The 72089-nt window shown below is 45.2% G+C and overlaps 1 protein-coding gene across 1 annotated transcript; it reads right to left on the reverse strand.

Annotated features, from left to right (window-relative positions):
• Positions 1-1664: 1664 nt before the first annotated feature.
• Positions 1665-56875, reverse strand: PM20D2 (peptidase M20 domain containing 2). Its single transcript, XM_069726377.1, has 7 exons — positions 56378-56875; positions 39050-39198; positions 36856-36998; positions 28476-28630; positions 23099-23234; positions 11461-11568; positions 1665-2157 (listed from the first exon to the last, which is right to left on the reverse strand). Exons 1-7 carry the CDS (start codon positions 56762-56764, stop codon positions 1955-1957), a joined length of 1281 nt encoding a protein of 426 aa, XP_069582478.1. The 5' UTR covers positions 56765-56875; the 3' UTR covers positions 1665-1954.
• Between the last annotated feature and the right edge of the window lie 15214 nt (positions 56876-72089).

Consider the following 72089-nt stretch of genomic DNA (forward strand, 5'->3'; position numbering starts at 1 on the left):
CTCCTCTGGTTGGATTCTGCACCAATTGTGAAAGATAATTTTTCTTGGTTATTAGCAGAAACCTGTTGCCTTTATGGGTTTCACAGGTTTCTGTTTCCCAGTTAATATCCGGGTAGTTAAAGTCCCCCATAACCAGGACCTCATTATGGGTTGCAGCTTCATCTATCTGCTTTAGAAGTAGACTTTCCATGCTTTCTGTTATATTTGGGGGTTTGTAACAGACCCCAATGAGAATTTTGTTACCATTTTTCCCTCCATGAATTTCAACCCATATGGACTCGACATCCTCATTCCCTTCGCTAATATCCTCCCTTAAAGTGGACTTTAGACAAGACTTTACATAGAGACAAACCCCTCCTCCTCTCCGATTTTTACGATCCTTTCTAAACAGACTGTAACCCTGTAAGTTAACTGCCCAGTCATAGCTTTCATCTAACCATGTCTCGGTTATTCCCACTATGTCAAAGTTACCTGTAGATATTTCTGCTTCTAGTTCTTCCATCTTGTTTGTCAGGCTTCTGGCGTTTGCGAGCATGCAGTTTAGAGGATTTTGTTTTGTTCCAATCTCCTCACTGTGGATTGTTTTAGAAATGTTCTTACCTCCCTTCTGAGTATGTTTTCCTGGGTCGTCTTTGTTCGAGTCTAATGTTTTTCTTCCCGTCCCCTCAGACTTTTAAGAACTCAGCGACACCAAATACAAGCTTTTTTAATTGCTTTATTTTTAATGAGGTAAAAGGGTGATAATTTCAAATTCTCTTTTTTAATTTTTACTGTATTTGTTAGTCCCGGTAGGTGACTTGAAGCTGCGATTGTCTGATCGCTCGTGCTATATGCTACAGCAAAAACCACGGTCTCCTATGAATGCCAGCTACAGGCTGATAGAGATCTTCAGCAGACCCCAGCTGTTATGGCAAACCATTAGCACCCAGCGATCACGTCTGAGGAGCCCTGATAGGAGAGTGGAATGTTATATGCCAGGTCAGAGATTGACTGTGACATTTAACAAATTAACAGCCGCAAGTAGATCCGAGCTGTTAAAGGCACACAATGGCTGATTAAATCAGCCATTATCTGCTGGGAAAGTCAGGAACATGAACTTTGATGTACTGTACATTAAGGGTATGTGCACACGTCGCGGAATGGTGTGCGGATTTTTCCGCACTGTTTTTGGTAAATCCGCAGGTAAACCGCACTGCGGAATTACCGCGGTTTTTCTGCAGATTCCACCTGCTGTTTTACACCTGCGGATTCCTATTGTGAAGCAGGTGTAAACCGCAGCGGAATCCGCACAAAGCATTGACATGCTGCGGAATATAAACCGCTGTGTTTCCGCACATTTTTTTCTGCAGCGTGTGCACTGCGGATTTTGTCTTCCATAGGTTTACATGGTACTGTACACCTCATGGAAAACTGCTGCGGATCCGCAGTGTGTACACATAGCCCAACGTCAAAAGGTTGTGGTGAAAGGGTTAAAGAGTGGCTAAAAGTCATATGTCGAGAAGGGGTTCAAACAAAGTTTCATGATGAATTGATAAGGAAAGTCCTGCCAATATTTTTTTTAATGAGTATATTAGCGAGATACTTTTATACCCACATTTCTGATATTATCGGGATCACGATGCAGTCATTCCGTCAGGACATAAATGACAAGGGGTATCAGAACGTGTGGAAAAGGGTCATACATTTATTTTACAGATGTGCCAATTACATTCATACATAGAAAACTGCAAGTGGTAGCACATACAATTAAAATCACATATACGATGCAGTGGAAAAGGTGGAGAACACTGTCCATAATAGTCTACTATCAAGCATCACCTAGAGTAATAATCCTAATGACAGATTCCCAGTAATCGCACAATCATCATTCTGTGCAGTGTTCACAATGTGATCAGGAACCAGAAATGTTTCTATGAATCAGGGTGGGACGGTCCCCATCAGAGATCGTCACTGTTCAGCATGAAGCACATCCTGCTCCGCTACTTGGTTCTCTGGCTTTATTAACGGCTCCTGAATTCATCTCTTCCTCCATTTCTTTCATCATCTTCCAGTCACGGCGAACACTTTCCAGTAAATCCGGGTTGAAGATCACATCTAATGCAGTCATTGCCAATGATTTTGCAGTCCGAAGTGTGTAATACTGAGCTTCTTCTGAGCCTGTTAAAAAGCCAAAGACAATGCCAAAGAATGAATGAATATTGATTTACAGCCAAGTGGAGGATATCGGGCCAACGATCAAATATTCTGGACGCAACAGGTGTATTTTACTTTAGAAAATGTCTTCGAAGATTCTGCACACAAGCTCATTTTAAGAAAGCAACTAAACGTGGTGATGTATAGGTCAGCCTACATCAACTCACTTCATTGCAGAGAAATCCACACTTGTATCCATATGTAAATTAGACTCCTTCAGGCGCCACCCACAGTTGCTTGATTGACAGAGGCTGTTGTGTGCAGACCTGGTCACAGACAGCAGCTCTGTCTCCACAGCGAATCAAGCTTTATACACCAGTAATACAGACATTTTATATACAGTATTTGTGACAGACAAGCTCACTTAAAGGGGTATTCCCACCATCAGGATACTATCCCAATATTCAGTAGGTGTAATAGTGATAATATTAGCAAATACCTCCAATTAGAAATGTAAAGTTTCTCTGATTCGCTAAGTCTCTTTCCTCACGTACAGACATCCCAGGACATATCCATGGTTGTGACAACTGACAGCTAGTTGGTAGTGGACATAACCATGGATACCTAATGTCCTACAATGCCTGCACATGAAGAAATACAGCGAATCAGAAGAACTATACTACATTTCTAAATGGAGACATTTGCTAATATTATTACGATTACACCTTCTACATATTGGGGGATAGGATTTTGGAGATGGGAATATCTCTTTAAGTGTGCACCGATGACACGTCTGCTCCTCTCCTTGACTCCAGTTATAAGAGACAATTCATATTCCTCTGACCACACGCACTCCTGTACCTGTTAACATGGACATCACGATCTCTGTGCAAGGGATGAACCCAAACCAATAATGTAATAACATATTATGCAGTCCAGTCTATGCTGAAGTAGATTTATTATGCTAATAAACTTCATATATAAAAATGTGCAAGTCACATTAATAAAAACTTCCACCCACCTAGAGTTTCACCTAGGTAGGCTTCATCTTGGGCACGAAACTGATCTAGTTGCTGGTGAATGGGAGAGGAGTGCATATGGTCAGAGAAAAATGGATTGCTACTTATGAATGACGTTGGCAAGCGGAGGCGACATCGCAACTGTTCACATCCAAGAAAGTCTGCTGAACACAACAATTACTGCATTACTGTTCTGAAAGGAAAAGGACACAATGCCGCACCAGGCGCACTGCAGTGTTACTGTGGAATACACTCACCTACTCCTGGCGCGGTCCCTGCAGGTCACCGGCTCCCTGGAACCCCAGGTTCTTCCTGTACTAAGCGGTCACATGGTACCGCTCATTACAGTAATGAATATGCGGCTCCACCTCTATGGGAGGTGGAGCCGCATATTCATTACTGTAATGAGCGGTAACGGTGACCGCTCAATACAGGATGAAGCAGCAGCGCCGGGGAAGCAGAGACTGCACCGCGCCAGGAGCAGGTGAGTATAACGGGGAGAGGAGCGTTGCGTGATAGTCACCTGCTCCTCGTTCAAGCCGCCGCTCCATCTTCAGCGTCTTCTGCAGTGACGCTCAGGTCAGAGGGCGCGGTGACGTGGTTAGTGCGCACCCTCTGCCTGAACGTCAGTGCAGAAGACGCTGAAGATGGAGCGGCACCGGAACAAAGTCAGGTGAATATTGAAAGTGCTGGGGGCCTGAGCGACGTAGAGGCAAGTATGTGATTTTTTTTTTTTAATCGCAGCAACATCAAATGGGGCAAGTGTCTGTATGGAGCATCTTATGGGGCAATAACGTTTGTACAGCACTATATGGGGCAAGTGTCTGTATGGGGTCATAACGTTTGTGCAGTACTATATGGGGCAAGTGTCTGTATGGCGCCATAATTAACGTTTGTGGAGCACTACGGTATATGGGGCAAGTGACTGTATGGAGCATCTTATGGGGCCATAGTCAAGGTTTGTGCAGCACTACATGGGGCAAATATCTTTATGGAGCATCTTATGGGGCCATAATCAGCATTTGTGCAGCTTGGGAGGTCCTCCCAAGACCTCCTTCTCTCCTCCACACTTATTCGCTCCTCATCCAATCGCCTCCAAGACTTCTCCCGAATATCCCCCATCCTCTGGAACTCTCTGCCCCAACACGTCCGACTATCAACCACAGTCGGATCCTTCAGACGGAACCTGAAAACTCATCTCTTCAGGAAAGCCTACAGCCTGCACTGACACCGCTGCTGCCTCATCACCAACGAAGCTACCGCCTCACCAACACCGGAGCTACCGCCTCACCAACACCGGAGCTCCTGCAACCCTCAACTTACTGTCTGCTTCCCCATAATCCTGTAGAATGTAAGCCCGCAAGGGCAGGGTCCTCGCCCCTCTGTATCAGTCCGTCATTGTTAGTTTGTTTACTGTATGTGATATTTGTAACTTGTATGTAACCCCTTCTCATGTACAGCACCATGGAATCAATGGTGCTATATAAATAAATAATAAGAATTATATTGGGCAAATGTGTCTATGAAGCATCTTATGGGGCCATTATTAACCTTTATGCAGGATTATATGGAGCATATTTTAATATGGAGCATCTTATGGGGCCCATCATGAGCTGTATGGAGCATTATATGGGGCTCCTGATTCAATATGGATATTCAAAAACACTTAACCTACTGATGTCTCAATCAATTTTACTTTTATTGGTATCTATTTTTACATTTACCGGTAGCTGCTGCATTTCCCAGCCTAGGCTTATACTCGAGTCATTACGTTTTCCCAGTTTTTTGTGGCAAAATTAGGGGGGTCGGCTTATACTTGGGTCGGCTTATACTCGAGTATATACGGTAACTTGGATCCACCCAGAGCTTCAGACAGTGGTACTCAAGTTTATATAATAAGACAAAAGACCTAAAACAATGAATTTTAATATAATAATTAAAAATATATAGAAAATATCAAATAGACCAGAAAGATGGGATGAGACATCTGTCTCTATGAGATAAGTGATTCTTCATCAATACCTGTATGCTGTGAGGCTGATGGAGTGTTTACTCCTGTTTACTTATATTGCACATGAGTACAACGCTTAATGTATTTCTGGCGTTTTTTTTTATTTCTTTTTTTATTCCTTTTCTATATTGTGTATTCTGACAAGAACGGCTTCCTTTGTAGTGACATGCTTATGTGGTCATTAAGTAACCTGGAACTGTCTATCTCAGGGATTTGCCTTGATTTAATAATTGTCACTACTTACTAAAGGACGTTCTAAAATGAGCTTTGAGAGTATGGTTATTATATTTTCTCATATGCCTATGCCCTGTTCGGCGGCGATACCATTAGGTCACTGAATATGTACAGGCATATCTACTCTCTTTATCCATCTAAATACGTGACACCACTGAATTAAGTTTGATGAGAGTTATTGTATTTTAAGACGTGTCTTATTGATGTTTAGAGACATAAGAATAATATCAACCTGATCTTTCTAGCAGTTATGTCATGAGGTTATCAGAATTACATCTATAATTCTCTACGGTTGTTCTTATTACAGCACTATTGATCATAGGTTGATAAGAGACTATCAGGTGCGTTCCTCAATGAGCTACTAGAGCATATCTAACACTCTATGCGCAGAGCTCTGCTTGATGGTGACGCTCATTATAACTAAATTAAGTCAATAAAAGACTCTGTATCATATAGCATGTCTTAAAGGAATGTTGAAGATACGTCATTAAGATTTATACCTTCAGTGGCTAGTGTTTGTGACCATCTATTTGTGGCCATCTGTTGGGATACTCTTTTTGTGGTGTCCGGTACTCGAGTGATACTGCCTTATTACATAGCAGGGATCTCCTGTTTGTGTACCCACTATTTATGGAGGTATCTATTTAGTATCTCCCTGTACTATTGTTATTATTTTTTTCAGTATCACAAATATATATTTTGTGAGAGGTGTTTTTTTTTTTTTTTTTTCTTTTCCTCTCAGAGTACATCTCTAGCACACAATATATGTCAATATATATATATCAGTCTCATCGAGATATTGTTACTCCTATAATCAGCCTATAATCAGCCTATAACAGCACAGGTATTCTAATTTTAATTTTTCACTTCTACACTAGTTTGGTTTTTTGTTTTGTTGTGGTGTTATTGTTGGTGGTGGCTTTTTCTTAGGGATTCCTTTTTTAGGGACTTCAGGGTCAGTCGACGTTGAGCGGGGGCGCCATATCGTTTCCCAGGGTGCCAACCTCCGCTGTCAGGAAGGGAATTTTCCTAGGGATAGGCACATCTATCTTCCCTAGTCTCTTCCTGTGCATATATATATATATTTTTTCTGGCTATATAGACCAGAGACCCTGTTTTTCCATAGGATCCCCCTTTCTGGTCTATTTGATATTTTCTATATATTTTTAATTATTATATTAAAATTCATTGTTTTAGGTCTTTTGTCAGTTCTCTGGTTTTTTTTCCTTTAATAATAATAAGACTTTGTTATTGTTATTTTGGTTTTCTTTTTTTTTTTTTTTTTTTTTTTTTTTTTATATAATAAGACTTTTGCTTTTAATCAGTCATTATTTTCCTTTTTCTTTTTAACCTACATCTGCAAATGTAGAAGTGGAGGAGTACCCTCAAACACAGACATATAGGGACCGATTCACAAAGCAATTCATGTTACAATTTAGCATTTTTACACCAGTAACAGCCAGCTCCACCAACTTTTTGAGTAGTTGGCCAAACGTTGAAGGGAGGAGGCTGGGCCAAGTGCATTTGAAAAATTCATAGTAATTTACGCTACAAAACTGGTCTTTGACTGGAGTACAGTTATTACACAAACAGCTGAAAGATGCTCCAAATTCATCCATGCCTTTTAAATTAACGTAGCACACCTTATTCCAGCGCACCATTTATCAAGACTGGTGTGTGTGTGAAACGCCAGTCTTGGTGAAAAATGACTTTTTTTTTTTTTATTTGGGCTTATTCGGCTGACAGCCAAACTGATTAACTCCTATTATGAAAAGAATTTATGTTGATATGAAATGTATTTGAATCTGAAGCCTCGGAGATGTTAGAACTTTGGAGCCTTTCTGACAATCTTGATTGTAACATTTTCATGTAATAAGTTGTAGGAGTCAGTGGGAGTCTGGGTTCTGATAGGAATTCCCTAGCAATCATTGGCAATCTCAGTACCTCATGATCACAATCTAGTTTATAAAATGACAGCGACCCTTGAAAACATCAGGGAAATATATGGATAAGTCAGAAAAAAAGGAAGAATGAAAAAGCAAAAAGTCCTAATGTCATGTTGTGTAGACGATCCTCCACAACAAAAATAAGTACGCTGTTACATACTGTGCAGCAGGGCCATATTTGCCACTAGGCATGTGCCTAGGGCGCCAGGATGCGGGGGGCGGCACCTGAGCAAGGTTTTTTTTTTTGTTTTTTTTTAGGTTGCTGTAAACTGTCCACCCACCCCCTCCACCTCCCCACCTCCTTGAAGACGACATAGTCACCCTCCTCCAGTGGTGCCTGGTCTAAGCGCCGGCAGCAAGTCCTGTGCACACAGTGGTCATGTGGTACCGCTCATTAAGGTGATGAATATGGACGCTTATTCATGACCTTAATGAGCGGAACCATGTGACCGCTCACACAAGAAGAAGCTACGGCGCCGGGAGTCGGGACAGAGGTGCAGGGACTGGAGTCCGTTCAGCGTGCTGTGAGGAGAGTGAGTATGACGGCAGGGGAGGATGAAAGAGGACGGGGTGGAGGATGAAGGAGAACGGGGGAGAATGAAGGAGAACGGGGGAGCCACATATACAAGATAGGAGGGGGGGGGACGGAGCCACGCATACAAGGATGGGAGGAGGAGGAGCAGAGCCATGCATACAAGGATGGGAGGAGGGGGAGCAGAGCCATGCATACAGGATGGGAGGGGGGGAGCAGAGCCATGCATACAAGGATGGGAGGAGGGGGAGCAGAGCCATGCATACAGGATGGGAGGGGGGGGAGCAGAGCCATGCATACAAGGATGGGAGGAGGGGGAGCAGAGCCATGCATACAAGGATGGGAGGAGGGGGAGCAGAGCCATGCATACAAGGATGGGAGGAGGGGGAGCAGAGCCATGCATACAAGGATGGGAGGAGGGGGAGCAGAGCCATGCATACAAGGAAGGGAGGGGGGAGCCATGCATACAAGATGGGACAGGGGAGCAATGCATACAACAGGGGGAGCCACACAGAGCAGGACAGGACGGGGGGAACCACACATACTGGGATAGGAATGAGGGGACAATGCATACCTGGCTTATACTCAAGTCAATAAGCTTACCCACTTTAAGTGGCAAAATTAGGTGCCTCGACTAATACTCGAGTATATACTGTATGTAATATATACACATGTATGTGTGTGTAGATATATATATTTTGCTGCCATAAAAGGAGGGGGCCCAGACACAGTTATTGCACAGGGGCCCCAAGCTGTCAGTGTCCGCCCCTGCCCAGGGATCAATTGTACTCGCATCTTACAGAAGTGAGTACAATTGAGGCTCTGACTGCCGGTCAGAGCTACGTGAGCAGCTTGATCAGATCATGTTATCACGCTAATGTCATTCACTCATGCTGCTGAGGCGAACACTGGTGGTAAGTGCTCCAGTGGAGCAGAAGACACCAAAGGACAAGTGCACGGGGGGGGGGGACAATTTGAGAGGGGATGGGGGGATTCATTATGTGTGGAGAATTTGAGTAGGAACGGGGGTTTTAAATGTGTGAGATTTGGAGTGGAAATGAGGTTATTTATTGTGTTTGGGGAGATTTGTAGTGGGGATGGGGGGGGATTTAATGTGTGTGAGGAGATTTGAGGACACAAAATAAAGAGCAAAGGGGGAGATGGGGAAACAGTACAGGGGAATGGGGGGCATGTATGAGGAAACTGTACTGGGGAATAGGGGGCATGAATGAGGAAACAGTACTGGGGGAATGAGGGGCATGTATGAGGAAACAGTGGGGGGACGGGTGCAGACATTATGGGGAGCGACGGGGGAATGTATGTGGACAGTATGAGTAGCGATGTGAAAAATGTATGTGGACAGAGTACGGGGAGTGAGGGTGATGGGATGTGTGCAGACACTGAATGGGGAGTCAGGTGAGCAGGCAGTATAGAAAGTGAGGGGGTAAATATATGAGGAGACAGTATGGTGAACAGGAGGGATGTGAGATGAGACCGTATGAGGAGGGAGGGGAATAGTGTGAGGAGACAGTACGGGGGAGAAAAGGGAGTAGGCACAGAATAGAAACAGAGTAGTGGGTTCGTAGGATGGGGGGATAGTGTAAGGGCACAGCCAGGAGGGGACAGTTTACCAAGGAGGGGGAGTGTGATGGGAGAGTACAGTATAAATACTGAGCCCTATAGGGGGGACACAGTACGAGAGGACAACGTGAAGAGGGGGCCGGTATGGAAAGGAGAGGTCAGTGTGAAGAGCATGTACCATAACAGGGACAGTGTGGGGGTCATATTTTGTGCAGACAATATAGTGAAGGGCAACTTTTTATTCAGGAGCATTTTAATGACACTTGTATCTTTAAGACTATGTGCACACGTTCAGGTTTTTTCGCGTTTTTTTTGCGGTAAAAACGCTATAAAAACTCATTAAAAACGCAAACATTATGCATCCTATCATTTAGAATGCATTCTGCATGTTTTGTGCACATGATGCGTTTTTTTCCGCGGAAAAAAAAGGCATCGCGGTAAAAAAAAGCAGCATGTTCATTAATTTTGCGGATTTTCTGCGTTTTTCCCGCTATTCTATGCATTTGGGAAAAAACGCACCAAAAACGCATGAAAAAACGTGAAAAAATCGCATGCGGATTTCTGGCAGAAATATCCGGTTTTTGTCAGGGAAATTTCTGCAAGAACTCCTGACGTGTGCACATACCCTAAGGGCGTCATGTGGAGAAGATGGAAGTCTGCAGAGACTGCTGTGGATGAGAAAACTCATCATGGGGTCTGGACAAGATGAAGAAAAGAAGGAGAACGATTCCAGAGACGACGTCATATATAAGGTACCTGGATGTAAATGTTATTTGTGATTCGGACTAATTCTCATGTCTTTATTTATGTTAGGAGCCTTAAAGGGAATGTGCAGGTTTGTGATGAGTCTGCAGTCATTCTTTGTGACTGCAGACTTCTGACTTCTCACAGTGCGCCCTGCATGCTGTCAGGATTCTCTCGTACCGGCGATTTACATACATGCGTTCACATGCGAACTAGGCATGTGTGGCCTCAATGAAAATGAACTGAGTGAGGCCGGGCACGTCTAGTCGGAATGTGGTCAGAAGTATACAAATCACATACTTGTGCTGACATGACTGTCCACCGGCAAGGGAGAATCCTAAAAGTGTGCAGTGCATTAGATGTGAGAATTCAGAAGCTGCGATGTCAGGATTCAGCTCTGCAGGTTCCAGAAGTCGTCACATGGACACATCACTCATATGCGACTTTCATACTTGTGTTCTGCTTCTCTGTTTTTCACTGAACATTGTGAGCATTAGGGAGATGAGCTCGTGGGTACATGACTAAGTGTGCAAATCGCATATGTCCTGGGGGGGGGGGGGGAGGTTGGGTGCCAAAATGAATTCTTGCCCCGAGTGCCAGAAACCCTAGATACACCTCTGCCGGTATGCTACTGCGAGCGGTGATTACCGGGTGCGGTGGAGGGAGGTCTGTGCACAGGCAGTGAGGCAGGGACTGAGGGTGTGCACAGAGAGAGAATGGAGACCCGGAGACTGCCCATCCCAGTCTACACCGTAGCCTGGAGACCTCATTATCAGAGGAATATGTCAGTTAATAAATTGTTTTTCTAAAGCTTTATAGTGTAGTTTTAGGTCAGAGTGGGATGGTTAGGGATGAGCTAGGAAGGTGCAGGGACAGGTAGTGATGGCTACTTGCAGACATGTGCGGCATTTGCGAATTTGCACTTGCGGTGAGACATTGTCATTCCCACTGCTGCAAGTACCGCATTTGCCGGATCGCGGCAAAACCGCAAGTGCAGCACATGTCCGTAAGTCACATAGGAAATGAAAAAGGCCGAACGCAGTGTTGCCATAAGTGATCCGTTATGCGGTAGATGCGGGAAAACTGCCGGATCTGCTGCAAAAGGCTACTTTCACATCAGCAATTTATGGCAAAGTCACTGCCGAAAGTGTCATCCTCAACAATGGGGGAGGCTGCACTAAAAGTGCCTAGGGCAGCAGAAACTCTAAATACGGCCCTGCTGTGCAGGCTACTTTCCTTATGGAACACTTTAATGTTTACCTGCTGCTTTAGTATATTCTGCAGTGTGATTAAGAGCATCAGAACCAATGAAAAAGTAGGGATGAATTCCAGGAACTTCAAAGGTCACGTTCCCAAAATCTGTTGAACCTAGAAAGACATAGAAAAATAAAAGTATATACTATACATTGGTAAAATTATAATAATGCTGTGTGCTGCCTTATTTGATGGTTCTAACATTACCTGCTATCATCTCTTTTTAAAGGGAATCTGTCACCAAGTTGTTTCTACCTAATCTAATAGCAGCATACTGTAGAGACAGAGACCCTAAATTCAGCTATTTGTCTCTTACTGAGCTGATCAGTGTACTTTTCATAAAATCATTGATTAGTCAACACAAAATTATCATTGAAGGATTATTTGGCCTGCTGCCAGGTATTCCAGCCATACCCCCACCGATTAGCAACTTTCTGCCTATGCACAGTGTAACAATCAATACACCAATCAGTGGTGTGGGCGTGGTTCTACTGAGCTCAGTTTTCGGAGAACTGATAGATCTGCAGAAGATCAATTTTTAATCAAAGCTGCAGCATCATTAAACCATTCACCACCCAGACTGGTTTCACCTTCCTGATGCGGCCAAATTTTACAATTTTGACCAGTATCACTATGTGGAAATAACTCTGGAACGCTTCAGTGATTCTTTTTTTTTTTTTTTGCAAAATATTGTAGTTCATGTTAGTGGTACATTTTCATATTAAAAATTACAAAGGGGCCAATGCAAAAGTTTGGAAATTTGTGTGCTCAGATAACTTTGACCAAGGTTTCAGACCTTAATTAGTCTATTAGGATTATGGCTTGTTCACTATCATTGTTCGGAAAGGCGAGGTGATGCAAATTTCCCAGCTTTACAAAAAAAAACAAGCCTCTTCTAACTTTGTGCCCATAACAGCAGCCATGGGTTCTCTTCTAAGCAGCTGCCTAGCACTCTGAAAATGGTGGAGGCCCACAAAGCAGAAGAAAGCAAGAAGATAGCCAAGCGTTTTCAAGTTGCCCTTTCCTCCGTTCGAAATGTAATTAAGAAATGACAGTTAACAATAACAATGGAGGTCAAGATAAGGTCTGAAAGGCCAAGCAAAATTTCATTGACATAGGATTGCTAGAGAGGCAAATCAGAACCCGCGCTTGACCGCAACAGACCTTCTGAAAGATTTAGCAGACTCTGGAGTTGTGGTACATTGTTCTACTGATCAGACACACCTGCACAAATATGGCCTTCATGAAAGAGTCATCAGAAGAAAACTTCTCCTGTGTCCTCACCATTACATTCAGAATCAGAAGTTTGAAAAAAACATCTAAACAAGCCTGATGCATTTTGGAAACAAGTCCTGTGGACCGAAGAGGTTAAAAAGGAAATCTTTGGCCACAATGATCAAAGGTATGTGTGAAGAAAAAAAGGCACAGAATATCAGAAAAAGAACATCTAGCCAAACATTAAAGCACCACTCCAGCATTTAATTTAATTGCACCCCTGGAGTGGTACTGTAAAAGTAATCCTCTGCCACCTGTCAACTACTAACTTTCCCCACCGCTTCGGTTTGTCTCCTGTAAAAAGAGACTTGTCGGCACGTACCAGTGTCTGCCGGAGGTCACTTTTCAATGCAAGTCTATCAGAGACTTGTTTTGTCTCTCATAGACTTGTATTAAGAGCTTGTGACTTCCGTCTGTCAGAAGCTGCACTCACAAGACGGCCCAGCAGGACTAGAGTGGTGTTGAAAACCAGGGAAGATGCTGGAGGGCGAGTATATCACTGAGGGGCAGGTGGCTTACACTTAAAACACCACTCGGGCGCTTAAAACAAATATAATGATGGAGTGGCGCTTTAAGCATGAGGGTGGATCAATCAAACTTTGGGGTTGTGTTGCAGCCAATGACACAGTGAACAGGGAAGAGTGGATTCAATTAAATTTTAATATTGATGCAAACATAAAACCATCTGTAAAAAAAAAAAGCTGGAGTTGAAAAAAGGATGGCTTTTACAAATGGAAAATAATCTTAAACATACATTAAAATCCACAATAGACTACCTAAAAAGGTACAAGCTGAAAGTTTTACAATGGCCCTCACAGTCCCCTGATCTGAACATCACTGAAAATCTGTGGCTAGACCTCAAAATAGCAATGCATGCAAGACGACTCAGGAATATCACAGAACTGTAATAATTTTCCAAGTAAGAAAGGATGAAAATTCCTCAAACTAGAATTGAAAGACTCTTGGCTGGCTACAAAATGCGTTTACAAACTGTGCTACTTTCAAAAGGAGATTCTACCGGTTACTAACCATGCAGGGTACCCAAACTTTTGAATTGGTCCATTTTCCTTATTGGAATTTTTAAAATATAAAAGATGAAAATATTTTTTTTTCCTAAAATGCAAAGGATAGGTATCGTCTTTAACTTTAGGCATTTTAGAGATCATTTAATCTTCAACACCTTATTGACCGCCAATACGTCTTTTTACTGAACTGAGATATAAGAGAATGGCCTCCCCATACAGGTGACAATCCAGCAGCTGTGGGCTGTACACTATAGCTGACAACTTGCTGCATCAGCCATAATTAGTGTTGTCATCGTCCATATCTGTTTAACCCCTTAGATGCTGCTGTCAATGACTACATCATATAAATGGTTAACAGAGTGTGGGACCTCCCTCTTTATCCCCATTGGCATTCTGAGACCATGATTGTGTGGTCCTGATGTTTGCCATGGTAATTAATGACCAAATAATGGCCTTAGAGTCTGACGACATTTAGGTGGTAAAAATACACCTTTTTCATTCCGGTCATGTCACTTTGTATTAATTCCTGAAAAGCACCTGAAGGGTAAATAAACTACCTGACAGCAGTCCTCAGTATGTCAAGGGGTGCGGTTTTTAAAATGGTATGATTTTGGAGGTTTACCAATATATAAGACCCACTAAGTAATTTTTGAACCTGGATAAGTCCCTTAAAAAATAAATTTTGTAAATTTCCATGAAAAAATGACTGCTTCATTTTTATAGAAACTTGATTCCAGCTCACCCAGTTGCTCTATGCTCATCCACCTGGGGCTCACATCAAGGAAAATAGAAAAAAATTGGAGTCCGGCTCAAAAATTTACATTGTCGACATGACCCAGTCAACTGCACTAGGCAGTCTTACTCATGACTGCTGTTTTGGCACTTGGAAGGGCTCGGAAGGGAAGGAGAACAGTTCGACTTTGTGAACGTAAAAATGTCTGGAATCGATAGCCGATGCCATGTCGCGTTTGGAGAGCCCCTGGTGTCCCTATATAGTGTATACTCCCCTATAAGTGACTCCATTTTGGAAACTACATGCTTCAATGAACTTAGAGATGTGTGGAGCACTTCGAATACAGAGATGCTGCTTCACAGAACTTTATAACTTTGAGCCATGCAAATGAAAAAATAAATCTTTATCGCAAAACCAGAAATCCTTTATGCACTAATCATACAAGTGCGGCTGATTACTTTCTTTGTGATTTGTTGGAATTCTCCAGTTCAGCCGGCACCACCACAACAGCAGTAGAACGCGCATCTTATCTATTGTCCACAGTAAGGAGAGGCACGCAGCCTGGGCAGCCTCCCCTTAGGCTACTTTCACACTAGTCCGTCGGTACGGGCCGTCGCAAACCGTCGGCTCGACGGACAGTGTGTTAATGTAGCACAACGTGGGCAGAGGATGCAGTTTTACAATGCATCCGCTGCCCATTGTGAGTTCCGGGAAGGAGGGGGCTGAGTTTCGGCCGCGCATGCGCGGTCGAAAATGGCAGATCCGACGCACAAAAAAAAAGTTACATTGAACGTTTTTTTGTGCGTCGCAGCCGCCAAAAACATGACGCATCCGTCGCACGACAGATGCGACGTGTGGCCATATGTCGCAATGCGTCGCTAATGCAAGTCTATGGAGAAAAAACGCATCCTGCGGGCAACTTTGCAGGATGCGTTTTTTTCTCCATAACGACGCATTGCGACGTCCGTCACACGACGCTAGTGTGAAAGTAGCCTTAGACTGGGAGATCATTAGGCATTTTTCCAAGAAATCCCTCCTGCATTAGTGGTCCGGGGGATCATCAGCTGCTGGTTTTATCACTGCCCACAGCCAAGGAGATCATGGCCCTGAGCCAGTCAGTGCTGAAGAATTGACAGACCGCTTTATGTGGGGCCTGCCCCATTATGTCCTATGGATGGATCTAACCTTTTTTTACAGGATGCTTTTAATTATATGACTGCTCCATTTGGGATAAAGTGTATACTGTGAGTCCTGTATTACATAGGTATGTTTCTTTGGCCATGTCTCTTGGCATTAATCAGACACGCTTTAAAGAAGCATTGTCCTGTGATTTATTTCCATTAGCTTTTCACCTATCATGAAACAGAAAAGAAAACTTTGGAGGAGTGAATTTATAGATCTATTATCACTATCGCTGCTAAAGAATTTTTAAAACAAGATAAAAAAAGTTGATCATGAAGATGATCGACGAAGATGATTCCCAGATCTTTTCATAATTGACTGCAAGCCTTTTGTTTTTCATCCATTATTGGACAAAAATTTCCTGAAAAGTGCAACGGTTTATTCCAACATTTGGGAATTGTATTAAAAGCATGCAAAAATTTTGGCGACATGGCTTGGTTCAACTATGACGAGCAATTCCATAAAAAAATTATATGTGCACAAGAATCATAAGTGTGAAGGGTGTTTGCCTTTCCTTGAACCTTATTGCTTCCCCAGAGGCCTTCATCTTGATTTAGACAAGAGACCACTGTGACATTAAGGCTAGTTTCACATTTGCGTTTAAAAACGCAGCGTTAAAAACGCAAATGCAGGTGGTGAAAAAACGCATGTAAACGCGTGCAAACGCTGTGTTTTTTAGACGCATGCGTTTTTGTATGCGGTAAAAAAAAAACGCGGCGTTTAGACGCGTTTACATGCGTTTTTTCCTGCGTTTGCGTTTTTGAAACGCATGATGAGAAGTGTGTGACAGCTGCCAATCATCAAAATAAACTAGAAAACCCACTAGATATAGCTAGGGTTAGGGTTTGGATCCCTATGGTTAGGGTTTGGATCCCTAGGGTTAGGGTTTGGATCCCTTTATCACCTTGATGGTGGCGGGTTAGGGTTTGGATCCCTTTATCACCTTAGGGTTAGGATTAGGGTTTGGATCCCTTTATCACCTTGATGGTGGGGGGTGGCTTATCAGTGTGTATACTTGTTTTTTTCTATGGAAACGCATGCGTTTAAAAACGCAACCAAACGCATGTGCTTAAAAACGCATGCGTTTACATAGACAGCAATACTTTTTTTGCCGTCTGGAGGAGAGAAGGTTTTTCCACCAACATAGAAGAGGATTCTTTACTGTTAGGGCAGTGAGAATCTGGAATTGCTTGCCTGAGGAGGTGGTGATGGCGAACTCAGTCGAGGGGTTCAAGAGAGGCCTGGATGTCTTCCTGGAGCAGAACAATATTGTATCATACAATTAGGTTCTGTAGAAGGACGTAGATCTGGGGATTTATTATGATGGAATATAGGCTGAACTGGATGGACAAATGTCTTTTTTCGGCCTTACTAACTATGTTACTATGTTACTATTAGGGTTAGGGTTGGGGCTACAGTTAGGGTTGGGGTTTGGAATACAATTACGGTTGGGATTAGGGTCAGGGGTGTGGTTGGGGTTAGGGGTGTGTTTGGGTTAGGGTTTTAGTTACAGTTGGGGGTTTCCACTGTTTAGGCACATCAGGGGCTCTCCAAACGCGACATTGCGTCCGATCTCAATTCCAGCCAATTCTGCGTTGAAAAAGTAAAACAGTGCTCCTTCTCTTCCGAGCTCTCCCGTGCGCCTAAACACGGATTTACCACAACATATGGGGTATCAGCGTACTCAGGACAAATTGGACAACAACTTTTGGGGTCCAATTTCTCTTCTTACCCTTGGGAAAATAAAAATTTGGGGGCTAAAAAACCATTTTTGTGGGGGAAAAAATGATTTTATTTTCACGGCTCTGCGTTATAAACTGTAGTGAAACACTTGGGGGTTTAAAGTTCTCACAATACATCTAGATAAGTTCGTTGGGGGGTATAGTTTCCAATATGGGGCCACTTGTGGGGGGGTTTCTACTGTTTAGGTACATCAGGGGCTCTGCAACTGCAACCTGACGCCTGCAGACCAATCCATCTAAGTGTGCATTCCAAATGGCGCTCCTTCCCTTCCAAGCTCTGCCATGCGCCCAAACAGTGGTTCCCCCCCACATATGGGGTTTCGGCGTACTCAGGACAAATTGGACAACAACTTTTGGGGTCCAATTTCTCCTGTTAACCTTGGGAAAATACAAAACTGGGGGCTAAAAAATAATTTTTGTGGAAAAAAAAAAGAATTTTTATTTTCACGGCTCTGCGTTATAAACTGTAGTGAAACACTTGGGGGTTCAAAGATCTCACAACACATCTAGATAAGTTCCTTAGGGGGTCTACTTTCCAAAATTATGTCAATTGTGGGGGGTTTCAATGTTTAGGCACATCCGGGGCTCTCCAAACGCAACATGGCATCCCATCTCAATTCCTGTCAATCTTGCATTGAAAAGTCAAATGGCGCTCCTTCCATTCCGAGCTCTGTCATGCGCCCAAACAGTGGTTTACCTTCACATATGGGGTATCGGCGTACTCAGGACAAATTGTACAACAACTTTTGGGGTCCAATTTCTCCTGTTACCCTTGGTAAAATAAAAAAAATTGGAGCTGAAGTAAATTTTTTGTGAAAAAAGTTAAATGTTCATTTTTTTTTTTTAACATTCCATAAATTCCTGTGAAACACCTGACAGGTTAATAAACTTCTTGATTGTGGTTTTGAGCACCTTGAGGGGTGCAGTTTTTAGAATGGTGTCACACTTGGTTATTTTCTATCATATAGACCCCTCAAAATGACTTCAAATGTGATGTGGTCCCTAAAAAAAATGGTGTTGTAAAAATGAGAAATTGCTGGTCAACTTTTAACCCTTATAACTCACTAAAAAAATAATTTTGTTCCAAAATTGTGCTGATGTAAAGTAGACATGTGGGAAATGTTACTTATTAAGTATTTTGTGTGACATATCTCTGATTTAAAGGCATAAAAATTCAAAGTTGGGAAATTTTCAAAGTTTTTCGCCAAATTTCTGTTTTTTGCACAAATAAACAGGTAATATCAAAGAAATTTTACAACAATCAAAGACCAATATGTCATGAGAAAACAATGTCAGAATCACTGGGATCCGTTGAAGCGTTCCAGAGTTATAACCTCATAAAGGGACAGTGGTCAGAATTGTAAAAGTTGGCCCGGTCTTTAACGTGCAAACCACCCTTGGGGCTTAAGGGGTTAAACGAGGAGGCAGACAGTTCTTGTGTGTCAGTTGAGGTTGCATCATTTGAAGACTCAATTTTACTATTACATGGTTATGGCCAAGGTGCTTTAATGGCAAAAGTGGATATAAAATCTGCTTTCAGGTTGCTTCCAGTGAATTCTGATGATTTTTCATCATTAGGTTTTTGTTTTGACAGTTCTTTTTTCCTTCGATTAGTGTCTTCCAATGGGTTTGGACCTTGTTGTTTTAATTTTGAGGCAGTCTCAACTTTTTTGCACTGGATGGTTGCTAGAAGTGAACAGTTACAGGGTATAGTCCATCATCTGGACGATTTTTTGGTTATCGGCCCTCCAGAATTAACAGTCTGCTTGCATTTGTTAGAGAAATTTATTACAGTTGCAGATTTTTTTTTAGTTTTCTATTAGCGGAAGAAAAAGTTTTTTCCTACATGTTCCATAGAATTTCTCGGCATTGAAATTGATTCCGCACATATGGAATTTAGATTCCCCTTGCAAAAAATTGGTGCAAATTTGGATACGATTTTGGTTCTCATTAGACGCAAAAAGTGTTCCTAAAAGAATGGCAGTCACTGCTTGGGTACCTAGCTTTCACATTGAGGATAATACCATACCAATGGGAAACTTTTTTTTTTGTTTTATTTTGCGACTAAAGGTCTGAGGTCACCTGGATCTCACATCAGGCTGACAAACGAGTTGAAGGATGATTTAAATATGTGGTATTTCTTTTTAAGTAATTTTAATGGCCACCGTGTGGTTCAGGAACAATTTGTATCGAATATACCTTTGTCTTATTTCACGGCGGTCAGTTCTTGTGATTTCGAGTGTTTATGGTCTCGACAGTGGTGTGCCGAATCCTGGCATCATTCTTAGAAACAAAAACAGATTTTAAGTAACTTAGTGTTGTTGAAATTATTTCTGGTATTGGTTTCTTTGGTTATTTGGGTCATCTGTTCAAGGAGAAAAGGATAAGCATTTATACTGAAAACCAAGGTATAATTCTTGCAGTAAACAGTCTTAATTCTAAGAATGTGATGGCAGTCAATTTCCTTCGGCATTTAGTCTTAGTCTGCCTTAAATTTAACACCTGGCTCAAAGAATGACATACCAGCACAAAAAAAAACTCAGCGGTTGATGCAATGGCAGATTTTTCAAAGGATGGCACAGGAGCAGATCGAGAAGGAATCTGCTGCACACCAAACTTATGGAGTCTGATCTTCGATTAGCCTTACATTTCATTAAAAGGTCGCTTTATCCAAACACCTGTGATGACTATTCTAGTTCATGAATGAAATGGTCGTCATTTTGTTAAAGTGTTGGTAGTAAAGCGCATTCATCTGATTCGGTTTTGGAGGTTCATTTTGTTTCCTGGTTGGTCGGTCACAATTAATCTTACTCATCTTTGGCCCGTATTTTACACAGTTTTTTTTTACCCAAAAAGTTATTTATTTGAGACTAGGCCAGTGAATACAGTTTTTTTTTCCTTTTTAAGTAAAACAGTAGCTGAAAGAAATAAAAAAAAGGTTAGTGGTGTGGTGGATAAGAGCCACCCGATCACCATCGAGTTGTTTTTTTTAGATTGTTAGGTGTTTTGGATGGAGTATGTACATCGAATTTTGAGATCAAGTTCTTTAAAGCATTTTTTTCTATTGCTTTTTTTGCAGTGTTTAGGATTGGAGAGTTGGTGTCACACAGCAGGTATAGTCCTTCAATATTTTTTTTTCAAGGATTATAATTAGAATGGAAAATGGTGTTGCCCAGAAGGGCTCCAGGCCGGCGCGGAACTGAACCGGACCCCCCCCACCGGATTTAAAGGCAGGATAGCGGTGGGGCTATAAGCGGAAGGGGGGCCCTGTAAGGTACGGTACTGTAATTGCCTGACTCCCACACAGGGCCACAAAACATAAGGGCTCTAAAATGGCTCCCACACACTTTCTGGATACTGTACCGCTACCGTAAAAATCACCCACAGTTCCTTTACCGTAGCAGCCCCATCATCATTTTGCAGCCCCAAATATTCCCATCATCCCATTGCAGCCCTCATCATCCCTTTACAGTCCCCAATACAGCGCCCCCATCATTCCATTACAGCCCCCATTATTCTACAGTACTGCAGCCTCCCATCATCCCCCTGCAGCCTCCCATTATCACAGTATCCCACTGCAGCCTCCCATGTGTGTACCGTACACACACACACACACTTTCTTACTGGTTTCCTCCGCTGTGCTGCTTTCAGTGTTTTGGTGGTGCAGGAGCCCTGGGCCAATCACAGCCCAGGAACAATCAGAGGCTATGGATGACGACAGCTAGCCCATGGTTGTTTTACATGATATAAATTGATTTATATCCGCATGGGGGCAATAAAACACACTGTAAATCAATTTATATCATGTAAAACAAACTTTGTGGTATATGTCATTTTATGCACATGCGGGTCTTTCTATATAGGCAAAACAATACGTCCCTTATACGTAAGTTTTAGAGAACACTATAAATCTGTAATGACAGGTAAAGGCGTCCCACGATTGATCAATCACATTAAAGAAAAGCACATGGGGGATCCTAATGTCGGCAGGTTTGGAGAGAGTAGTGCTGCCACCTAGAGGTGGAAATTTACAGATTGTTGTTGCAGCGAGAAGGAAAATGGATCATGCGCACAGGCGCAATGGGACCTATGGGGTTAAATGATAGAATGGACATGTCCATATTCCTGTGAAATAACTAGGTAAGCCTGGTCCCTAAGGGCGCATAGATCCTCCTTTTTTCTTTTTCCTTCTCCCTGCTACAGGTCAAGCCAGGCATAGTAACTCCCTGATAAGTTTATAAGAAATTGTTTCTCTGGTAATGTGACATAGGTGTTGTCTTTCTTTTCTCTTGCTATACAGACATTTTGATACAAATAATGTGGCAATGTTTTTAATAGTTGTATGTTTTTTGCACTTTGTCATGTGGTTGATATGATGGGAGGAGCATGTCCTGGACTAAGGTATATCACTCACCGTCATATCCTCTGACGTATAGACCCGTTGAAGCGCTAAGTGGCGCGAAACGGCCGTCGTCTTACACCAGCTCGCACATCCCAGCAACCTGTTCCTCTGGCCATGACATTTTAAAGTTTGAATAAAGGATGAAGTTTCAAGGACTGGTGAGTGCTATCTGCATTTTTCTTCTTTGCTGCATACACCCTGTTTTTGCATGAGCACCCGGAGTCCATAGAGGCGGTCTCTATCCGGAAAGCACTCCATTCAGCATATGGTTGTCTGGCCCCACAGCAGTGCTGTTTTATTTTTATTTTTTGCATATGTGTATAATTGTTCTATATTTATGCCGACAGTCACGTGAAGGCTTGTTTTTTGCAGGACAAATTGATGGTTTTTATTGGTATTATTTTCGGGTACATTACCATTTTTTTTATTTCCAGTCGACTTTTTGTTCGGAAGGTATGATGAAAAAGCATAGCTTTTTGCCACGTTTTTTTACTTAATTTTAGTGTTAACTGACGGCATTAACTAGTGGGACAGTTTTATAGGTCGGGTCAATCCTGACGTGGTAAAACCAAATCTGTACTTTTTTTTTACAAAAAAAGGGTGTATTTATTGGTATAATATGTAATTTCTTTTTATTGCTCATCATTTTACGATTTTAAATATAAAAAAATTTTACAATTTGTTTTTTTTTTTACCTAGTCCTTCTATGGGACTTTAACTTTTATCACTCTGATCGCTGGTGTAATGAGTTGCAATGCACCAGAACAGTGATGCATAATACCTGTCAGTGCTGCACAGACAGAAGCCTCTTAGACCATGCTCTGAGCATAGTCTAACAGGCTTGCAGTAGCTGGGTGACCCGGATGTCGTCATAACGACATCAAGTTCCCATGGCTACAATCTGGCGATCTCAATGATGTCACGGGGCGCTGATCAGACTGAAGAGGCTTTCTCGGCCTTCTAAATGCTTTGAGATCAATCACGGCATTTAGGGGTTAAAATGCTAAGGGCGGTGCCCCACATGATTGCCATGATGTACCCAAAAATCAAAACGTTGGAAACTCCTCATCTATGACGTATGGGTATGTCAAAGGCCATGAAGGGGGTAAAGTAAGTGACACCATTGGAATCAGTGTCTCTGCCCCTACATCATGCAGATCCCAGATGGGGTAGCAAAAACCTAGTAGCATACCTTTTAATGTAAAAATCTTTAATTCAAAGATTTTTTTTTTTTTTAAATAAAATAAAAATGATCATTGAAAGTTTATGCACTCCCAGATCTTACCTGACAGAGCGTTTAACACCAGGTCATCGTTCGTGAACTTCATCCCCAGTTCCTTGCCATTCTCTATATACGCTTTTGCAAGAGCTTTATTTGGAAGCACATTATAGTAATCGTGACTAGGAGAACATAACTCCACCTAAAAAGGATAGATCATCATAAGCAGCAAGAAGAAAAAGCAATAGCAGCAATGCTGTACTGTGTTAGGCCAGCCACACACTGCTGGTCTAAAACTGATTATGACATATCTCTCCTGAAATCCCCATGCATGCTCAGCGTGTTCGAGTGTGCTTATGTTTTCAGCAGGAAGGCATGAGTAAGCCTTTCCCTGACGCCTCTCCGAGAACAAAAAGGACCAGGAATCCAACTGCCCGATCCTTATCTTCCCAAACATCAGATATAAGGGATGATTTGGAAGGCCACACCAGACACTTCAAATAGATGGCATGTCAAGTCATAATTGACAGGTTCGGCCAACATACAACTGACGTATACAGCCACATAGTGCTGCAGCTAAAGGCTGGAACTTTCATTAAAAGTAGAATAAAAACACTGGCTTTAGAACCCCAACAGGTAAGGCTGCCGTCACACTAGCAGTATTTGGTCAGTATTTTACATCAGTATTTTGATGTACAATAAATTATATTGTGGTACCGTGTTAGCCAGAAAAATTGATGTGAATATTTTTCTGCCCAATGATGACAGAAGTATTTTAGGAGTGATACCTTTATTGGCTAACCAGAAAATAATATGTTTGCAAGCTTTCAGAGCGCAGAGGCTCCTTCTTCAGGCAAGATTACAAATAGATGAAAAAGAAACAAGCTTGTTTCTTATTCATCTATTTGTAATCTTGCCTGAAGAAGGAGCCACTGTGCTCTGAAAGCTTGCAAACATATTATTTTCTGGTTAGCCAATAAAGGTATCACTCCTAAAATACTTCTGTCATCATTGGGCAGAAAAATATTCACATACATCAGTATGTGTAAGCCAAAACCAAGAGTGGAACAAATAGAGGAAAAATATAATAGAAACATATGCACCACTTCTGCATTTATCACCCACTGCTGGTTTTGGCTTACAAATACTGATGTAAAATACTGACCAAACACTGCTAGTGTGACGGCAGCCAAACTTTGATAGACATAGGATAGAATGATCTATAGACAATTAGGAGGATAGATGTCCTGCCTGTAAAGTCACTACACGATGTGGCTAGCAGGTCAGACTGCACCACCGCCCGTACACTCCTTGATCCTTAGATATATTATAACTAGATGGTAGCCCGATTCTAACGCATCGGGTATTCTAGAATATGTATGTAGTTTATTTACGAAGATTTTAGAATAATACATTGAATACACAGGATTCGGCCGGCCGCGACCAATTAGCGAAGCGTGGTTCAAATCCCGCACCAATTCACGGCCGGACTGCGCCTGTCGCTGATTGTTCGCGGCCGGCCAAGTAGTATATAGCACAGCCACGTAGTATATTGCAAAGCAACGTAGTATATAGCACAGCCCATGGAGTGTATAACAGCCCACATAGCATATAACACAGCCACGTAGTTTATAACAGCCCACCCAGTACACTGCACAGCCCACGCAGTACACTGCACAGCCCACGCAGTACATTGCACAGCCCACGCAGTATATAGCAATGTTGGCATCATATCCCTGTTAAAAAAAGAATTAAAATAAAAAAATAGTTATAAAATCACCTTCCGTTGGCCCCCGGATCCAGGCGAAGCGTTTACCGATGCTCCTCGCGCGCTCCGGTCTCAAGAGTGCATTGCGGTCTCGCGAGATGACGTAGCGGTCTCACGAGACCGCTACGTCATCATCTCGCGAGATCGCAATGCATGGAGCGGTCACCGGAGCGTCGCGAGGAGCGGGAAAGGCCTGTTCTGGATCAGAGGGGCCAACGGATGGTGAGTATATAACTATTTTTTATTTTTTTAAATTATTTTTAACAGATATTTTTACTATTGATGCTGCATAAGCAGCATCAATAGTAAAAAGTTGGTCACACAGGGTTAATAGCAGCGTTAATGGAGTGTGTTACACCACGGCATAACGCGGTCCGTTAACGCTGCCATTAACCCTGTGTGAGCGCTGACTGGAGGGGAGTATGGAGCGGGCACTGACTGCGGGGAGGAAGGAGCGGCCATTTTGCCGCCGGACTGTGCCCATCGCTGATTGGTCATGGCTGTTTTGCCGCGACCAATCAGCGACTTGGGATTTCCGTTACAGACAGAAAGACGGAAGTGACCCTTAGACAATTACCGTATATACTCAAGTATAAGCCGAGATTTTCAGCCCAAAATTTTGGGCTGAAAGTGCCCCTCTCGGCTTATACTCGAGTCATGGTGGGTGGCAGGGTCGGCGGGTGAGGGGGAGAGGGCGCTGAGGCATACTTACCTAGTCCCGGCGCTCCCCCTGCCCGTCACACGGTCTTCGGTGCTGCAGTTCTTCTCCTCTTCAGCGGTCACGTGGGACCGCTCATTAGAGAAATGAATACGCGGCTCCACCTCCCATAGGGGTGGAGCCGCATATTCATTTCTCTAATCAGCGGTGCCGGTGACCGCTGATAGAGGAAGAGCTGCGGCACCGAAGACCGTGTGACAGGCAGTCTTCGCGTCCTCTTGCTCTGACTGTTCAGGTCAGAGGGCGCGATGACGCATATAGTGTGCGCGGCGCCCTCTGCCTGATCAGTCAGTGCGGAGAGACGCTGGGAGCTGCAAGCAAGGAAGGTGAGTGTGGCATTTTTTTTTTATTGCAGCAGCAGCAATGGCAGAGCTTTCTATGGCACAGCTATGGGGCAATACTGAACGGCGCAGAGCACTATATGGCAGCTATGGGGCAATACTGAACGGTGCAGAGCACTATATGGCAGCTATGGGGCAATACTGAACAGTGCAGAGCACTATATGGCAGCTATGGGGCAATACTGAACGGTGCAGAGCACTATATGGCAGCTATGGGGCAATACTGAACAGTGCAGAGCACTATATGGCAGCTATGGGGCAATAATGAACGGCGCAGAGCACTATATGGCACATCTATGGGGCAATAATGAACGGTGCAGAGCACTATATGGCACAGCTTTATATGGCACATCTATGGGGCAATGATGAACGGTGCAGAGCACTATATGGCAGAGCTTTCTATGGCACATCTATGGGGCAATAATGAACAGTATGCAGCATTATATGTGGCACAGTTTTATATGGAGCATATTATGGGGCAATAATGAACGGTATGGAGCATCTATTTTTATTTTTGAAATTCACCGGTAGCTGCTGCATTTTCCACTCTAGGCTTATACTCGAGTCAATAAGTTTTCCCAGTTTTTTGTGGCAAAATTAGGGGGGTCGGCTTATACTCGGGTCAGCTTATACTCGAGTATATATGGTATATAGTAGATGGCAAAAGTATCTGGACGCACAAATCAAGCACACAACCATGGTATCTCTGTAGCCACATGTTGGCAGTGGCGTGGGTCATACTGAGGACCTCAACCGCCCTCATTCATCAAAGTGTTTTCGCCAGATTTCTGGTGTAAAACACTTATAAGTCTCCACATTTTTGAGCAACTAAAGTCTTTTGAGACCTTTGGCATTTTCACAGTAGTTTCATGGAACAGGTGTGACAGCACAGCTCGTCTAATTCATGAAAAGCAGCGGTGTCCCTTATGACAGAACTGACACACTTTTCAGACACGCATGTGCCTCTTAAAGGGAACCTGTAAGCAGGATTCTGCACAGTAACCTACAGTGTCAGGTTGGTGCCGCTATACTGATTACAATGATACCTTGGGTGATGAAATCAGTCTTGTGGTTGTTGTTTAATCTTTATTTTCAGTTTTGAGTTCATGATATGCCCGTGCCCAGGGCGGCCTGTGGGGGGGAGGCTTCCCCTTCTGCAGGCAGGCACCGACAGTGACGCAGCATGATCACATCTATAATGTGTATGTAATTTTTTTTTTTTTTTTGGACGGTATACATTAATTCCTATAAAAAAAAAAAAAAATCAGTTTGAGAATGGCGATCCGATACCTGCCACTGCGCAGGCGGTGCCATCTTGGAGGAGGTAATTTTTTTTTCTCTAGCAAGATGGCGCCGCCGGTGCATGAGCAGTAGTAGCCATTTCCTACTGCAAAGGAACAGCTGGCGCCATTTTCGGACTGATTTTTTTGTTAAAAATGAATGTGTAACATAAAAAATAAAAAAATTACATACACATTATAGATGTGATCCTGCTGCAGGCGCCTGCCTGCAGAAGGTGGGTTTTTTCTATCAATATATACAATATCCAGTATGTAAAATAGGTGGCAGGTCAGTGAGGGATCAGTGACCTGTCAGGAGCCATACTGATGAAAACCTAATCAGAGCACCACATGAAGCCCCCCACAGGCCGCCCCGGTGCACGAGCATATCATTAACTCAAAACTGAAAATAAAGATTAAATATCAACCACACGACAGATATCAACCAAGGTATCATTGTAATCAGTATAACAACGCCGACGTGATGGATTTTGTAGGTTACTCAGGACAATGCTGCTGACAGGTTCCCTTTAATGAATCAGGATCGCCTGACTCTGGCAAGTGGGGATATTGACTATGAATCTGGGCCATTGACTTTAAACATGGTACTGTTATAGGAGTATACCCATCTTCAAGATCCTGATTGATTGACAGAGGTCTTTAACTAGTTAACAGCCGTGGGTGGATCGCAATTCCACCCGTGGCTGTTGCGGGTACATGTCAGCTGTATAGATCAGCTGTCACGTGCCCGAAAAGGTGCGAGCACATAACCGGAGCCTTCACAAAACAGGGGATGTCCTACATGGGCGTACTATTACGCCACATGTCAGAAAGGGGTTTAAAACAAAATTAACATTCTTGCAATTGTCACAATGGCCACTGGGGATATTTTAGACTTTTACTTCCTGTCCTTTCACAAAGAGTTTACAGGAGTTCTCTTACCAGAAGAGGCGATTACAACAAGTAACCCCTCTATAAAACAGCTGATAACTCAACCTTTGCACACGCTCATTAAATGCTTCAATACAAAAGATAGGGTCAGGATCGGACCACTGTCGCTAATGTACTTGTGATATTTCCTGAACAAAAGGAAATAGGAGTCTAAAAAAGCCTCAAACATTGGAAAAGATCTTTTTAAATTACATTAAACCCCGAAACCTGATTTAATTATAATTAATAGGTCATTTTCTGCTTGAATTTTCCATTTGACTTTACAGGTGACATTGAAGCAAAGCAATTAACTGAGGTTCACAGCATGCAAATATATGGTGATTTTTTTTTCTAAAAGGATATCAAAATTCCCCATATTGACAAGTTATCACGCACAGTGGCTTACCTTACATCCAGTCGCTGTAGCTGCAGCATGAAAGCAAGCGCTAGCCCTTTCCAGTAGTTCTGCAAGATCTTTGCGTGACGGCGCTCGCAAATAAAATTCTAGTTCAGTGTATGATGGAATGATGTTAGGTTTCACACCACCATTTTTGATTATGCCTGAAAGACAAAAATATTCATAGCTGAAGCTCATAGACTTTAGTGCTCTGCATACTGACAATGTACATAACTGTTTGTTAAAGGCATTTCCTTCAATTTGAAGAATCTTTCAATTTGGGCTCAAAATAGCAAACATTGCCATACCCTTATTCCTGGTCCCCCATACCTGGCCTCCCTGCCGTGTCATGTGGCCACTGAAGGTACATGACGTCCTTAGACCTTCTCTGTAACCATAGTATGTGGGTACATGGCACACTGATGGACATTAGGGCCAGCGCCAAGTGACCAAAACACTAGTACAGAACAGTTCACAGTTAGTTATTTTGGTCTTGTGAGCCCAAATTTAAAGATTTTTAAACAATTTTCACTTTTAAAGGGATTGTCCAATTAACAACATATATAACGTATACACGACATAGATGAGAAATGTATGATCACAGGGGTGCAGCTCCAGAGAATCATTAGAAGGACCCCAGAGACCCCACTGATCCATAAACTGACTCACAGACAATGAAACAGTAATAATAGACAATTAAAGGCTTATTCCTTTCATTAGAAGTTAACACCTACCCAATGGATAGATAACTTGCCGATTGATGGGTTCCCTCATGGATCCCAAGAATAAGGCTCTGGGATCCAAAAGGTCCAGTTTCTTTCTTTAGAGAACTACAGAAAAAGCTAATCATGGCCCTAGTTGCTATTCCAACGAGGAATTTCCAAGCCCCATTCATATGTATTTTAGGGGCCTCAGCAGTTGGACCCCACCGATCTGCAATTATTATTACTATAATTATTATTCATTATGGGAATAAACCAGTAATCAAACACTGTCTACTAACACTTATTTACACGGGGCACTTTAGGCCTCCTATTCTTGGGATCAGTGGAGGTTCCAGAAGCTGGACCCCCTGCAATCAAACTTTAATTATTGTTGGAGGTTTACGTGATAAGTGCGGTTTATGGCACAAGCCCTTTAAGTAGCTTTTGAACTTATAGCGCTTTCCAGCAGCCCATTAGTATACAGATCCACTCCATTTGCACTTAAGATATTTGGTCAGACATAGACATGTAACTACATGTTTTTGAATATCACATGCAGTCCCCTAATGTAAAGTGGGTCTGTCATAAGAAATGGAATACTAATTATTAAATAGATTTCTTAGACCTGATGAGGCTGATGTACTTTCTTTGCAAACTACTACCATAAAACCTGAATAATCCTTTTTTTAAAGTTTACTCCAGTTATAATAAAATTGACATCTTATCAATCCATCTAGAACTAGACGTATTTGCGCAAAATAATATCCGAATTATACAGTCATTCTGACATGTACTTACTTTGGAAAATCCACCAGTCTTATGAGGTCTTAGAGATCTATTTCATAATAAATGCAATCTGTATTGAGAAAACTGGTGACCGATCAGCTTTAACCCTGCTGTTGTCTTCAGTCTGGGGAGACCGATTTTGAACTTTGGTATTTTTTGGGGTGTTCAAGATGCGGTTCTGAAACTTGTGGTTGATTGACTTAAATGAGGATGGGTCGGTCGGACACGGGTTTCAGAGCCGCATCTTGAATATTTTAAAGAATATTGAAGTTCAAGTTCGGTCGTTTTTGGCCGAAGACAACAGCAGGGTTAAAGTATATGAACATTATAAAAAAGTATAGAACTAACTAGCTATGCAATGCACCTTCAGAAATGGAGCTACATGTGAAGTAAACACCATGGGCCACACATTTTTTTCTAACATCTATAACATTAATGGGGTACTCTGGGGAGATAACGTATTTCCATCCACATTCTGTCTGAAACTATAAAGGTTCTTTTCTCTTATGTTATTATATGTCACTTCATGTACAGTGGGGCAAAAAAGTATTTAGTCAGTCAGCAATAGTGCAAGTTCCACCACTTAAAAAGATGAGAGGCGTCTGTAATTTACATCATAGGTAGACCTCAACTATGGGAGACAAACTGAGAAAAAAAAATCCAGAAAATCACATTGTCTGTTTTTTTTAACATTTTATTTGCATATTATGGTGGAAAATAAGTATTTGGTCAGAAACAAAATTTCATCTCAATACTTGGTAATATATCCTTTGTTGGCAATGACAGAGGTCAAACGTTTTCTGTAAGTCTGCACAAGGTTGCCACACACTGTTGTTGGTATGTTGGCCCATTCCTCCATGCAGATCTCCTCTAGAGCAGTGATGTTTTTGGCTTTTCGCTTGGCAACACGGACTTTCAACTCCCTTCAAAGGTTTTCTATAGGGTTGAGATCTGGAGACTGGCTAGGCCACTCCAGGACCTTGAAATGCTTCTTACGAAGCCACTCCTTCGTTGCCCTGGCGGTGTGCTTTGGATCATTGTCATGTTGAAAGACCCAGCCACGTTTCATCTTCAATGCCCTTGCTGATGGAAGGAGGTTTGCACTCAAAATCTCACGATACATGGCCCCATTCATTCTTTCATGTACCCGGATCAGTCGTCCTGGCCCCTTTGCAGAGAAACAGCCCCAAAGCATGATGTTTCCACCACCATGCTTTACAGTAGGTATGGTGTTTGATGGATGCAACTCAGTATTCTTTTTCCTCCAAACACGACAAGTTGTGTTTCTACCAAACAGTTCCAGTTTGGTTTCATCAGACCATAGGACATTCTCCCAAAACTCCTCTGGATCATCCAAATGCTCTCTAGCAAACTTCAGACGGGCCCGGACATGTACTGGCTTAAGCAGTGGGACACGTCTGGCACTGCAGGATCTGAGTCCATGGTGGCGTAGTGTGTTACTTATGGTAGGCCTTGTTACATTGGTCCCAGCTCTCTGCAGTTCATTCACTAGGTCCCCCCGCGTGGTTCTGGGATTTTTTCTCACCGTTCTTGTGATCATTCTGACCCCACGGGGTGGGATTTTGCGTGGAGCCCCAGATCGAGGGAGATTATCAGTGGTCTTGTATGTCTTCCATTTTCTAATTATTGCTCCCACTGTTGATTTCTTCACTCCAAGCTGGTTGGCTATTGCAGATTCAGTCTTCCCAGCCTGGTGCAGGGCTACAATTTTGTTTCTGGTGTCCTTTGACAGCTCTTTGGTCTTCACCATAGTGGAGTTTGGAGTCAGACTGTTTGAGGGTGTGCACAGGTGTCTTTTTATACTGATAACAAGTTTAACCCCTTAGTGACAGAGCCAATTTGGTACTTAATGACCGAGCCAATTTTTGCAATTCTGACCACTGTCACTTTATGAGGTTATAACTCTGGAACGCTTCAACGGATCCCGCTGATTCTGAGATTGTTTTTTCGTGACATATTGTACTTCATGTTAGTGGTAACATTTCTTCGATATTACTTGCGATTATTTATGAAAAAAACGGAAATATGGCGAAAATTTTTAAAATTTTGCAATTTTCAAACTTTGTATTTTTATGCCCTTAAATCAGAGAGATATGTCACGAAAAATAGTTAATAAATAACATTTCCCACATGTCTACTTTACATCAGCACAATTTTGGAAACAAAATTTTTTTTTTGTTAGGGAGTTATAAGGGTTAAAAGTTGACCAGCAATTTCTCATTTTTACAACACCATTTTTTTTTAGGGACCACATCACATTTGAAGTCATTTTGAGGGGTCTATATGATAGAAAATAATGAAGTGTGACACCATTCTAAAAACTACACCCCTCAAGGTTCTCAAAACCACATTCAAGAAGTTTATTAACCCTTTACGTGCTTCACAGGAACTGAAACAATGTGGAAGGAAAAAATGAACATTTAACTTTTTTTTGCAAACATCTTAATTCAGAACCATTTTTTTTATTTTCACAAGTGTAAAAACAGAAATGTAACCATAAATTTTGTTATGCAATTTCTCCTGAATACTCCAATACCCCATATGTGGGGGTAAACCACTGTTAGGGCGCACCGCAGAACTTAGAAGTGAAGGAGCGCCGTTTTACTTTTTCAATGTTGAATTGGCTGGAATTGAGATTGGATGCCATGTCGCGTTTGGAGAGCCCCTGATGTGCCTAAACAGTGGAAACCCCCCACAAGTGACACCATTTTGGAAACTAGACCCCTTAAGGAACTTATCTAGATGTGTGGTGAGCACTTTGAACCCCCAAGTGCTTCACAGAAGTTTATAACGTAGAGCCGTGAAAATAAAAAAATCGCTTTTGTTTACACAAAAATGATCTTTTTGCCCACAAATTCTTATTTTCACAAGGGTAACAGGAGAAATTAGACCACAAAAGTTGTTGTGCGATTTCTCCTGAATACGTCGATACCCCATATGTGAGGGTAAACCACTGTTTGGGCGCACCGCAGAGCTTGGAAGAGAAGGAGTGCCGTTTTACTTTTTCAATGTAGAATTGGCTGGAATTGAGATCGGACGCCATGTCGCGTTTGGAGAGCCCCTGATGTGCCTAAACAGTAGAAATCCCCCACAAGTGACCCCATTTTGGAAACTAGACCCCCCATGGAACTTATCTAGATGTGTGGTGAGAACCTTGAATGCCCAAGTGCTTCACAGAAGCTTATAATGCAGAGCCGTGAAAATAAAAAATATTTTTTTTTTCCACAAAAAAGATATTGTAGCCCCCAAGTTTTTATTTTTACAAGGGTAACAAGAGAAATTGGACCCCAAAAGTTGTTGTCCAATTTGTCTTGAGTATGCTGGTACCCCATATGTGGGGGTAAACCACTGTTTGGGCGCACGGCAGAGCTCGGAAGGAAGGAGCGCCGTTTTGGAATGCAGACTTTGATAGAATGGTCTGCGGGTATTATGTTGCATTTGCAGAGCCCCTGATGTACCTAACCAGTAGAAACCCTCCACAAGTGACCCCATTTTGGAAACTAGACCCCCAAGGAACTTATCTAGATGTGTGGTGAGAACTTTGAATGCCCAAGTGCTTCACAGAAGTTTAGAATGCAGAGTCGTGAAAATAAAAAATATTTTTTTTTTCACAAAAAAGATTTTGTAGCCCCCAAGTTTTTATTTTCACAAGGGTAACAGGAGAAATTGGACTGCAATAGTTGTTGTCCAATTTATCCCGAGTACGCTGATGTGCCATATGTGGGGGTAAACCACTGTTTGGGCGCACGGCAGAGCTCGGAAGGGAAGGAGCGCCTTTTTGGAATGCAGACTTTGATAGAATGGTCTGTGGGCATTATGTTGCGATTGCAGAGCCCCTGATATACCTAAACTGTAGTAACCCCCCACAAGTGACCCCATTTTGGAAACTAGACCCCCCAAGGAACTTATCTAGATGCGTGGTGAGAACTTTGAATGCCCAAGTGCTTCACAGAAGTTTAGAATGCAGAGTCGTGAAAATAAAAAATATTTTTTTTTTCACAAAAAAGATTTTGTAGCCCCCAAGTTTTTATTTTCACAAGGGTAACAAGAGAAATTGGACCCCAGAAGTTGTTGTCCAATTTATCCCGAGTACGCTGATGCCCCATATGTGGGGGTAACCCACTGTTTGGGCGCACGGCAGAGCTCAGAAGGGAGGGAGCACCATTTGACTTTTTGAGCGCAAAATTGGCTGTCGTGTTTGGAGACCCCCTGATGTACCTAAACAGTGGAAACCCCCCAATTCTAGCTCCAACCCCTAACCCTAATCCCAACCTGATCCATAATCCTAATCACTAACCCTAACCATAATCACAACCCTTACCCCAAAACAACCCTAATGTCAACCCTAACCATAACCCTAATCAAAACCCTAAATCCAACACACCCCTAATCCTAATCTCAACCCTAACCTCAAACCTAACCCTAATCCCAATACACCCCTAATCACAACCCTAACCTTAACCCTAATCCCAAACCTAACCCTAATCCCAAGCGTAACCCTAATGCCAACCCTAACCCTAATACCAACCCTAATCCAAACCCTAAACCTAATCCCAGCTCGAACCCTAACTTTAGCCCCAACCCTAGCCCTAACTTTAGCCCCAACCCTAACCCTAGCCCTAAGGCTACTTTCACACTTGCGTTGTTTGGCATTCCGTCGCAATCTGTCGTTTTGGACAAGAAACGGATCCTGCAAATGTGCCCGCAAGATGCGTTTTTTGCCCATAGTATTGCCGACGGATCGTGACGGATGGCCACACGTCGCGTCCGTCGTGCACTGGATCAGTTGTGTTTTGGCGGAGCGTCGGCACAAAAAAACGTTCAATGAAACGTTTTTTTGTACGTCGCATCCGCCATTTCTGACCGCGCATGCGTGGCCGTAACTCCGCCCCCTCCTCCCCAGGACATAGATTGGGCAGCGGATGCGTTGAAAAACTACAGCTGCTGCCCACGTTGTGCACAATTTTCACAACGTGCGTCGGTATGTCGGGCCGACGCATTGCGACGGCCCCGTACCGACGTAAGTGTGAAAGAAGCCTAACCCTAAATTTAGCCCCAACCCTAACCCTAAATTTAGCCCCAACCCTAACCCTAAATTTAGCCCCAACCCTAGCCCTAACCCTACCCCTAACCCTAGCCCTACCCCTACCCCTAACCTAACCCTACCCCTAACCTAACCCTACCCCTACCCCTAACCTAACCCTACCCCTAACCTAACCCTAGCCGTAACCCTACCCCTAACCTAACCCTACCCCTAACCTAACCCTAGCCCTAACCCTACCCCTACCCTACCCCTACCCCTACCCCTAACCCTACCCCTAACCCTACCCCTAACCCTACCCCTAACCCTAACCCTACCCCTAACCCTAACCCTACCCCTAACCCTAACCCTAACCCTACCCCTACCCCTACCCCTAACCCTAATTTTAGCCCCAACTGCTGTTCTCCTGCCGGCCGGCAGATGGAGACAGATGGCGGGCGCACTGGGCATGCGTCCGCCATGTTCTTCTGCCGGCGGCCAGGAGGAGCAGCAAGAGGATCCAGGGACCTAGGTGAGTATGCTAGGGTCCCCGAATCCCCCTATTTCTCTGTCCTCTGATGTGCGATCACATCAGAGGACAGAGAATTACACTTTACTTTTTTTTTTTTTTTTTGCGGTCGCCGGTAAACAGTTAATTACCGGCGATCGCAAAACAGGGGTCGCTAAAACCGACCCCCGATCATGCTCTTTGGGGTCTCGGCTACCCCAGGCAGCCGAGACCCCAAAGATTCTCCCGGTGCCGGCCGGCGGGCGCACTGCGCCCGCCATTTTGAAGATGGCGGCGCCCACCGGGAGACACGAGGAGCATCGGGGGAGCTAGGTGAGTATTGGGGGGCCACCTGGGACCCCTTTTCTCTGTCCTCCGATGTGCGATCACATCGGAGGACAGAGAAATTAAAAAGAGATCGCTTTTTTTTTTTTTGCGATCGCCGGTAAACGGTTAATTACCGGCGATCGCAAATGCGGGGAGGGTTAAAAACCCCCCGAATCATGTTCTCTGGGGTCTCGGCTACCCTCGGCAGCCGAGACCCCGGAGAAAATCGGCCTGTGGGGGGCGCTATACACTTTTTCCACAGCGCCGTTAATTAACGGCGCTGTGGTTTAAGTACCCTTAGCGGCCGCCGTTAAAAGGCGTATCGGCGGTCGCTAAGGGGTTAAACAGGTGCCATTACTACAGGTAATGAGTGGAGGAAAGAGGAGACTCTTAAAGAAGAAGTTACAGGTCTGTGAGAGCCAGAAATCTTGATTGTTTGTTTCTGACCAAATACTTATTTTCCACCATAAAATGCAAATAAAATGTTAAAAAAACAGACAATGTGATTTTCTGGATTTTTTTTTCTCAGTTTGTCTCCCATAGTTGAGGTCTACCTATGATGTAAATTACAGACGCCTCTCATCTTTTTAAGTGGTGGAACTTGCACTATTGCTGACTGACTAAATACTTTTTTGCCCCACTGTACTTTTACTACAACTCACTGTGTCCTCATCTGCTGCTCCTTAGTGCACCCTCTCCCTTCTGAGACACTACATCAGAGATCAAGGGATTTGGCTTGCTGCTTGTCCAATATGTAAGCTATCCCCCCAAATGGACACCATGTCGGCTGAAGGATCTTTTGGTTGGAAATGATAGAATCCTAAGGCCAAATGTAGAGTAGGAGTTTCTATAGAAAGGACTCCTCAAAGAAGTAGTGCAGATCTAAGGAGTAGGGGTGAGTATTGTAATAGCACAAACTGTAGTAGTGACATGGGTATACAATAATGAAGCAATTGTTGTGCAAAGACCCAATCTCTGCAGGATTAGAAACAACAATAGAAGGTTATCCATGACATTTCTCACCATGAACTCTCCACGAGGGTTTCATTTGCTGTCTTAAGACAGAGATATTGTTGTATGCAAGAATAGCAGCATCTAAAGCATTAATTCCTTCCCATGGGTATGCAGCTGCATGAGAAGCTTTTCCATAATATTTCACAGTCACACTAGGAAATAAAAGCCAATTCTTAACAATTATTTCTCTTTTCTCTGAAATCTAACCAGCACACAAATTAAATAGTATAAAAAAATAATAATAATCATACTGCCTAATCAAATTACTGGTCGTGCATACAAACTGAGCGGAAATTAATTCAAGGGACTGCCCAATTTTATTTCATTTTTTTTCTGCTCAAAAGCAAAAGTAACAAAAGCAGATTAAAGGGAATCTGTCACTCCATTTTAGGCCTATAAACTAAGTCTACCAGCATCAGGGGCTTATCTACAGCATTCTGTAATGCTGTAGATTAGCCCCCGATGTATACTGAAAGATGAGAAAAAGAGGTTAGATTATACTCACCCAGGGGCGGTCCAGGTTCGGGTCCGATGGGCGTCATGGTCCGGTCCAGTGCCTCCTATCTTCATCAGATACATCCTCTTCTTGACTTCCTGCCGCGGCTCTGGCGCAGGCGTACTTTATCTGTCCTGTTGAGGGCAGAGCAAAGTACTGCGGAGCGCAGGCGCCGGGAAAGGTCAGAGAGGCCCGGCGCTTGTACTGCAGTACTTTGCTCTGCCCTCACCAGGACAGATAAAGTACGCATGCGCAGGAGCCGAGGCAGGAAGAAGAGGACGTCATCGTAAGAAGATGGGAGACGCTGGACCCGGACCGCGACGCCCATCGGACGCGACGCCCCCCCCCCCCCAAGTGAGTAATCTAACCTGTTTTCCTTATCTTTCAGGATACATCGGGGGCTTATCTACAGCATTACAGAATGCGGTAGATAAGCCCCTAATGCTGGTGGGCTTAGTTTATAGGCCAATTTTGGGGTGACAGATTCCCTTTAACTTAGACCCCGACCCCACCAGCACTGCGTATTTGCCAATGACAAGTTCACATAGCCACGACGCTAAAAATCACAACTGTATAATCAGTGTTGAGCCATGATTTGCAGCAGAGGTTACGTGCTGTAGTTGTGATGTCACTGCTGCAGCAAAGTCATCAAAGATCAGCAGTGATGGAAAGGCAGCGCTTGAGCGCAGGGTTTGTAAGTAAAGCTGCTTTTTTATCTTTAAAAAAACAAAACAAAACAGGGTGCCCGTGGACTAAAAATATGAAAGTAAACAACCCCTTTAAGAATCATACTAGATATTCTTAGTCAAAGGATGCACAAGTAGAAAGCACAAGTAGAAATAAGAATAAACAGAGGTTCTTCCTAGTCTAAATTTTTAATGGTTCTGAAAATGGCAGCACATTGACCTTCTTCTAGACGCTCTGCTCATACCAGCATCATGTCAACCAAGTATATATATATATATATATATATATATATTTATTTATTTATTTTTTAAGAGCAACAGAAGAATGGTGGTAGTTGTCAAACTTATGTATTTTATTGGGGAAAGGGGGTTCTATAATGGAAGTTTCCCCAAAAAAAATTAACTGAAAAAAAAAAATTAATTCAGTTTAAGAATTTACAATACCAAAACCCCTACAACTTACTATAACTAAAGTGAACTATACTATTTTAAAGTGGGGGCTCACAGATAACCAGATTGAAGATGATAATTGATAACATTATAACAAAAATATCAATTTAGTCTTAGAACTTTAAGAGGTGCAAAGACTAAATGCCCACATAAGACTAACGTTGGCCAAACTCATATAGATATGATATAACGTTGGTGAAAAGATATCGATGGTCGACAGATCGACAGTCTGTGATTGTCAGTTGATTTTCGGGGGAGAGAAGGATCCAGCATGTCCAATTTCGCACTGCCGATTCCTTTGTTATCGCAGAGATAAGCCACTAGCAGATGTCTTGGCCGAGAGTGTCCCTGTGCATGAGGGAGTTGGGCAAAATAGCTGCCTGATGAAAAACCGACAGAGCTCTATAAAGTATATAGGGGGCTTAAGAGAAGGGTGCTCTTGTAAACTGCAACATCTGCCAGATAATCCGTCAAATATGTTTAATGCAGGTCATCGCTATCCGATGGGCAATTTCCTTACCATGACAACACTGACAGTGGCAAGACTATCATTGACTGTTGTGTTACTCACTCATGTACGGCAACATCTGGAAGATAAGCTGCATCGTCTTGGGCGGGATGGGCCATAAACACGACATCCATATCTTCAAAAGCTCCAGCCTTGATCAGGTCAACTTTTCCTCCACCGTCTTCCTCAGCAGGAGTTCCTAATACTGTTATCTAAGAAATGACAAGCATTTGTATAAATATAAAATTGTAATAGAAATCTGTACTAGTAATGAAATACCGTATATACTCATGTAAAAGAAGAGTTTTTCAGCACATTTTTCGTTCTGAAAACGTCCCCCTCGGCTTATACACGAGTCACTGTCCCAGAAGCTGGTGGGGGAGGCGGAGCAGAGGGTCACAGGACTCAAGAGCCGGCGGCGGTGGCTAAAGCCTGTGCCCGCTGCTAAAGAGAATTTAATATTGACTGCACTAGCAATGAATATTCATTTCTCTCATAACGCACACAGTGTCAGCTGGAGCCGCTGGCTTCCAGCAGCGGTTGGGTGATCATGGGTGAGCGTTACTTAAGAGTGATGAATATTCACCTCACTCCATTCCCGTAGGCGTGGAGAGAGGTGAATATTCATTCCCTTAATGAGCAGGGACACGTAATCGCCAGCCTCAACAGATGCTGGCAGCGGAGCAAGATGCTGCAAGGGCGTGCGGGGAAGGTAAGTAGGATGTCAGAAAATGACGCTGTATCAGATGATGGCTGTGTAAGGCCAAGTACACACTTGTGATTGGCTGGTCTGCATATGGCAGCGTACGTCCTCCGTTAAGCTCCGCCTACTTCCGCATGCGTTCCGCGTACCTATCTTTAACATTGGGTACGCAGGGACATGCTTGGAATGCGGTTGCGTCAGCATGTGGCATTTTGACGTGCCCGTCGACCGCATACAACGCATGCCCTTGCGTACCCAATGTTAAAGATAGGTACGCAGGACGCATGCGGAGCTTAACGGAGGATGTACGCAGCCATATGCAGACCAGCCAAACGCAACTGTGAAACCAGCCTAACGCAGCCATCATCTGCCTGTTGCAGCAGCGGCTGAAGCTAGCTTTGATCACTGCTATGCAGCTGTCAATCATTGAGAGCAACATTCAAAGAGAACCTGTAAGGTCAGATGATGCTATTAACCTGGAAATATAGGGTTAATTTGAAGGTTAATATAATTATGAGGGTACCCGGCCGCTGTGCTGAAAGTACGGAACCCTGGAGTAAATTAACTTAAAGGTGTATTCCCATCTCCAAGATCCTAACCCAGTATGTAGCAGGTGTACTAATAATATTAGCAATACCTTTAATTAGAAACAGTATAGTTTTACCGATTTACTATATATCTTTCCTCATGTGCAGGCATTGCAGGACAGACCTTAGGTATCCATGGTCATAACCACTAGAAAGTAGCTGTCACTATATCAGTGGTTGTAACCATGGATACCCAAGGTCCTGCAATGCCTGCACATGAGGGAAGAGACAGAGTGAATCAGAAAAACTATACTACGTTTCTATTTGGAGGCATTTGCTAATATCATTATTATTACACCTATTACATATTGGGGGATAGGATTTTGGAGATGGGAACACCCTTTAATTCCTCCTGGGAGTCACAAGCTCTCAGTCATGCAGGTGTGCCTCAGTCATTACCCACTATACTGTGAGCAGTGACTGTAAGCATGCTCCTGCACACACAGCAGTGCATAGCCGGCTGTCAAATTGCCAGCACACGTTTAAAACCAACACTCACAGTATAGTGGGTAAAGACTGTAGCCACATTGCCACGCCTGCGTCCCTGAAGGCAGTGGAGTAAAGTTCATTTTCTCCCGGGTGCCACACTTTCATTACAGAGGCCGGGCATCTTTATAAAGCTATTAACATGCAGATTAACCATATGTGTGCATGTTAATTGGGCTATGTGACATGATAGGCTTCCTTTAAATGTCGTCATTGGCAGTGCATACGCACCAGCTCCCATTGGCCCTCTGAAACATGATATTGGAGAACCAACTGGTTGTGATGGCAGCCGATGGCCTGTAGAATGCTCCCATATCTGGAGAAAAGAAATCCAGACTCATGGTACATATTCACAAGATGTACACCACCAATTAGATATTAGAAAGAGGGAAAGGGAATACAAATTTAAACTTTATTAAATATAAAAAAAGTTATCAAATTTAAATGAAATATTCATCCATCAATCGATGTATATTGTATCACAGTGTGTGATTTGTTAGGTTATAGACACCACCATGATCCAATGGTAGGTCTCAGAAAAATACCATAAATAGTGTCACAGCTTATGACCCTAGTCTGCTGGATTTCAATTTAATGTGCACTAAAACCAAACTGCTATCATTAGAATTTTCCCATTGTGATACATGGGGTAACGGAGTGTGATAACAGTATATAACACCTAATAGCACATAGTTTGCAGATGTAACTAAAGACTTAATTAAATAAATGTCGGTGATCTCCAACTCACTATGTGTGCACTTGGGAGAACGTCGGCATTACAGCCATACTATTATAGCAATGCCACAAAAATAAGGGCAAAATGCCGTATGCAAAGTCACTGTGTATTAATAAAAGCTGACGGTCCCCGATCAGCTGTTACAGATAAATCATGCAGATCGTCGGCACTATGCCTCGGAGCACTGAGTCAGTTGTGCTGGCACCCACTGAAGCGGATCATGAACACTGCTCTCTGTAAGCGTGGTTTGTAAGGCTAGGTTCTCATTTCGTTTTAGGGTGAGCGCTAACGGACAGCGTTGCACGGCGAAATTAACGCCGTGCAACGCGTCCGTTAGCGCTCCTATTGCCAGCAATGTTAAAGCGTATTGCTAGTGCGTGCCATTTTCGGCACGCGCTAGCGATGTGCCGTTCTTTTGTGGCGCGCATGGGACGCTGCAAGCAGCGTCCGAGGCACGCCCGAGGTCCGTTCCCCGCTCTCGGGGATCTGCGCTAGCGGGGACGTTTAACGCGACCCCTAAAAAGACATTGCGTTAAGCGCGATCCGCTAGCACTGGGCGCTTAACGGATTGCCCTAACGCAATATGAACCTAGCCTTAGAGACAAGGTGTGCCGCCATTCCACACTGATCTCTGTTCATGGCACATGTCTCATATGCAGAGACCTTGCAGCAATGAAGGTACGCACGCGATCCCTGTCACTCTATCCGAGAACGAGCGGAGGTGAGGACAGCCTGAGATAGCTAGGCAATTCGTGCCACATTCTCTGTGACCAGCACACCTCGTCTCTAACTAAACACTTACCGAGAGCGGTGTTTATTGATCCGCTTCAGTGTTTGCCAGCACAACTGACAGTGCTCCGAGGCATAGTACCGACGATCTCCTGTTTTTAACAGCTGACATGTGCCTCTAACAGCCGCGGGTGGAATCACGATCCATCCGCTGCTGTTAACTAGTTAAATGCCACTGTCAAACTCTCACAATGCCATTTAATGCGTGCTTTTTGCAAGCGCGGCGGAAATCCTCATCATCGGTGACCCAGTCACGTGATCGCGGGTCACCGATGGGCTGGCATGACAACCAGAGGTCTCCAACAGACCTCTATGGTTGTCACTGCTGGATTGCTTTGAGCACCTGTATGTAGCAGAGACGATTGGATTATGACACTTTAAGAAAAAATGGAGTTCCATACATAAAGTATTAAAATTAGTAAACTTTATTAAAGATATCAAAGATTATATATAAAATAGTAAGTTACAAAAAAAGGAAAAAGACAAAAAACCCTAGTGAGGAAACTGCTACATCCCCGGTATAGTAATTATATCAAAATATGCTCCAAGCATGGTAAAAAGATCTAGTTCCACATAACTAATTCAGACTGCTGCAGCACTGATATACCTAGTATAAGGCAATACCCAACCCCTGTAGGGAGGTGCATACCCCAAGGATTGTCATAGTGACATAAAATCCATATGGGGAAACAAAAGTGCAGGATGACAAAGTTAAATATAGAGTTCCTTACCCATGCTGGAATACAGTAAGATGCCGGGATGCAAGTGTGAACCTCCCTGACGCGCGTTTCGCGTAGGCTTTATCACAAGAAGGGAATCTTGTGATAAAGCCTACGCGAAACGCGCGTTGGTCGCTGGGGAAAGTCCAGCACTTTATTTTGTCGCTGGATCTCCAGCTGACATCGCTGAATCGGCGTGTGTGACCCTGATTCAGCGATGTTTACCCTGGTTACCGTTGTAAATGTAAAAAAACAAACACAACATACTTACATTCCCGGTGTCTGGTCATGTCCCTCGCCTTCAGCTTCCAGCACTGACTGAGCGCCGGCCGTAAAGTACAGCGGTGACGTCACCGCTGTGCTGTGCTTTAAGGCTGGCCAGCGCTCACCAGTCAGTGCGGGAAGCTGAAGGCGAGGGACATGACCAGACACCGGGAATGTAAGTATGTAGTGTTTGTTTTTTTTTACATTTACAACGGTAACCAGGGTAAACATCGCTGAATCAGGGTCACACACGCCGACTCAGCGATGTCAGCTGGAGATCCAGCGACAAAATAAAGTGATGGACTTTCCCCAGCGACCAACGATCTCCCAGCAGGGGCCTGATCATTGGTCGCTGTCACACATAACGATTTAGTTAACGATATCGTTGCTACGTCACAAAAAGCAACGATATCGTTATGTGTGACGGTACCCTTACTCATCTCATCAGTCAAGAAAGCCTTTGCAGATATTTCTAGGCCACCTCTTGATGTTTTAACTGGTCTTGTTCAGTGGTGGCCGTTTTTCAGCACTGAACATCATGTACCTCTGGGCACTCCGGGAGGTGGCAATTCAGGAATGTGACAGAACTGGAGGATAATGGGCTGCAGGTCACTTCACATTTCAGGTGTCTTTTCTCTCTAAACGCTTTTGCAACCCTATTGACTATTTCCAACAAGAATTTTGATGGTTCTGTGATCAAGCCCCGATATCTTTGCAATTTCAGGATTTATACGTCCCTTATGGCTGGCTTCCCCACACCATGTTATTGCTGCTGGACCGGTAATCTCTTATCGCTGGCTCTCCGATTGCCCCACACCATTTATTACTGCCAGCTCACTCTCTTATGTGGTGTGGGCTCAGTGATTTCCCCACACATTATGGCTGGCTTTCTGATTCGTCCAGCAGCAATAACATGGTGTGAGGCAATCTCTTACGGCTGGCTTTCCTATTGCCCCACACCATGTTATTGCTGCTGGAACCCTTTCTAATGGCTGATTGCTCCACACCATGTTGTTGATGCTGGACCCCTTTCTAATGGCTGATTGCCCCACACCATGTTGTTGATGCTGGACCCCTTTCTAATGGCTGACTGCCCCACACCATGTTGTTGACGCTGGACCCCTTTCTAATGGCTGACTGCCCCACACCATGTTGTTGATGCTGGACCCCTTTCTAATGGCTGGCTCTCTGATGGCCCCACACCATGTTGTTGATGCTGGACCCCTTTCTAATAGCTGGCTCTCTGATGGCCCCACACCATGTTGTTGATGCTGGACCCCTCTCTCATGGCTGGCTCTCTGATTGCCCCACACCATGTTATTGCTGCTGGACCCCTTTCTAATGGCTGATTGCCCCACACCATGTTGTTGATGCTGGACCCCTTTCTAATGGCTGGTCTGTGATGGCCCCACATCATGTTGTTGATGCTGGACCCCATTCTAATAGCTGGCTCTCTGATGGCCCCACACCATGTTGTTGATGCTGGACCCCTTCTAATGGTTGGCTCTCTGATGGCCCCACACCATGTTGTTGATGCTGGACCATTTTCTAATAGCTGGCTCTCTGATGGCCCCACACCATGTTGTTGATGCTGGACCCCTTCTAATGGCTGGCTCTCTGATTGCCCCACACCATGTTGTTGATGCTGGACCCCTTCTAATGGCTGGCTCTCTGATTGCCCCATACTATGTTGTTGATGCTGGACCCTTTTCTAATGGTTGGTTCTCCGATTGCCCCACACCATGTTGTTGATGCTGGACCCCTTTCTAATGGCTGGCTCTCTGATGGCCCCACACCATGTTGTTGATGCTGGACCCTTCTAATGATTGGCTCTCTGATGGCCCCACACCATGTTGTTGATGCTGGACCCCGTTCTAATAACTGGCTCTCTGATGGCCCCACACCATGTTGTTGATGCTGGACCCCTTTCTAATAGCTGGCTATCTGATTGCCACACACCATGTTTTTGATGCTGGACCATTTTCTAATAGCTGGCTCTCTGATGGCCCCACACCATGTTGTTGATGCTGGACCCCTTCTAATGGCTGGCTCTCTGATTGCCCCACACCATGTTGTTGATGCTGGACCCCTTCTAATGGCTGGCTCTCTGATTGCCCCATACTATGTTGTTGATGCTGGACCCTTTTCTAATGGTTGGTTCTCCGATTGCCCCACACCATGTTGTTGATGCTGGACCCCGTTCTAATGGCTGGCTCTCTGATGGCCCCACACCATGTTGTTGATGCTGGACCCTTCTAATGATTGGCTCTCTGATGGCCCCACACCATGTTGTTGATGCTGGACCCCGTTCTAATAACTGGCTCTCTGATGGCCCCACACCATGTTGTTGATGCTGGACCCCTTTCTAATAGCTGGCTATCTGATTGCCACACACCATGTTTTTGATGCTGGACCATTTTCTAATAGCTGGCTCTCTGATGGCCCCACACCATGTTGTTGATGCTGGACCCCTTCTAATGGCTGGCTCTCTGATTGCCCCACACCATGTTGTTGATGCTGGACCCCTTCTAATGGCTGGCTCTCTGATTGCCCCATACTATGTTGTTGATGCTGGACCCTTTTCTAATGGTTGGTTCTCCGATTGCCCCACACCATGTTGTTGATGCTGGACCTCTTTCTCATGGCTAGCTCTGATTGCCCAACATCATGTTGTTGATGCTGGACCCCTTCTAATGGCTGGCTCTCTGATTGCCCCATACTATGTTGTTGATGCTGGACCCTTTTCTAATGGTTGGTTCTCGGGTTGCCCCACACCATGTTGTTGATGCTGGACCCTTTTCTAATGCCTGGCTCTCCGATTTCCCCACACCATGTTGTTGATGCTGGACCCCTTTCTAATGGCTGCCTCTTTGATTGCCCCACACCATGTTGTTGATGCTGGACCCCTTTCTAATAGTTGGCTCTCCGATGGCCCCACACCATGTTGTTGATGCTGGACCTCTTTCTAATAGCTGGCTCTCTGATTGCCCCACACCATGTTGTTGATGCTGGACCCCTTTCTAATGGCTGGCTCTCTGATGGCCCCACACCATGTTGTTGATGCTGGACCCCGTTATAATAACTGGCTCTCTGATTGCCCCACACCATGTTGTTGATGCTGGACCCCTTTCTAATAGCTGGCTATCTGATTGCCACACACCATGTTTTTGATGCTGGACCCCTTTCTAATGGCTGGCTCTCTGATGGCCCCATACCATGTTGTTGATGCTGGACCCCTAATGGCTGGCTCTCTGATGGCCCCACACCATGTTGTTGATGCTGGACCCCTTTCTAATAGCTGGCTCTCTGATGGCCCCACACCATGTTGTTGATGCTGGACCCCTTCAAATAGTTGGCTCTCTGATGGACCCACACCATGTTGTTGATGCTGGACCCTTCTAATGATTGGCTCTCTGATTGCCCCACACCATGTTGTTGATGCTCGACCCCTTCTAATGGCTGGCTCTCTGATTTCCCCACACCATGTTGTTGATGCTGGACCCCTTTCTAATGGCTGGTCTGTGATGGCCCCACATCATGTTGTTGATGCTGGACCCCATTCTAATAGCTGGCTCTCTGATGGCCCCACACCATGTTGTTGATGCTGGACCCCTTCTAATGGTTGGCTCTCTGATGGCCCCACACCATGTTGTTGATGCTGGACCATTTTCTAATAGCTGGCTCTCTGATGGCCCCACACAATGTTGTTGATGCTGGACCCTTCTAATGATTGGCTCTCTGATTGCCACACACCATGTTGTTGATGCTGGACCATTTTCTAATAGCTAGCTCTCTGATGGCCCCACACCATGTTGTTGATGCTGGACCCCTTCTAATGGCTGGCTCTCTGATTGCCCCACACCATGTTGTTGATGCTGGACCCCTTCTAATGGCTGGCTCTCTGATTGCCCCATACTATGTTGTTGATGCTGGACCCTTTTCTAATGGTTGGTTCTCCGATTGCCCCACACCATGTTGTTGATGCTGGACCCCTTTCTAATGGCTGGCTCTCTGATTGCCCCACACCATGTTGTTGATGCTGGACCTCTTTCTCATGGCTAGCTCTGATTGCCCAACATCATGTTGTTGATGCTGGACCCCTTTCTAATGGCTGGCTCTCTGATGGCCCCACACCATGTTGTTGATGCTGGACCTCTTTCTCATGGCTAGCTCTGATTGCCCAACATCATGTTGTTGATGCTGGACCCTTTTCTAATGGTTGGTTCTCGGGTTGCCCCACACCATGTTGTTGATGCTGGACCCTTTTCTAATGCCTGGCTCTCTGATTTCCCCACACCATGTTGTTGATGCTGGACCCCTTTCTAATGGCTGCCTCTTTGATTGCCCCACACCATGTTGTTGATGCTGGACCCCTTTCTAATGGCTGGCTCTCTGATTGCCCCACACCATGTTGTTGATGCTGGACCCCTTTCTAATGGCTGGCTCTCTGATGGCCCCACACCATGTTGTTGATGCTGGACCTCTTTCTCATGGCTAGCTCTGATTGCACAACATCATGTTGTTGATGCTGGACCCCTTTCTAATGGCTGGCTCTCTGATGGCCCCATACCATGTTGTTGATGCTGGACCCCTTTCTAATGGCTGGCTCTCTGATGGCCCCACACCATGTTGTTGATGCTGGACCCCTTTCTAATAGCTGGCTCTCTGATTGCCCCACACCATGTTGTTGATGCTGGACCCCTTTCTAATGGCTGGCTGTTATGGCTGGTAATTCAGTACCACAATGGACATAGAGGTCAGTGCACATACAGCGACCTGGCAATAACCCAAAAAATAAGAACGAGCTCTGAGACGTGGGAACTCTGTTGACCGCAATCCCTAATCCTCTCCAACACAACTAGAGGCAGCCGTGGATTGCGCCTAACGCTGCCTATGCAACTCGGCACGGCCTGAGAAACTAGCTAGCCTGAAGATGGAAAATAAGCCTACCTTGCCTCAGAGAAATACCCCAAAGGAAAAGGCAGCCCCCACATATAATGACTGAGTTAAGATGAAAAGACAAACGTAGAGATGAAATAGATTTAGCAAAGTGAGGCCCAACTTCCTGAACAGAGCAAGGATAGAAAAGGCAACTTTGCGGTCAACACAAAACCCTACAAAATCCACGCAAAGGGGGCAAAAAGACCCTCCGTACTGAACTAACGGCACGGAGGTACACCCTCTGCGTCCCAGAGCTTCCAGCTAGCAGAAAAAACAAATTGACAAGCTGGAATAGAAAAAACAGCAAACAAATAGCAAAGAGGAACTTAGCTATGCATATAAGCAGGCCACAGGAACACTCCAGGAGGAAACAGGTCCAACACTAGAACATTTCCTGGAAGCAAGGATCCAAGCACCAGGTGGAGTTAAATAGGGTAGCACCTAACGACTTCACCATATCACCTGAGGAAGGAAACTCAGAAGCCGCAGTACCACTTTTCTCCACCAACGGAAGATCACAGAGAGAATCAGCCAAAGTACCACTTGTGACCACAAGAGGGAGCTCTGCCACAGAATTCACAACAGTACCCCCCCCCCTTGAGGAGGGGTCACCGAACCCTCACCAGAGCTCCCAGGACGACCAGGATGAGCCATATGAAAGGCACGAACAAGATCGGGAGCATGGACATCAGAGGCAAAGACCCAGGAATTATCTTCCTGAGCATAACCCTTCCACTTAACCAGATACTGGAGTTTCCGTCTAGAAACACGAGAATCCAAAATCTTCTCCACAATATACTCCAACTCCCCATCCACCAAAACCGGGGCAGGAGGATCAACAGATGGAACCACGGGTGCCACGTATGTCCGCAACAATGACCTATGGAATACGTTATGTATGGAAAAAGAATCTGGAAGGGTCAGACGAAAAGACACAGGATTAAGGACCTCAGAAATCCTATACGGACCAATAAAACGAGGTTTAAACTTAGGAGAGGAGACCTTCATAGGAATATGACGAGAAGATAACCAAACCAAGTCCCCAACCCGAAGTCGGGGACCCACACAGCGTCTGCGATTAGCGAAACGTTGAGCCTTCTCCTGGGACAAGGTCAAATTGTCCACTACATGAGTCCAAATCTGCTGCAACCTGTCCACCACAGTATCCACACCAGGACAGTCCGAAGACTCAACCTACCCTGAAGAGAAACGAGGATGGAACTCAGAGTTGCAGAAAAACGGCGAAACCAAAGTAGCCGAGCTGGCCCGATTATTAAGGGCGAACTCAGCCAAAGGCAAAAAGGACACCCAGTCATCCTGATCAGCAGAAACAAAGCATCTCAGATATGTCTCCAAGGTCTGATTGGTTCGTTCGGTCTGGCCATTAGTCTGAGGATGGAAAGCCGAGGAAAAAGACAAGTCAATGCCCATCCTACCACAAAAGGCTCGCCAAAACCTCAAAACAAACTGGGAACCTCTGTCAGAAACGATATTCTCTGGAATGCCATGTAAACGAACCACATGCTGGAAAAACAATGGCACCAAATCAGAGGAGGAAGGCAATTTAGACAAGGGTACCAAATGGACCATCTTAGAGACGCGATCACAGACCACCCAAATGACTGACATCTTTTGAGAGACGGGAAGATCTGAAATAAAATCCATAGAGATATGTGTCCAAGGCCTCTTCGGGACCGGCAAGGGCAAAAGCAACCCACTGGCACGAGAACAGCAGGGCTTAGCCCGAGCACAAATCCCACAGGACTGCACAAAAGTACGCACATCCCGCGACAGAGATGGCCACCAAAAGGATCTAGCCACTAACTCTCTGGTACCAAAGATTCCAGGATGACCAGCCAACACCGAACAATGAACCTCAGAGATGACTTTATTCGTCCACCTATCCGGGACAAACAGTCTCTCCGCTGGGCAACGATCAGGTTTATTAGCCTGAAATTTCTGCAGCACCCGCCGCAAATCAGGGGAGATGGCAGACACAATTACTCCCTCTTTGAGGATACCCGCCGGCTCAGATACACCCGGAGAGTCGGGCACAAAACTCCTAGACAGAGCATCCGCCTTCACATTTTTAGAGCCCGGAAGGTATGAAATAACAAAGTCAAAACGGGCAAAAAACAACGACCAACGAGCTTGTCTAGGATTCAACCGCTTGGCGGACTCGAGATAAGTCAAGTTCTTATGATCAGTCAAGACCACCACGCGATGCTTAGCTCCTTCAAGCCAATGACGCCACTCCTCGAATGCCCACTTCATGGCCAGCAACTCTCGATTGCCCACATCATAATTTCGCTCAGCAGGCGAAAACTTCCTGGAAAAGAAGGCACATGGTTTCATCACCGAGCAATCAGAACTTCTCTGCGACAAAACAGCCCCTGCTCCAATCTCAGAAGCATCAACCTCGACCTGGAACGGAAGCGAAACATCTGGCTGACACAACACAGGGGCAGAAGAAAAACGACGCTTCAACTCTTGAAAAACTTCCACAGCAGCAGAAGACCAATTGACCACATCAGCACCTTTCTTGGTCAAATCGGTCAATGGTTTAGCAATACTAGAAAAATTGCAGATGAAGCGACGATAAAAATTAGCAAAGCCCAGGAACTTTTGCAGACTTTTCAGAGATGTCGTCTGAGTCCAATCATGGATGGCTTGGACCTTAACAGGGTTCATCTCGATAGTGGAAAGGGAAAAAATGAACCCCAAAAATGAAACCTTCTGAACACCAAAGAGACACTTTGATCCCTTTACAAACAAAGAATTAGCACGCATGACCTGAAACACCGTTCTGACCTGCTTCACATGAGACTCCCAATCATCCGAGAAGATCAAAATGTCATCTAAGTACACAATCAGGAATTTATCCAGGTACTCTCGGAAGATGTCATGCATAAAGGACTGAAACACTGATGGAGCATTGGCAAGTCCGAATGGCATTACTAGATACTCAAAATGGCCCTTGGGCGTAATAAATGCAGTTTTCCACTCATCGCCTCGCTTAATACGCACAAGATTATACGCACCACGAAGATCTATCTTGGTGAACCAACTAGCCTCCTTAATCCGAGCAAACAAATCAGAAAACAATGGCAAGGGGTACTGAAATTTAACCGTGATCTTATTCAGAAGGCGGTAATCTATACAAGGTCTCAGTGAACCATCCTTCTTGGCTACAAAAAAGAACCCTGCTCCCAATGGCGACGATGACGGGCGAATATGCCCCTTCTCCAAAGACTCCTTCACATAACTCCGTATAGCGGCGTGCTCAGGCACAGATAAATTAAACAGTCGACCTTTTGGGAATTTACTACCAGGAATCAAATCGATAGCACAATCACAATCCCTATGTGGAGGTAGGGTATCGAACTTAGTAACATAGTAACATAGTAACATAGTTAGTAAGGCCGAAAAAAGACATTTGTCCATCCAGTTCAGCCTATATTCCATCATAATAAATACCCAGATCTACGTCCTTCTACAGAACCTAATAATTGTATGATACAATATTGTTCTGCTCCAGGAAGACATCCAGGCCTCTCTTGAACCCCTCGACTGAGTTCGTCATCACCACCTCCTCAGGCAAGCAATTCCAGATTCTCACTGCCCTAACAGTAAAGAATCCTCTTCTATGTTGGTGGAAAAACCTTCTCTCCTCCAGACGCAAAGAATGCCCCCTTGTGCCCGTCACCTTCCTTGGTATAAACAGATCCTCAGCGAAATATTTGTATTGTCCCCTTATATACTTATACATGGTTATTAGATCGCCCCTCAGTCGTCTTTTTTCTAGACTAAATAATCCTAATTTCGCTAATCTATCTGGGTATTGTAGTTCTCCCATCCCCTTTATTAATTTTGTTGCCCTCCTTTGTACTCTCTCTAGTTCCACTATATCCTTCCTGAGCACCGGTGCCCAAAACTGGACACAGTACTCCATGTGCGGTCTAACTAGGGATTTGTACAGAGGCAGTATAATGCTCTCATCATGTGTATCCAGACCTCTTTTAATGCACCCCATGATCCTGTTTGCCTTGGCAGCTGCTGCCTGGCACTGGCTGCTCCAGGTAAGTTTATCATTAACTAGGATCCCCAAGTCCTTCTCCCTGTCAGATTTACCCAGTGGTTTCCCGTTCAGTGTGTAATGGTGATATTGATTCCCTCTTCCCATGTGTATAACCTTACATTTATCATTGTTAAACCTCATCTGCCACCTTTCAGCCCAAGTTTCCAACTTATCCAGATCCATCTGTAGCAGAATACTATCTTCTCTTGTATTAACTGCTTTACATAGTTTTGTATCATCTGCAAATATCGATATTTTACTGTGTAAACCTTCTACCAGATCATTAATGAATATGTTGAAGAGAACAGGTCCCAATACTGACCCCTGCGGTACCCCACTGGTCACAGCGACCCAGTTAGAGACTATACCATTTATAACCACCCTCTGCTTTCTATCACTAAGCCAGTTACTAACCCATTTACACACATTTTCCCCCAGACCAAGCATTCTCATTTTGTGTACCAACCTCTTGTGTGGCACGGTATCAAACGCTTTGGAAAAATCGAGATATACCACGTCCAATGACTCACCGTGGTCCAGTCTATAGCTTACCTCTTCATAAAAACTGATTAGATTGGTTTGACAGGAGCGATTTCTCATAAACCCATGCTGATATGGAGTTAAACAGTTATTCTCATTGAGATAATCCAGAATAACATGAACTTGGGCTCATCAAATAGATCCCGGTAATCAGACAAAAACTCAGGAACCTCGGAAGGGGTGGATGACGAAATAGTCAGAAATGGGACATCACCATGTACCCCCTGACAACCCCAGCTGGACACAGACATGGATTTCCAATCTAATACTGGATTATGGGCTTGTAGCCATGGCAACCCCAACACGACCACATCATGCAGATTATGCAACACCAGAAAGCGAATAACCTCCTGATGTGCAGGAGCCATGCACATGGTCAGCTGGGTCCAGTACTGAGGCTTATTCTTGGCCAAAGGCGTAGCATCAATTCCTCTCAATGGAATAGGACACTGCAAGGGCTCCAAGACAAACCCACAACGCCTAGCATACTCCAAGTCCATCAAATTCAAAGCAGCGCCTGAGTCCACAAATGCCATGACAGAATACGATGACAAAGAGCAGATCAAGGTAACGGACAGAAGAAATTTTGACTGTACCGTACCAATGGTGGCAGACCTAGCGAACCGCTTAGTGCGCTTAGGACAATCAGAGATAGCATGAGTGGAATCACCACAGTAGAAACACAGCCCATTCAGACGTCTGTGTTCTTGCCGTTCAACTCTGGTCAAAGTCCTGTCGCACTGCATAGGCTCAGGTCTAAGCTCAGGTACTACCGCCAAATGGTGCACAGATTTACGCTCGCGCAAGCGTCGACCGATCTGAATGGCCAAAGACATAGACTCATTCAGACCAGCAGGCATAGGAAATCCCACCATGACATCCTTAAGGGCTTCATATAGACCTTTTCTGAAAATAGCTGCGAGCGCACCTTCATTCCACTGAGTGAGTACGGACCACTTTCTAAATTTCTGACAGTATACCTCTATTTCATCCTGACCCTGACACAGAGCCAGCAAATTCTTCTCTGCCTGATCCACAGAATTAGGCTCATCGTACAGCAATCCGAGCGCCAGGAAAAACGCATCGATATTACTTAATGCAGGATCTCCTGACGCAAGAGAAAATGCCCAGCCCTGAGGGTCGCCACGCAAAAAAGAAATAACGATCCTAACTTGTTGACCTGGGTCACCAGAGGAACGAGGTTTCAAAGCCAGAAATAGTTTGCAATTATTTTTGAAACTCAGAAATTTGGTTCTATCTCCAAAAAACAAATCAGGAATAGGAATTTTCGGTTCTAACATAGAATTCTGAACCACAAAGTCTTGAATACTTTGTACTCTTGCAGTGAGCTGATCCAGACATGATGACAGACCTTTAATGTCCATTGCTACACTTGTGTCCTGAACCACCCAAATGTCTAGGGGGAAAAAAAAAAAAAGCACAACATAGTGCAAAGAAAAAAAAATGGTCTCAGAACTTCTTTTTTCCCTCTATTGAGAATCATTAGTACTTTTGGCTTCCAGTACTGTTATGGCTGGTAATTCAGTACCACAATGGACATAGAGGTCAGTGCACATACAGCGACCTGGCAATAACCCAAAAAATAAGAACGAGCTCTGAGACGTGGGAACTCTGTTGACCGCAATCCCTAATCCTCTCCAACACAACTAGAGGCAGCCGTGGACTGCGCCTAATGCTGCCTATGCAACTCGGCAAGGCCTGAGAAAATAGCTAGCCTGAAGATGGAAAATAAGCCTACCTTGCCTCAGAGAAATACCCCAAAGGAAAAGGCAGCCCCCACATATAATGACTGTGAGTTAAGATGAAAAGACAAACGTAGAGATGAAATAGATTTAGCAAAGTGAGGCCCAACTTCCTGAACAGAGCGAGGATAGAAAAGGCAACTTTGCGGTCAACACAAAACCCTACAAAATCCACGCAAAGGGGGCAAAAAGACCCTCCGTACCGAACTAACGGCACGGAGGTACACCCTCTGCGTCCCAGAGCTTCCAGCTAGCAGAAAAAACAAACTGACAAGCTGGAATAGAAAAAACAGCAAACAAATAGCAAAGAGGAACTTAGCTATGCAGATAAGCAGGCCACAGGAACACTCCAGGAGGAAACAGGTCCAACACTAGAACATTGCCTGGAAGCAAGGATCCAAGCACCAGGTGGAGTTAAATAGGGTAGCACCTAACGACTTCACCATATCACCTGAGGAAGGAAACTCAGAAGCCGCAGTACCACTTTTCTCCACCAACGGAAGATCACAGAGAGAATCAGCCGAAGTACCACTTGTGACCACAAGAGAGAGCTCTGCCACAGAATTCACAACAGCTGGCTCTCTGATGGCCCCACACCATGTTGTTGATGCTGGACCCCTTTCTAATGGCTGGCTCTCTGATTGCCCCACACCATGTTGTTGATGCTGGACCCCTTCTAATGGCTGGCTCTCCGACTGCCCCATACTATGTTGTTGATGCTGGACCCTTTTCTAATGGTTGGTTCTCCGATTGCCCCACACTATGTTGTTGATGCTGGACCCTTTTCTAATGGTTGGTTCTCCGATTGCCCCACACCATGTTGTTGATGCTGGACCCCTTTCTAATGGCTGGCTCTCCGATTGCCCCACACCATGTTGTTGATGCTGGACCCCTTTCTCATGGCTGGCTCTGATTGCCCAACATCATGTTGTTGATGCTGGACCCCTTTCTAATAGCTGGCTCTCTGATTGCCCCACACCATGTTGTTGATGCTGGACTCCTTTCTAATGGCTGGCTCTCTGATTGCCCCACACCATGTTGTTGATGCTGGACTCCTTTCTAATGGCTGGCTCTCTGATGGCCCCCTACCATGTTTTTGATGCTGGACCCCTTTCTAATGGCTGGCTCTCTGATGGCCCCACACCATGTTGTTGATGCTGGACCCCTTTCTAATGGCTGGCTCTCTGATGGCCCCACACCATGTTGTTGATGCTGGACCCCTTTCTAATGGCTGGCTCTCTGATGGCCCCACACCATGTTGTTGATGCTGGACCCCTTTCTAATGGCTGGCTCTCTGATGGCCCCACACCATGTTGTTGATGCTGGACCCCTTTCTAATGGCTGGCTCTCTGATGGCCCCACACCATGTTGTTGATGCTGGACCCCTTTCTAATGGCTGGCTCTCTGATGGCCCCACACCATGTTGTTGATGCTGGACCCCTTTCTAATGGCTGGCTCTCTGATGGCCCCACACCATGTTGTTGATGCTGGACCCCTTTCTAATGGCTGGCTCTCTGATGGCCCCACACCATGTTGTTGATGCTGGACCCCTTTCTAATGGCTGGCTCTCTGATGGCCCCACACCATGTTGTTGATGCTGGACCCCTTTCTAATGGCTGGCTCTCTGATGGCCCCACACCATGTTGTTGATGCTGGACCCCTTTCTAATGGCTGGCTCTCTGATTGCCCCACACCATGTTGTTGATGCTGGCTCACTCTTATGGGCGAATGCCTGTCTGGGCCCCTGAAGTCTCCCCTCTTGTAGGACCCCCAATCCCTACAGACCTGGATATGCCGCGGTGGTCGCACTTCCTCCAGCGCGCCCCTCAGTCCTAACGCAGCAGCTGCCCCGACCTCAGCGATCAGGTTGTGCCCGCAGGCGTGCCCGAGCTCTGGCAGGGCGTCATACTCGCAGAGAAAGCCCACATGCAGGCGAGGGCAATCCGTGGGCTCCGCGGTCCAGTGCGCCCGGAAGGCAGTGTCCAGATGGTAGCGCGGCTGCACCTGCCATGCCCGGCTGGAGAAGAAGCTGCAGAGGCGCTGGTGAGCCGTGTGCTCCTGGTAGGCCAGCTCCGGCGTCCCCCATATGTCCCGGCTGAGGGCATGCAGTTGCCCTGACTCTTGCTCTATCACGTCGCTCGCCCTCTGCTTGCACTGCTGGAGAAGAGCCATCTCACATGCCCGTCCTGCAGCAGGCGATGGCGAGGTCTGGCAGCTAGCTCTGCTCCAGTACAGGGAAGCTGGCAGCGGGCTGTGTGACAGAGAAGGCGGTGTCTTCTGGGAAGTGTAGTCAGCTGCCCAGTACTGCCCTTGGCATTAGCACAGCCCGGACTTCAGCTCCCAGGATGACCCGCGGCCTGCCTCCTCTAGGCGCATTCTCAGAATACAGGTGCCGCTATTTTTAGTGAACACCCAGTGCCTACAGGAGATTAGATTCTATTTCTTAGATTTCAGCAGCTGTGTACTTAAAGTGCTGGAGGAAAGTAGCTAACTGACATGGAAAATCCAAATATTTACTAAACCCGACCTATAAGGAGAACCTACATGCAGCTGGGACATAATACTATACATAGATAGGGCGGCTGCTAGGGCCCACAGGCAGAATGGATTACAGGGGGCCCACAGGCAGAATGGATTACAGGGGGCCCACAGGCAGAATGGATTACAGGGGGCCCACAGGCAGAATGGATTCCAGGGGCCCACAGGTAGAATGGATTCCAGGGGCCCACAGGCAGAATGGATTACAGGGGGCCCACAGGTAGAATGGATTACAGGGGGGCCACAGGTAGAATGGATTCCAGGGGCCCACAGGTAGAATGGATTCCAGGGGCCCACAGGTAGAATGGATTCCAGGGGCCCACAGGTAGAATGGATTCCAGGGGGGCCACAGGCAGAATGGATTCCAGGGGGCCCACAGGTAGAATGGATTCCAGGGGGGCCACAGGCAGAATGGATTCCAGGGGGGCCACAGGCAGAATGGATTCCAGGGGGGCCACAGGCAGAATGGATTCCAGTGGGCCCACAGGCAGAATGGATTCCAGGGGGGCCACAGGCAGAATGGATTCCAGGGGGGCCACAGGCAGAATGGATTCCAGGGGGCCCACAGGCAGAATGGATTCCAGGGGGGCCACAGGCAGAATGGATTACAGGGGGCCCACAGGCAGAATGGATTCCAGGGGGGCCACAGGCAGAATGGATTCCAGGGGGCCCACAGGCAGAATGGAATCCAGGGGGCCCACAGGCAGAATGGATTCCAGGGGGCCCACAGGCAGAATGGATTCCAGGGGGCCCACAGGCAGAATGGATTCCAGGAGGCCCACAGGCAGAATGGATTCCAGGAGGCCCACAGGCAGAATGGATTACAGGGGGCCCACAGGCAGAATGGATTACAGGGGGCCCACAGGTAGAATGGATTCCAGGGGCCCACAGGTAGAATGGATTCCAGGGGCCCACAGGTAGAATGGATTCCAGGGGCCCACAGGTAGAATGGATTCCAGGGGGGGCACAGGCAGAATGGATTCCAGGGGGCCCACAGGTAGAATGGATTCCAGGGGGGCCACAGGCAGAATGGATTCCAGGGGGCCCACAGGCAGAATGGATTCCAAGGGGGCCACAGGCAGAATGGATTCCAGGGGGCCCACAGGCAGAATGGAATCCAGGGGGCCCACAGGCAGAATGGATTCCAGGGGGCCCACAGGCAGAATGGATTCCAGGGGGCCCACAGGCAGAATGGATTCCAGGAGGCCCACAGGCAGAATGGATTCCAGGGGGCCCACAGGCAGAATGGATTCCAAGGGGGCCACAGGCAGAATGGATTCCAGGGGGCCCACAGGCAGAATGGATTCCAGGGGGCCCACAGGCAGAATGGATTGCAGGGGGCCCACAGGCAGAATGGATTGCAGGGGGCCCACAGGCAGAATGGATTACAGGGGGCCCACAGGCAGAATGGATTACAGGGGGCCCACAGGCAGAATGGATTCCAGGGGGCCCACAGGCAGAATGGATTACAGAGGGCCCACAGGCAGAATGGATTCCAGGGGGCCCACAGGCAGAATGGATTCCAGGAGGCCCACAGGTAGAATGGATTCCAGAGGGCCTACAGGCAGAATGGATTCCAGGGGCGACCACAGGCAGAATGGATTCCAGGGGGCCCACAGGCAAAATGGATTCCAGGGGGCCCACAGGCAGAATGGATTCCAGGGGGCCCACAGGCAGAATGGATTCCAGGAGGCCCACAGGCAGAATGGATTCCAGGGGGCCCACAGGTAGAATGGATTCCAGGGGCGCCCACAGGCAGAATGGATTCCAGGGGGCCCACAGGTAAAATGGATTCCAGGGGGCCCACAGGTAGAATGGATTCCAGGGGGCCCACAGGTAGAATGGATTGCAGGGGGCCCACATGTAGAATGGATTCCAGGGGGCCCACAGGTAAAATGGAATCCAGGGGGCCCACAGGTAGAATGGATTCCAGGGGGGCCACAGGTAGAATGGATTGCAGGGGGCCCACAGGTAGAATGGATTCCAGGGGGCCCCCAGGTAGAATGGAATCCAGGGGGCCCACAGGTAGAATGGATTGCAGGGGGCCCACAGGTAGAATGGATTCCAGGGGGCCCACAGGTAGAATGGATTCCAGGGGGCCCACCCTGCTGCTACTGAATATGAAGACTTAGGCTTGTTTCACACTTCCGTCTTTGTAGTCCCGTCGAGATACGTTGTTTTTTGAGAAAACAGGATCCTGCATTTTCTCAAAGACTTGTATTAGCGACGGATAGCCACACGTTTCATTCTTCGTGCACTGGATCCTGCGGAATGTAACGGCCCGTCTTTTCCAAAAAACTTTCCATGATACGTTTTTTTGTCTGCATTGGAAAAACGTTCCCACACGCCTCCTTCAGCATACGTCATTGCACAGAATGGGAGGCTATGGACACTGGATCCTGCGCACACTGTGAAATGCAGGAATCCAGTGACGGATGCGGTTTTTACATCTGAGCATGCCTGGAAGCATATACCAACCCGGGGAAACGTCTCTCTCTCTCCCCCTCTCTCTTGCTCTCTCTCGTCTCCCCAGAAATTTCTCCATTGAAACTCAGGCAAGAACACAAACGACGCATCCATCAGAACACTGGGTGCGTTGCACACATTTTTCACTATTTTCAAAACGTACGTCGATCCGTCGCAACAACGCATTACAACGCCTGCCAGAAGACGGAAGTGTGAAACAAGCCTTATACATGTTCATATATGGGAGAATTTTAGCAGACACTACAGCTTGCAAAACAGAACCGTGTTGTGCACTGTGCTACATCAAAAGGGCTTTTAAGTAAGAAACAAAGTGGGGTTTTTTTTCATTTGAGCACTATGTCCGTCTTTAAAAAAAAAAAACACTCTTTATACGGGGACGAGCACGGTGTAATAAAATACATAATTACCCGTATATACTCGAGTATAAGCCGACCCGAGTATAAGCCGACCCCCCTAATTTTGCCACAAAAAACTGGGAAAACTTATTGACTCGAGTATAAGCCTAGGCTAGAAAATGCAGCAGCTACCGGTGAATTTCAAAAATAAAAATAGATGCTCCATACCGTCCATTATTGCCCCATAGATGCTCCATATACAACTGTGCTATATAGAATGCTCTGCACCGTTCATTATTGCCCCATAGATGCTCCTTATAAAGCTGTGCCATATAGAATGCTCTGCACCGTTGATTATGGCCCCATAGATGCTCCTTATAATGCTGTGCCATATATAATGCTCTGCACCTTTGATTATGGCCCCATAGATGCTCCTTATAATGCTGTGCCATATATGCTCTGCACCTTTGATTATGGCCCCATAGATGCTCCTTATAATGCTGTGCCATATATGCTCTGCACCTTTGATTATGGCCCCATAGATGCTCCTTATAATGCTGTGCCATATATGCTCTGCACCTTTGATTATGGCCCCATAGATGCTCCTTATAATGCTGTGCCATATATGCTCTGCACCTTTGATTATGGCCCCATAGATGCTCCTTATAATGCTGTGCCATATATGCTCTGCACCTTTGATTATGGCCCCATAGATGCTCCTTATAATGCTGTGCCATATATGCTCTGCACCTTTGATTATGGCCCCATAGATGCTCCTTATAATGCTGTGCCATATATGCTCTGCACCTTTGATTATGGCCCCATAGATGCTCCTTATAATGTTGTGCCATATATGCTCTGCACCTTTGATTATGGCCCCATAGGTGCTCCTTATAATGCTGTACCATATATGCTCTGCACCTTTGATTATGGCCCCATAGATGCTCCTTATAATGCTGTGCCATATATGCTCTGCACCTTTGATTATGGCCCCATAGATGCTCCTTATAATGCTGTGCCATATATGCTCTGCACCTTTGATTATGGTCCCATAGATGCCCCTTATAATGCTGTGCCATATATGCTCTGCACCTTTGATTATGGCCCCATAGATGCTCCTTATAATGCTGTGCCATATATGCTCTGCACCTTTGATTATGGCCCATAGATGCTCCTTATAATGCTGTGCCATATATGCTCTGCACCTTTGATTATGGCCCATAGATGCTCCTTATAATGCTGTGCCATATATGCTCTGCACCTTTGATTATGGCCCATAGATGCTCCTTATAATGCTGTGCCATATATGCTCTGCACCTTTGATTATGGCCCATAGATGCTCCTTATAATGCTGTGCCATATATGCTCTGCACCTTTGATTATTGCCCCATAGATGCTCCTTATAATGTTGTGCCATATATGCTCTGCACCTTTGATTATGGCCCCATAGATACTCCTTATAATGTTGTGCCATATATGCTCTGCACCTTTGATTATGGCCCCATAGATGCCCCTTATAATGCTGTGCCATATATGCTCTGCACCTTTGATTATGGCCCCATAGGTGCCCCTTATAATGCTGTGCCATATATGCTCTGCACCTTTGATTATGGCCCCATAGGTGCTCCTTATAATGTTGTGCCATATATGCTCTGCACCTTTGATTATGGCCCCATAGATGCCCCTTATAATGCTGTGCCATATATGCTCTGCACCTTTGATTATGGCCCCATAGATGCTCCTTATAATGTTGTGCCATATATGCTCTGCACCTTTGATTATGGCCCCATAGATGCTCCTTATAATGTTGTGCCATATATGCTCTGCACCTTTGATTATGGCCCCATAGGTGCTCCTTATAATGTTGTGCCATATATGCTCTGCACCTTTGATTATGGCCCCATAGGTGCTCCTTATAATGCTGTGCCCTATATGCTCTGCACCTTTGATTATGGCCTCATAGGTGCTCCTTATAATGCTGTGCCATATAGAATGCGACTGCAATAAAGAAAAAAAATCACATACTTACCTCTCTTCTCAGGACGCCGGCGCTTTCAATAATTACCTGCTCCTCGTGTGGCTCCGTCTCCAGCACTGACGCTCAGCAGAGGGCGCGCACTGACTACGTCACAGCGCCCTCTAACCTGAGCGTCACTGCTAGAGGACGCTGCAGACGGAGCCGCACCGGAGCGAGGAGCAGGTAATTATAGCGCTGCGCTCCCCTTACCTGCTGCGGCGCGATCCCTGCAGTCCCTGGCTTCTCCGGCGCTGCAGCTTCTTCCTGTAATTGAGCGGTCACATGGCACCGATCATTTACAGCAATGAATATGCGGCTCCTCCCCTATGGGAGTGGAGCCGCCTATTCATTTCTGTAATGAGCGGTGCCATGTGACCGCTCAGTACAGGAAGAATCTGCAGCGCCGGAGAAGCCAGAGACTGCAGGGACTGCGCCGCAGCAGGTAAGTATGACTACACAGCCCCCGCTCCCCCTCCTCTGCTGACACCCGGGTATATGACTCGAGTATAAGCTGAGAGGGGGACTTTCAGCCCCAAAAAATGGGCTGAAAATCTCAGCTTATACTCGAGTATATACGGTACAATATTGAAGGGGTTGTCCACTACTCATTATCAATCATATTTCCCCCACATAAAATAATAACACCTGCGCTCACCTCTTAGGCTGGGGCTGTTGCAGTGATGTCAGCAGTGGATCTCCCCGGGCTGATTGGTTGCAGGGCTCGCGTGACATAATGCCATGAGAGCCCAGCAGCCAATTAGTGTTCGCTTTCACTCTCATGGTCGCAGCTGCCACCCGCAACTGATAGAAGCAGATGATGGCCAATTATCACAGCCATCATCTGCCTGGAAAGATGCGGGATACGCGTGCGACCAGGGCCGGACTGGCCATCGGGCACTTCTGGCAAATGCCAGAAGGACCGGTGGCAGTAGTGGGCCGCTCGCCAGTGCCAACTCCCCCTCCAGTGCCGACTCACCCCCCCCCCCCCCGCCAGCGCCGCCGCATTCAACTATAGCGCGTCTATGCCTGTACAGTTGAATGCAATAATGGAGGAGAGATCGTCTGCTGGAGACTGCAGACTGCAGCTGCTGAAACCGGAGTCAGGGGCAGCGCGGGGCACAAGGAGAGGTGAGAGGTTTTTTTTTTTTAAATATATCAATGAGTGATAACTGGATTGTGGGGCTATTGGGGGGCTGTATTACATTTTATGGGGGCTGGGCTGTATTACATTCTATGGGAGGGATCACCACACAGCTACATAAGTTCGTTAAAGGGTCTAGTTTCCAAAATGGGGTCACTTGTGGGGGTTTTCCAATCTTTAGGCACATCAGAGGCTCTTCAAACGCAACATGGCGTCCACTCTCAATTCCAGCCAATTTTGCGTTCAAAAAGTCAAAAGGCGCTCCTTCCCTTCCAAGCCCTGTTGTGCACCCAAACAGTGGTTTTCCCCTACATTTGGGGTATTGGCGTATTCAGGAGAAATTGCTCAACAATGTCAGTGGACCATTTTCTCCTTTTACACTTGGGGAAAAAAAATCGTTGCTAATAGATCATTTTCATGGAAAAAATGTGATTTTTTTTTTTTACGGCTCTACATTATAAACTTCTGTGACGCACCTTGGGGTTCAAAGTACTCACCACACAGCTACATAAGTTCGATAAGGGTCTAGTTTCCAAAATGGGGTCACTTGTGGGGGTTTTCCAGTGTTTAGGCACATCAGAGGCTTTTCAAACGCAACATGGCGTCCACTTTCAATTCCAGCCAATTTTGCGTTCAAAAAGTCAAAAGGCTCTCCTTCCCTTCCGAGCCCTGCTGTGCGCCCAAACAGTGGTTTTCCCCCACATATGGGGTATCGGCGTATTCAGGAGAAATTGCTCACCAACTTTAGTGGATCATTTTGACCTTGAGGGGTGCAGTTTTTGGAATGGTGTCACTTTTGGGTATTTTCTGTTATATAGACCCCTTTCGCGGAAAAAAATGCATCATTTGCACAAAACATTCAGAATGCATTCTAAATGATAGGATGCATAATGTATGCATTTTTAATTAGTTTTTATAGCATTTTTACCGCAAAAAAAACCCCAAAAAAACTGAACGTGTGCACATAGCCTCAGCATCTGCAATCACCATGAGAACAATGGAAAAGTATTTTTTATAATTGAATTACTCGAACCCACTTCCAGCAGGTTTCAGCTGTTTGCCTTCCACAGCCCCCACACAGTTTGGAAAATTACAAATTTCCTTGAATTTTTCTGCATTTTTCAGGCAGAGTTCAGTCGTAGGTTGGGGGAGGAATTCTGCACGCAGAACATCACACAATGCACGGCAGGTGCCTCCAACAATCCCAGAAAGGGTGGACAGTCCAATCCGAAATTGAAAATGTAAAGATCTTAAGGTATCTCCAGTAGCCAGGAATTTATGGAAAAGAGAATGGGAAAAAAAAATCAGTACATGGCTTTTAGAACAATAATATTAATGACAGGTTTCTTTTTCAAAATTACGTACCTTAGGGTCACCAACAGACGTTTCTCAGCAGGATTTGCTCGCCGTAGCTGTGTGTCGTGCCTGGTGATAGATCCTCGCACACATTGTAGCAAGTCATCAAAGCTCTGTTGTGACATCCTGGTGTAGTCGATAAACTTCTGAGGGTTTGCACGCAGCTCGGTGTACAAGGAGTGATAGGCTCCACGGCTCTCTCAGACTTCAACGATAGGGTGTTGCCAGTAGCGACAATGACGTCTTCTCCGTCTTTCTCTTTTTCTTTCTTTATAGCAAGCAACAGCAAAGGCATAAGCCAAGTTCAAATCCAGATTATGATCCATGCGAAGATCCATCTTGCAGCAGGATACAGCAGCAAAAGATGAGGATTTTATCTGTACAAGGGTCTATATAGAGATTTTCCTTGAGACACATCCATTGGACTTGGCTTGTGTCAAGGAAATTCCCCTGGAAAACCATTGTCCTATCGAATGCATGCGCATAAATAATGCAAACGCATGTAAACACGCATGCAAATGCTGTGAGTTTTTTGGCATCATGCGTAAGATGATGCGGATAAAAAACGCTGCGTTTGCATGCATTTTTACATGCGTTTGCGCATGCGGATGATACCCTGCGCACATATACGCAAATGTGAACTTAGCCTTACATAAGGGTTACCATCCAACTGTCACGGGTGTGTCAGGTGTGACAGACAATCTTCCTGGATTCAGCTGTAGAAGGTCTTTGCATTCAGCTCAAGCACCTTCTTGATTTTTGCATCTCTGTTATGAAGCGATAGCCTTCTCCCTCTAGGACCCAATAGTTGCCTCCACCTTCTGCTGCTAATCACACACCTGGGTTGAAGGTTTAAATACATACAATTGCTGCAGCCTGGTGTGGGTGTTAGCTCATACTTGCCTCAGTCTTGTTGGAGGTTCTAGTAGTCGGCTATTGTCTTTCCCTGGGAACCCTTGGAGGATTGCTGGCATGATATATCGGTTGTCTTCTCAAGCTAAGTGTTTTCCCCCATCTGTCTTCCCTCTTTGGCTTTAGTTTTAGTGGGGAGTGACTAGTGTACCCAGTCTCCTCCATATGTAGTGCCTATCTCTAGGGTCAGGCAGGGATTAGGTTCCTGCTCGGCGATAGGTGCAGAACCTATATAGGGACATTTAGGGCAGACAGGGTGATTTTGTTTTGGGTTTTTTCCGGGATGAGTTGTCTTTTTTTATTGGTACCATTTTCGGACACATGACTTTTTTTATTGCTTTCTATTCCAACTTTTGTTAGACAGAATGGACAAAAAACAGCAGTTCAGGAACTGGATTTTGTTTTTTGCCGTTCACTGTGTGGTAAAAGTGATAAGACAGCTTTATTCATCGGGTCAGTACAATTACAGTGATACCACATTTATGTAATTTGTTAATTTTTTGGCACTTTTACACAAAAACTATTTTATAGAAAAAAATTATTTTTGCATCGCTGTATTCTGAGAACTATATCTTTTACATTTTTCTGCCGATGGAACTGGTAGCTTGTTTTTTGTGGGACAAGATGATGTTTTCAGCAATTTTTATTTAAATTCGTCTTTTTTATTGCTTGTTATTACACTTTTTACTACCAGCACTATAATGAAAAAGTATAGTTTGCCATGTTTTTTTAAAAAAAAATGTATACAGCGTTCACTTTAAGTGTGACACTTTTATAGATCAGGTTGTTCCGGACACAGAGATTCCAACTGTGTGTAATTTTTTTGTTTATTTTTTTCTTTTACACAAAAATGTGTATTTATTGGCATGATATATTTTTATTATTATTTTGTCATTTACATTTTTATTTTATTTTTTTTACTTTTTTCCTTAGTCCCTTTCACTTTTTTTTACTTTGATCACAGGTATAATGATTGCAATGCATTATACCTATACACAAGCATCTTAGACCACGCACTCAATCACAGACAGCATTTAGTGGGTTAAACAGCCTGCGTTGTATTACTAGGTAAACTCTGTGTAAGTTATTCTTAATATGTCTATATATGGTTTTCTGTTGCACTGTTAGTACAGTAATTCCTAAATCCTCTCAGTGCAGTTGCTAGGCAAGTAGCTTAGTGGCTGGAGTCACTGATTGTCCAAAAGTTAGATACAAATATACTGTAATTCTAGTGAGAAGGGAAAAGGAGTTCTAGAGTTGCAGATTTGCAAGAAACATCCTAAGAGGACCAAAAGGAGTACAGCCAGAGGAGCATTTGAAGGGATTGCCTTTTCTTCCCCTACCAGCTGGCTAGATAGTGATGGACTGACTGACTAAAGGAGAACTCGTAAGGACATCCTGAGGACTAGAACCCTTTAGGCAGATGGGATTTCCTGGTCTGCACAGCAGGTGGCTGGGTTCACACTGCGTTAGTGTGACCCGTTTAACGGACTACGTTACACCGCTGCATAACGCGGTGTAATGTAGTCCGTTAACGCCGCCATTACATTCAATGGCGGACACATCGCTAGAGCACGCCCACAATGGGCGTGCACAAGCGATGTGCCGTCATTGAGTGACGGACCCGAGACGCGGGCTGCAGCGTTTCCGGGTCCGTCACTGCTAGTGCAGATGGAGCTAGCAGATGCTCCATCTGCGCTAGCGCAGTCCCAAAGTCGGCACTTGCGTTAGTGCAGTCCATTTAACGGATTTGTTGAACGGACTGCACAACGCAAGTGTGAACCTAGATGCTATGCTGTGGATGCAGAAGTACGGGCCAAGAGATTGGTCCCCCATGTTGGAGAACAGGAGTCCTACAAAATAATTAAGGTCTGAGGAAACAGGGATGTAGGGGGTCTGCTGGGGAATACCGACTCAGTGGGATAGAAGAGAATCTCCATTGTGTCAGTTTGGAGAACAGGATAGGCTCTGTTTACGCTTGCTGAATGTCGCACCTCATTTGCCTTTTTCCCTGTATCTGTTGCTAAACTTCCATTTGAGGGACTACATCGTTCTGCGCAGATCTACTCTACATCATTCAAACAAGTAAAAGTTCCATCTGTTTGAAAAGTACACGTGCCTCGGCCTCCTCCATGGCTTCCCATCCTTCTTCCTCCCTGTCTCCCTCTGCATCAACACCACGGGGAATGCCATTACCACCTAGATGGGACAGTGACAAGCGGCGTCTCACCCCCGCACACCCTCGTGCTGTCTGCCCCTTATTAATGTGACCTCCCAAGCGCCAGGCATTGGGCATGGCCACCGCCATAACGAGGGACAGAGAGGATCCGACCCATGCCCGGCGTGCTGAAGGGTTATCACATCACCCTGCGCTCCAGTGTGGGTTACACTGGCATCATCCCTGTCTGTCACAGCAGGAGCTCGGTCATTAGCAGCATCAATCTCCTGCTTTGAACGGATTGACAGATCACAGCACACTAACATAGTAACATAGTTAGTAAGGCCGAAAAAAGACATTTGTCCATCCAGTTCAGCCTATATTCCATCATAATAAATCCCCAGATCTACGTCCTTCTACAGAACCTAATAATTGTATGATACAATATTGTTCTGCTCCAGGAAGACATCCAGGCCTCTCTTGAACCCCTCGACTGAGTTCGCCATCGCCACCTCCTCAGGCAAGCAATTCCAGATTCTCACTGCCCTAACAGTAAAGAATCCTCTTCTATGTTGGTGGAAAACACTGAATGCAGGGACCGACATCATGGGTCCCCGCACCTCTTCCCATGCCACTCAGCTGTCAGCGACAGCTGTCGGCAAAAAGCTGTCATTGCGTGTTTACATGTAATGACAGTTTAAAGTCATAAAGGACATAGCACGTCATGGTGCGGGAACACCCGCTCATGACATGCCATGTCCGTTATTGGTTGTTAAGGGGTTAATGAAGCTGAATATACAGTTGTAAAAAAAAACACCACACAAACAAACCAGAAAACCAGATTCAAAATTAGCATCAGTTGCAGTCTTTACTATATGGGAACATTACTAATTAAAAAGGCTATCTAGGCTTGGTACAAAAGTCTAGTCACTCTGTGTTACTGCTGAATCATTGCTGTATGTGGTGCACACACTATGACAATTTTCAGGTATTCCCTGTGTGAGTCACGTGACTGCATGTATAGGACTTGCATACTTGCGGTCACATGCTGACTGGACGTGCCCGGCTTAACTCAATTCACTTATATTGAGAGTAGCTGGGTGAGACTAGTCGGCATGTGACCAGAAGTATGCAAATCACATACATGCAATCACATGATCGTCAGTGTGAAACGGAGGCCAGGGGGGTAGTCGTTCCTGAGGGTGGCAGGACTGACACACCCTGGCCCTCCGTCTCACATACACATTGTTCCTTCTGTTCTGCATTTGGTGGTTCACTTACTTGCACATCAGAGTCCACTCCGGGCTGCTGGGGCTTCGTTCCTTTAAGCACCACGTAATGACAGGCAGAGTCCGCATTCAGTTCCAACAAAACAACTTTACTCAGTTCTTTACACAGCTCGTCCAGTTTAGTCACAGAGGTAACACAAGATTCTTAACAAACGATAACCTTCCCTTTTCCTGTGCTGTCCCTCTCTCCTCCAGGAATATCACAGGGTCGTACCATCACCTTCGGTACCACAGCTTCCTGACTGGCCAGTCTAACTCGCTTCAGGAGTTCTCCGTCCATTTCGCACCAGACATTTAGGATAGTTCCAACGACATTAGCTGCTACCATTTTGATGCTGCTCCGAAATCCTCCACCACCGTGTGGCTGTCAGCGCATAGGCACTGGACGGCTGGGCTCCCCAGCTTAAACATTTTGGGACACCACTGTCCTGTCCTGGTTCCCAGCCTTCTCTGATGAACTCCAGGAAGTTCCCCCAGCTTACACCCAGTTGGCCCCTCCTAATTAACCAAATCCTATTAGTCTATCTTATCTGTTGTGAATTCTGTTGTCGAACTCCCTCCTGTGGTCGTGAATGGTACTTCGGCGAGTTCTGTCCATGGACTCCCTCTGGTGGCTGTGAGTGAAGCTGCTGCTTCTGAGGTTCCTTACACAGGTGACGTGGTTTATCCTTTGGTTGGCTGCTCTATTTAACTCCACTCAGATCGTTACTCCATGCCAGCTGTCAATGTTCCTGCATTGGTTCAGTTCGCTCTTGGATCTTTCTGGTGACCTGTCTTCTCCAGCAGAAGCTAAGTTCCTGATAGTTATTATTTGTTCATTGTTTCCTTGTCCAGCTGGTTATCATGATTTTGTCTTGCTAGCTGGAAGCTCTGGGATGCAGAGTGGCATCTCCGCACCGTTAGTCGGTGCGGAGGTCTTTTTGCACACTCTGCATGGTCTTTTGTAGTTTTTTGTGCTGACCGCAAAGATACCTTTCCTATCCTCTGTCTGTTTTGTAAGTCTGGCCTCCCTTTGCTGAAACCTGTTTCATTTCTGCGTTTGTGACTTTCATCTTTACTCACAGTCAATATATGTGGGGGGCTGCCTTTTCCTTTGGGGAATTTCTCTGAGGCAAGGTAGGCTTTATTTTCTATCTCTAGGGCTAGCTAGCTCTTAGGCTGTGAAGAGGCGTCTAGGGAGTGTCAGGAACGCTCCACGGCTATTTCTAGTTGTTGTGATAGGATTAGGGCCTGCGGTCAGCAGAGCTCCCACATCCCAGAGCTTGTCCTGTGTGAGTTTAACTATCAGGTCGTGCCGGGTGCTCCTAACCACCAGGTCATAACAGTACAGCTGGCCCAAAGTATTAATGCATCTCAATAGAGGGATAAGAGAAGTTCTGAGACCATTTTTTTTTCCATTGCACTGTGTTTTGTCTTTCTTTTCCCCTAAACCTTTGGGTGGTTCAGGACACAGGTGTAGATATGGACATTCAAGGTCTGTCCTCTTGTGTGGATCATCTCACTGCAAGGGTACAAAACATTCAAGATTTTGTGGATCAGAATCCTATGTTAGAGCCTAGATTTCCTATTCCTGATTTATTTTCTGGGAATAGATCTAAGTTCTTGAATTTCAAAAATAATTGTAAACTGTTTCTAGCTTTGAAACCCCGCTCCTCTGGTGACCAAGTTCAACAAGTAAAAATCATTATTTCTTTGTTGCGTGGTGACCCTCAAGACTGGGCATTTTCCCTTGCGCCAGGAGATCCCTCATTGCGTGATGTTGATGTGTTTTTTTCTGGCGCTTGGATTGCTTTATGATGAACCAAATTCAGTGGATCAGACAGAGAAAATCTTGCTGGCTTTGTGTCAGGGTCAGGATGAAGCGGAGGTGTGCTGTCAGAAGTTTAGAAAGTGGTCTGTGCTTACTCAGTGGAATGAGTGTGCCCTGGCGGCAATTTTCAGAAAGGGTCTTTCTGAAGCCCTTAAGGATGTCATGGTGGGATTTCCCACGCCTGCTGGTCTGAATGAGTCTATGTCCTTGGCCATTCAGATCGATCGGCGCTTGCGTGAGCGCAAAGCTGTGCACCATCTGGCGGTATTCTCTGAGCATAGGCCTGAGCCTATGCAGTGTGATAGGACTTTGACCAGAGCTGAACGGCAAGAACACAGACGTCGGAATGGGCTGTGTTTTTACTGTGGTGAATCCACTCATGCTATCTCCAATTGTCCTAAGCGCACTAAGCGGTTCGCTAGGTCTGCCACCATTGGTACGGTACAGTCTAAATTTCTTTTGTCCGTTACTCTGATTTGCTCTCTGTCGTCCTATTCTGTTATGGCATTTGTGGATTCAGGCGCTGCCGTGAATTTGATGGACTTGGAGTTTGCCAGGCGCTGTGGTTTTTTCTTGGAGCCCTTGCAGTATCCTATTCCATTGAGAGGAATTGATGCTACGCCTTTGGCCAAGAATAAGCCTCAGTACTGGACTCAATTGACCATGTGCATGGCTCCTGCACATCAGGAGGATATTCGCTTTTTGGTGTTGCATAATCTGCATGATGTGGTCGTTTTGGGGTTACCATGGCTACAGGTCCATAATCCAGTGTTGGATTGGAAATCTATGTCTGTGTCCGGCTGGGGTTAACAGGGGGTGCATGGTGATGTTCCATTGTTGTCAATTTCGCCTTCCACTCCTTCTGAAGTTCCTGAGTTTTTATCAGATTACCGGGATGTATTTGAAGAGCCCAAATCCGGTGCCCTACCTCCTCATAGGGATTGCGATTGTGCTATTAATTTGATTCCTGGTAGTAAGTTTCCTAAGGGCCGTCTGTTTAATTTATCTGTGCCAGAGCACGCCGCTATGCGGAGTTATATAAAGGAATCCTTGGAGAAGGGTCATATTCGCCCGTCGTCGTCACCATTGGGAGCAGGGTTCTTTTTTGTGGCCAAGAAGGATGGCTCTTTGAGACCTTGTATTGATTACCGCCTTCTTAATAAGATCACAGTCCAATTTCAGTATCCTTTGCCGCTGCTGTCTGATTTGTTTGCTCGTATTACAGGGGCTAGTTGGTTCACCAAGATAGATCTTCGAGGGGCGTATAATCTTGTGCGAATTAAACAGGGCGATGAATGGAAAACAGCATTTAATACGCCCGAGGGCCATTTTGAGTACCTGGTTATGCCATTCGGGCTTTCTAATGCTCCATCTGTGTTTCAGTCCTTTATGCATGACATCTTCCAAGAGTACCTGGATAGATTCATGATTGTATATTTGGATGACATTTTGGT

This window comes from Ranitomeya imitator, chromosome 5 (genome assembly GCF_032444005.1).
Source record: "Ranitomeya imitator isolate aRanImi1 chromosome 5, aRanImi1.pri, whole genome shotgun sequence".
Taxonomy (NCBI): domain Eukaryota; kingdom Metazoa; phylum Chordata; class Amphibia; order Anura; family Dendrobatidae; genus Ranitomeya; species Ranitomeya imitator.

What these genes read in the sequence shown, in the direction of transcription:
- PM20D2 (XM_069726377.1), bottom strand. Translation starts at nt 56,764, where the DNA reads ATGGCTCTTCTCCAGCAGTGCAAGCAGAGGGCGAGCGACGTGATAGAG. An exon ending in CCAGATGTTGCCGTACATGA is followed by an intron (nt 36,999 to 39,049) that starts GTGAGTAACACA and finishes TTTATTTCCTAG; the next exon opens with TGTGACTGTGAAATATTATG. An exon ending in GGTGTTAAACGCTCTGTCAG is followed by an intron (nt 11,569 to 23,098) that starts GTAAGATCTGGG and finishes ATGTCTTTCTAG; the next exon opens with GTTCAACAGATTTTGGGAAC.